Here is a 72,089-nt window from a genome sequence, read left to right on the forward strand (position 1 = left end):
CTTGTGGGAGTGTCCCAAAAGCTCAGGAAGCACCCCAAAACAGGCCCAGACTGGGAAAATGAGCAAGCAAAGAAACAAAAGGAAGACTATTGAGAAATATTTTGCAAATGAGTCCAAGAAGGATCAAAATACTCAGTCTGAAGATGAGGAAGCACAAGCTCCTGCATGTAAAGACTCCAAGAAAAACAGAAATTGGGCTCAGGCTATGACAGAGCTCAAAAAAAGACTTTGAAAAACAAATGAGGGAGTTGGAAGAAAAACTGGGAAAAGAAAGGAGAGAGATGCAGGAAAAACATGAAAATGAAGTCAGCAGCTTAGTCAAGGAAATCCAAAAAAATGCTGAAGAAAATAGCATGCTAAAAACCAGCTTAGGTCAAATGGATAAAACAGGTCAAAAAGTTATTGAGGAGAAGAATGCTTTAAAAAGTAAAATTGGCCAGATGGAAAAAGAGATAAGAAAAATCTGAGGAGAACAAATCCTTCAGACAAAGAATAGAATTCAGGGAGATTGATGAATTTACCAGAAATCAGGAATCAATACTTCAAAACCAAAAAAATGAAAAATTAGAAGAAAATGTGAAATATCTCATTGAAAAAAACAACTGATATGGAAAACAGACTTAGGAAAGATAATTTAAAAATTATTGGAATACCTGAAAGTCATGATCAGGAAAAGAGCCTTGACATCATTTTCAAAGAATTACTACAAGAAAATTGCCCTGATATTCTAGAAGCAGAGGGCAAAATAGAAATGGAGAGAATCCACCGATCCCCCAGAGAAAGAGATCCCAAAAAACCAACCCCTAGGAATATTATAGCCAAGTTCCAGAACTCCCAAGTCAAAGAGAAAATATTACAAGCAGCCAGAAGGACACAGTTCAAATATCGTGGAGCTGCAGTCAGGATCACACAGGACTTAGCAGCAGCTACATTGGAAGCTCGTAGGGCTTGAAATACAATATACCGGAAGGCAAAAGAGCTTAGAATGCAGCCAAGAATGAACTACCCAGCAAGGCTGAATATCCTCTTCCAGGGAAAAAGATGGACTTTCAATGAACCAGGAGAATTTCAAATGTTCCTTTTGGAATGGCCAGAGCTGAACAGAAGGTTTGATCTTCAGGTATGGGACTCAGGTGAAGCATGGAGATTGGAGGAGAGGGGGGAAATATGAGGGACTTAATGAGGATGAACTGCATGTATTCCTGCATAGAAAAATGACACTGATAATACTCATATGAACCTTCTCAGTTAATAGAGCAGGTAGAGAGAGCTTTTATAGTTGAAGCACAGGAGAAAGCTGAATTTGAAGATAAAATATGGTATAAAAATGGAGTCAATAAAAAAAGGGGAAATGGAATGGGAGAAAGAAAAAGGATGGGGGGAATAGTCCAAGATATTTCACATAAGTTTTTTTTATTACAATGAGCTATTGCAATGATATGGAAGTGGGGAGGCAAGGGGGAATGAGGGAACCTTTCCTCTCATCAGAGATGGCTAGGAGAGGAAACAGCAAATATACTCAATGGGGTATAGACATCTGGAGGAAGAAGGAGCAGGGAGCAGGAGGAAGGGGTGGGGATGTAAATAAAGGAGGAGAGGATGAACCATGGGGGGAGAGTGGCCAGATATAACACATTTTCTTTCTTACTTCTTTCAAGGGGCTGGGATTGGAAAGCCTGCCCAGGACGACAGGGCCAGGTGGATTCTGGGCATAAGGGGTGGTATGGGGGCTCAAGGCCTCTTGGCCCCAGGACCAGGGATCTGTCTGCTGCGCCATTCAGCTACCCTACAGCAGAGTCAGAGTGAAAGGAGAGAGAAAATGGAGTACATGGTTGTGGAGAAATAAGAAAGGAGTTTTGATCAGCAATGGCAATGGTGGAAAAATATGGAAATAACTTTTGTGATGGACTTATCATAAAGAATGAGATCCACCCATGACAGAGTTGTTGGTGTTGGAACAAAGACTGAAGCACATTTTTGGTTATTATTATTTGGGGGAAGGTGCCGGATAAGTGGGGCTGGATGGCCTGCCTGGGGCTACATAGCGGGGTGATCTTTGGGTGTCTGGGGCCAGATTTGAACCCAGGTGCTCCTGGCTCAAGGGCTAATGCTCTGCCTGCCACCCAGCCACCCCTACTATTATTTCTATTTTATTTTATTTTGGGTCTTTTTTTTTTCTTTTTCTTTTTTTTTTTGGTTTTTGCAGGGCAGTGGGGATCAGGTGGCTTGCATGTCACATGGCTGGGTGATTGTTGGGTTTACGAGGCTGGATATGGACTCGGGTGCTTGTGGCTCCAGGGCTGGTGCTTCGTCCATTGCGCCACCTGGCCATACCTACAATTATTACTATTATTTTTTTTTATTTTAATTTTTTTTCTCTCCCCTTTACTTTTTTCGCCCAAGCAAATCTATCTATATTCATGGGGGAGGAGGGGTATTTTGTTTGCTTGTAAACAAGAATATTTTATTAATGTAAAAAAGAACCATTTGTACAAAATGAGAATAAAAATAATTTTAAAAAACGAACAACAAGACTCCAGTTACACTAATATTTGCACTACCTATCTTAAGAGGTTTGGCTGTTGTAAAATGATGCTTTGTAAATTGTAGAGAGCTATAGAAATGTGATTTGTCAGACAGAGGGTAGAGGAAACTCAGGGGAGAAAAAAGTAGAATGATGATGTTAATAAAAAATATAATTCACTGATAAAAAAGATTATCTCAGCATTTACATGCATAATCACTGAGAATGCAAAGTGACCATCATATGGAATGAAGAATCAGGGTGTATCTATAAATCAAAGAACTAATTTAATAAAATAGATCAGAATATCCTAAAAAATGATATTTCATGATTGGTTTGTCTACACAATCATTTCACTTCATTTTCTGGTCAACCACTTCCCCAGTAATGTACTTTGCATTGCTTCTAATATACATTACAAAATAGATAATTTCAATTACATTAAATTAAAATGGTTTTGCACAAGTTAAACCAATGCAAGCAATATTAGAAGGAATGCAGAAAGCTGGGAAACAATTTTCACAGCTAGTGTTTTTGATAAAGGATTCACTTCTAAAATATATTGAGAACTCAATCAAATTTTTAAGATTACAAGTCATTCCCCATTTCATAGATGATCAAAGGATATGAACAGGAAGATTTCAGATGAAGAAATAAAAGTTAATTATAGCCATATGAAAAAAATTCTACAAATCATTTTTTAGAAACATGCAAATTAAATCAACTCTGAGGTACCACCTCACACCTATCAGATGAACTAAGATGACAAAAAAGGAAAATGACCAATGTTAGAGTGGATGTTGGAAAACTGGGACAGTAATGCACTGTTGGTGGAGTTCTAAACTGATACAACCAAACTATGCCCAAAGAGCAATAAAATAATGCCTACCTTTTGATCCAGAGCTTTATACCAAAGAGATCATAAAAATAGGAAATGTCTTATGTCTTACATTTTCAAAATTAGTTATAGTAGCTTTTTTCTGTAGTGGCATAGGATTAGAAATTAAGGAGATGCCCATCATTTGGGGAATGACTGAACAAGTTATTGTATGTGAATTTTATTGAGTACCATTGTTCTGTAAGAAATCATAAGTGGCTGAATTTTAGAGTAAACTAGTACTGAGTGAAGTGAGGAGAATCAGGGAAACATCTTACATATTAATTATATCATGTGGGTTGATTAATTATAATGGAGGCAGTTCCTTCCAGCAGTTCAGTGATCAAGAAAAATTATAAAAGGATTGTAATGTACAAATGTTCTCTTGGCTCTGCTCCCTTCAATCCACATTGGTTTATTTTGCTTTACTCTGCCTTGAGACTCCATATTTTTTCCCCTCTGGATGTGGATGGCATTTTGCATCACAGGTCTTTCAGGATTGTCCTTGATCATTTGATAATATGAGTGAAATGGATGAATATTCACAAAAATATAAATTGCCCAGGTTATCAGAAGAGGAAATAAAATATTTAAATATCACCATTTCAGAAAAAAAGAAATTGAATAAAATGTTGGTAAACTCTATGAGAAAAAAATTCTGGAAAATCAGTTGGATTTACAAGTGAATTTTGAAAGCATTTAAATAATAATTACATCCAACTCTATATAAACTATTTTTAAAAAATAGTGAAGTAGTTCTGCCAAATTCCTTTAAAGATATCAGTATGGTGTTGATCCCTAAAGTAGGAAGAACAAAAATAGAAAAAGAAAATTACAAACCAATCTCCCTAATTAATATTGAAACAAAAATTTAATATAAAATTTTATCAAGAAGTTTACAATGAGTTATAACTAAGATAATACACCATCATTAGGTAGGATGTATAAGAGGTAAGTGCAGGAATGCTTCAATATTAGGAAAATAATCAGTATAATTGAATACAAAAAGCTAGAAATCGTATGATTATCTCAATATTTGCTTAAAAAAACCTTGACAAAATAAAGCATCTATCCCTATTAAAAACACTAGAAAAAGGGGGCAGCTAGGTGGTGCAGTGGATAGAGCACCGGCCCTGGAGTCAGGAATACCTGAGTTCAAATCCAGCCTCAGACACTTAATAATTACCTAGCTGTGTGGCCTTGGGCAAGCCATTTAACCCCATTGCCTTGCAACCCCCCCCCAAAAAAAACAACAAAAAAACCCCACTAGAAAATATAGGTTCAAATGGAATTTTCCTTAAAATGATAAGTAGCATCTATCTGCAATCATCAGCAAGAAACATTCCTAGTAAGATCACCAGTGAATCAAGGATGCCCATTATCATTACTATTATTCAATATTTTATTAGAATTGTTAACTTAGCAATAAAATAAGAAAATGAAATGGAAAGAATTGAAATAATGAGGAAATAAAACTCTCTCTTTTCATTTGATATAATGATATACTTAGAGAATAAGAGAAAATCAAGTAAAACTACTTGAAACAGTTAACTTTAACAAAGTTGCAGAATATAAAATAAATCCACATAAATCATCAAAATTTATATTTATTATCACAAAAGTCCACTTGTAAGCGATAACAATTATATGAAGAAAATTATAAAACATTTTTCACATTAATAAAATCAGATCTAAACATTTGGAAAAAATCAATTGGTCAAGGGTAGGATAAGCTAATATAATCAAAAGGATAGTTATACCTAAATTAAATTACTCATTCATTACACATTCACACCAATCAATCTACCAAAATTTTATTTTACAGTTAGAAAAACAAGTAACAAATTCCCTCTAGAAGAACAAAATATCAAGAATATCAAGGGAATTAGTGAAAAATAATGCAAAGGAAGTTGGCCTAGCATACTACTTCTAAAACTATATTATAAAACAATAGTCATGAAAACTCTCTGGTATTGACTAAGATATAGAGAAGTGGATCATTGGAATAAAGTTACCAACAAAACCCAGTAGTAAATGATTACAGTGATCTATTCTTTTGATAAATCTAAAGACCCCTGTTTCTGGTCGTAGAACTCACTCTTTGCCAAAATCTTCTGGGAAAAATGGAAAATAGAGCAAAAACTAGGTTTGGCAAGATATAATTGAAATGGGTATAGAATTTAGACATAATAACTGATACCCTAAGGAATAGTTTTATCTGTCAGATCTACAGAGAGGGGAAGAATTTATGACAAAGCAAGAGATAGAATACATTTTGTATTACAAAATGGATGATTTCAAGTACATTAATTTATAAAGGTTTTGCTCAAATAAAACCAGTGCAACCAAGATTAAAAGGTATGTAAAAAAAACTGGAAAACAATTTTCATCAGCAGTATTTCTGATAAAAAACTCATTTCTAAAATACATAGTGAACTAAGACAAATTTATAAGAATACAAGTCATGGAGTAGCTAGGTGGTGCAGTGGATAGAGCACTGGCTCTGGAATCAGGAGTACCTGAGTTCAAATCCAGCCACAGACACTTAATAATTACCTAGCTGTGTGGCCTTGGGCAAGCCACTTAACCCCATTTGCCTTGCAAAAACCTAAAAAATAAAATAAAAAAATAAGAAAATAAAAAATAAAATAAAGAATACAAGTCATTCTCCAAGTAGTCAAAGGCTATGAATAGACATTTTCAGATGAAGAAATTTAAGGTATATGTAGTCATATAAAGAAATGCTCCAAATCATTACTTATTAGAGATATGAAAAGTAAAACAACTCTGAGATCTATGGAATGGGGATAAACTTATGACCATACAAGAATTAGAGCAAATTATGAACTGCAAAATGAATGATTTTGACTATATTAAATTGAAAATTTTTGAATTAATAAAATAAATGCTGCCAAAATTAGAAGGAAAGCAGTAAGCTGGGAAACAATTCACAACCAAGTGTTCTGATAAAGGTCTCATTTCTATAATATATAGAGAATTGAATCAAATTTATGATGTCATCAATCATTCTTCAATTAATAATTGGTCAAAGTATATGAACAGTTTTCAAATGAAGAAATTAAAGATATATATATATATATATATATATATATAATCATATGAAAAAATTCTCCAAATCATATTTGATTAGAGAAATGTAAATTAAAACAACAATGAGGTTTCACCTCAAACCTATAAGACTGGTCAATATGAGAAAAAAGGAAAATGATCAATGTTGGAGAGTTTGTGGAGGACTGGGACAGTAATACTTTGCTGATGAGGTGTGAATGGATCCAACCTTTCTGTAGAGCAACAAGGAACTATGCTCAAAGAGCAATAAAATCCAGAAATTGCAATTCTAGGTCTATATTCAGAAGAAAGTATAAAAAAAGGGAAAAGTTTTACATGTTCCAAAATAGTCATAGCAGCTCTTTTGGTAGTACCAACAAATTGAAAATTGAGGGGATGCCCATCAACTGGGAAATGGCTAAACAAGTTAGGGTACATGGATACTATGGAATACTATTTTTTTTATGAGAAACCATAAATAATCCACCTCTGGAGAAGCATGGAATGACTTATGGTTTCTGATGCTGAGCGAAAGGAACAGAACCAAGAGAACAATGTGCACATTAACAACATTGTGAGACAGAAGCAGCTCCTCTCAGCAGTTCAGAGAGCTATTGAACCAGCTTTGGACAATGTTATCCCCATCTAGAGGAAGAAAAACAAAATAAAACAACACACATACACACACACACACACACACACAAATTCAAACCTTCAGAATTTGATGAACACTTTATAATAATTATCTTTTATGTATCTCTTTCCCTTAAGCCTAATTACTCATACCAAAAATAACTATGCAGTAAACATATTTCTCAAAAAATATATGTATAATATTAACCTGACTGGGAAGGGAGGGTGGAAGAAAATTTTGTAACTTAAAAATATACATGTGCATATGGATGAAAATAAATAATTTTTGATAAACAACAACTCTGAGTTACCACCTCAGAGCTATCCAATTGGCTAAATTGACAAAAATGACTTATTTTGGAGAGGATATGGGAAAGCTGGTACACCTATATGCTGTTAGTGGAGTTGTGAACTGAATCAAACATTCTGGAGAACAATATCGAACTATATCCAAAGGACAATTATACTGAGCATATCCTTTGATTCAGCAATTTCACTGTTAGGTCTACACCCCAAAGAAATCATAAAAAAGGGGGAAAGATCCACAAGTACAATGGTATTTGTAACATCTCTTTTTGTAGGGGAAAATAATTGGTAATTGAGGGGATGCCTATCAGTTGGGAAATGGCTGAACAATTAATGATATAAGAATGTAATGGAGTACTATTATTCTGTAAGAAATCATGAGGCCAGACCTCAGAAAAGCTAGGAAAGACTTTTAGAACTGATACTGAGTGATGTGAGCAAAAGAGGAGAACATCTTATACATCATTAGTAACATTGTGAGATGGTCAACTATGATGGATGCAACTCCTCTCAGTAGTTCACTGAACAAGGACAATCCTGAGAGATCTGTTATTTAAAAAAAAACTGTATCTGAATGTAGAGCAAAACATACTATAGTCACTTTTTAGAATTTCTTTTATGTTTTTCCCCCTTTCTTATGCTTCTTCCCCTCCCCCCTTTAGTTAATTTAAAAATTTCATTTATTTATTTTCATCCATTTTTACATGCATGTTTCCAAGTTACAAAATTTCTCTCCACCCTCCCCTCAGCAGAGAACAGTCAGGTTAGCATTTTACATAAATATTTTGTTAAACTTGTTTACAAATTAGTCATTTTTGGCATGAAGAATTAGGATTAAGGAAAAGAGATGCATAAGAGATGCTTTTTATAAAGTGTTTATCAGATTTGGAAGGGTTGTTTTTTTTCTTTGTGTTTTGTTTTGTTTTGTTTTTCTTCCTCTGGTTGGGGATTTATCATACTTAACCAGTGAAATACAGTTGTACTCGCTCTCTGGACTGCTGAGAGGAGCTGCTTCCATCAAGTTGTTCATCTCATAATGTTTTGTTGATGTATACATTGTTTTCTTGATTCTACTCCCTTCCCCCTCTTTAGTTAAAATTCTTCTTTTATAACATGATTAATACGGAAATCTGATAAACAAGATTGAACATGTACAACTTTTACCAAATTTTTCACCATGGGGGGGTGTGTGAAGAGGAGAGTTGTAGAAGAATGTGGAACTCAAAAGCTTGCAAAAAAGATAAACTCTTCATATGTTTTTGGAAAAAATTAAATTAAAAGCATTTGATTTGATTTTCACAATAAAAATAGAATGTATATTTCATACTCTGACCAGGAGTCATCCTGGTGAAGTTATGATTAAATACTATACCTTTCATTTTGTATTTCAATCAGAAAAAATAGACTCTATAAATATATGTCAATTTGAAGAATTAATATAAGTATATATAGACACACTTTTTTTAGATAATAAAGATAAAGATATATACCTTCTTGCTAATTATAGCTTCTCTATGTTGTTGATCTTGCTTTCTCCTAACTCGTCTTTTATTCTCTAATTTTAAACTGATCATCCACTAGATCCTTCCCTCTACTGAAATAATAGTAGTAGTATTAATAATAGTAAAAATTTTATCCTTCAACCTCTCATTTTATCATCCTCATCCTTTGTCTTTGTGCAGTATTTGACAATATTGAGTACATTCCCTTTCTCCATACTCTCTCCTATCTCCTACATTGCTTCCCCTCTTTTCTCTCTGGCCAGTATTTTTAAGTCTCTTTTGTATAATGATCTTCTGTGTTTATCCTTTATAAATGAATGTACCCCTTGAGCCTTCCCCCCCACTTTTAAAATCTCTATGTAGTCTATTGGTGATCTCACCAACTCTTATGATTTTAGTTACCGCCTCTGAACAGATTATTTTCAAATACACTTAGCATTTATATAGGGCTTTAAGTTTTATAAGGTCCTTTACAAATATTATCTTTGTTTACCCTCACAAGATAAGGAAATTGAGATAGATAGGAAAAGCAACTTACCCAGGATCAAATAACTGGTTGATATCTTGATATCTGAGATTTGATTTGAATTCAGGTCTTTCTGACTAAAGATCCAGGGATAAATCCATTATGCCACTAATTAATTCAAATCTATTCAGTCCTCATCTCTCTCCTGAACTCCAGATCCATATCACTAACTTTCTACTTGATATTTCTACCTAGATTTTCCATGGGAATCTCAAACTCAGTATATACCAAAGAAAACTAATGGTATATCCTTCCTTGCCAAAATACTCTCTTAATAACCTCTTTATTTTTGGTGATGGCATCACCAATCAAATATTCACCTAAATTCATAATGTTATAACTATAATTGACACTTTCCTTTCACTCATGACTTTCCACATCCAATTAGTTGCCAATTCTTAGTAATTCTTCAATATCTTTAGTAACTCTTCAATATCTCCTACATCTATCCTTTTCTTTTTGCTTATTTTATAAACACTCTATAACAGGACCTCATTAATGTGGTCCGTAGGAATATCCTCCTAATTCAAATCCCAGCTACCAACCTCTTCCTCTCTAATATTTTTCTTCACATAGTTATATATTAAATTGATATTGCTAAAATCCAGATATAGTCAGGTCAATCTTCTTCTCAAAATTCTTCAGGGTTCCTGTTGTATTTAGAATACTATAAAACTCTGTTTTCATTAAAAGTCATTTTTCAATCTTATTCCTACTTTTATTTCTAAACTACTACCTATTACTACATATTTCTAAACTACTACCTATTACAACATTTTACTGCCCAGATAAATTGAGTAGTTTGCATTTCCTCATATATGACAGTGTTCCTATATCCTTGCTCATTGATTGTCCTTCATTCCTAGAATGCTCTCAAATGTTAACTTCTTCTCTTGGAAACCTCTTAATCCCTTAAAGGCATAGAACATGTCTTCATATTCCACTAGTCTTTCTTGATTGTCCACTGGTTAATATTAATTTCTCTAGCAAATATGTTATATTTATATTGTGTACATGCATTTACTTTTATATAAATCCATTATATGCTTCAAATTAATATGAACATTTTGAGGAAATTTTTAAATCTGCAGTATAGAGTACAGTTCTTGGCATAGGAGAGGTACTTAAGAAATCATAAGCTTATGAATCTAGTGCTAGAAAATATTTCTGAAGATTTTTTTAAATTCATACCTATCACTTTATAAATGAGGAAACTAAAACCCAAGGAAATAAAAAGACTTTGTCAGGGTTCTACATGTTGTTACCATCAGATGTTGGGTTTAAACCTATGTTGTCTGACTCTAGATCTACTGTTCTTTTGCATCACACATTCTCCTATGTTCAATAATTAATTATTGGATTGTATGATCAGGACTTCCACATCATGTGAATTTGGGAAGTGGATTAGAATTTCAAATAGTATGGAATATAGTATCTAATTTAAATAATTTTGAGTTGTAGTTGTGATTTTTCCATGCCTTTAGTCTAGACTAAATGTAAGAGGAGGACCTTTATCTGTAGGATCCAGGAATTTTCCATTTGTGAATGTGCAGAAGGAGAGAGTTAGGAGAGTTTGAGATTGGTTTCCATTTTGTAACTTTTCCAGAGTTTAGATCATGAGAACCTAACTATTCCACAACAAGTTTTAAATATTTTTAACCAACATGGATTTCTATCTTTATATTCTAATGTATAACAGCTGTTTCTATGGATGAAAATAATTTCTTTTGCATAACTAAATGGGCTTTGAAGTCCAGGTGTACAAATGGAATGTTATATATAAAACCAGCAAGCAAATCAGTTTGACAAAAATGGAGAGAACAGGAAGAATGGTCAAGTCAGTAAGTCAATAAGTATTTAAAAAACTCCTACTGTGTTGTGTTTGAGGAATTGTGCTAAGCACTGGGATTCAAGGAGAGAGAGAGAGAGAGAGAGAGAGAGAGAGAGAGAGAGAGAGAGAGAGAGAGGAGAGAGACATGGAGACATGGAGACAGGGAGACAGACAGAAACAGAGAGACAGAGTAGAGAAGAGAAAAAATACAGAAAACTATATACAGACAATATAGATTAAGAAGATCGTCTCAGGGTAAAGAGTACTAAGATGTAGTAGAACTAGTAGAGCCTCCTTGAAAAAAGTGGCAGTTTATTTGGGACATGAAAGAAAACAAGGAATCTAGGAGGTGGTGACAAAGAGGGAGAGTGTTCAGTTTAAGAGGAACAACCAATGAAAATGCTTTGAGTCTGTTAAAGAGTATGTCATGTTGAGGAATAGGAAAGAAACCAATGTTACTTCATCACAGAATATATAGAGATGAACAAGATATGAGAAGATTATAAAGGAAGGAAGGTCTAGTACATGTGGGATATAAAAACTAAACAGAGAATTTTATTTTTGATCATGGAGGTAATAGGGAGAAAAATGGAATTTATTGAAATAAGGGTTCACATGTAGTTAGATTTGTATTTTAGGAAGATAACTAGACAGTTGAGAAAGGACAAATAAGAGTGAGAAGAGATTTATGGGTTGGCAACAGGAGGACTTTGGTAATATAAGAGTATGTACCAAGTTAGTAACAGAGTCAGGAAAAAGGGGGATATCTAAAAGACATATTACAAAGATAAAATCAATAGCATATTATACATACACATTTGTTTTCAACCTCTTTGCAGATTAGTCATTTTCAGTATGAGGAATTAGGATTAAAGGAAAATAAAGAAAACCATGAGATAGGGAAAAATACATAACAGAAATATTTAAAAAGTGAATGTAATGTTCATTCAGATGCTGAAGGATTTTTGTTTTGTTTTATTTCCTTTGGATGGGGATAGCATTATCCATAGTCAGTCTCCTAGGGTTGTCCAAGCTCTCTAAACTGCTGAGGGGAGCTGCAACCATCAAAGTCACAATGATCAACTCCCAATGTTGTTGTTAATACTTACAATGTTCTCTCAGTTCTGCTCCATTGACTCAGCATCAGTTCCTGTAATTTATTCCAAGCTTCTCTAGAGTCTGACTATTTATGATTTCTTATAGAATAATAGTATCCATAATATTCATGTACCATAACTTGTTCAGACATTTCCCAAATGATGGGCATCCCCTCAATTTCCAATTTTTTGCCACTACAAAAAAGAGCTACTGTGAATATTTTGGAACATGTGGAACTTTTCGATATTTTTTTTATAACACTCTCTTCTGGATATAAGCCTAGTATTGGAATTGCTGGGTCAAAGGATATTATCAATTTTATTGCTCTTTGGGTACAGCTCCATATTGCTCTCCAAAATGATTGGATCAGTTCACAACCTCACAACAATGTGGGAGGATCAACAAAGTACTCCCACAAAATCTCTAACATTGATAGTTTTCCCTTCTTGTCATTTTAGTCAATCTGATAGATACGAGGTGACACCTCATTTTTTTAATTTGCATTTTTCTAATCAATAAACGATTTGGAGCATTTTTCATAGGATTATATGTAGCTTTAATTTCTTCATCTGAAAATTGTCTGTTCTTATCCTTTGACCATTTATCAATTGGGGAATGACTGGCAACCTTATAAATTCAAAGCAATCCTCTATATGTTTTAGAAACAAGACCTTTATCAGAACCCCTAGCTGTGAACAATTTTTCCCAGCTTTCTATTTTCCTTCTAATTTTGTCAACATTGATTTTATTAGTGTAAAAACTTTTTAATCTAATATAGTCAAAATCATCCATTTTGCAATTTATGATGTTCTCTATTTCTTCCTTGGTCATAAATTTCTCCCCTTTCCATAGGTCTGGCAGATAAAGTATATCATTAATCGATCTATGGTGTCAGATTTCATGTCTAAATCTTGTACCCATTTTGACCTTATTTTGGTATAGGGTATGAGATGTGGGTCTATGTCTGGTTTTTGCCATACTATTTTTCAGTTTTCCCAACAATTTTTGACAGAGTGAGTTCTTATGCCAGAAAGTAATATCTTTGGGTTTCCTCAAATAGTAATTACTAGAGTCATTTACTACTGTTTTAATCCTATACTAATCCACTGATTCATTGCTCAATTTCTTTTTAATTTTTTTGCAAGGCAAATGGGGTTAAGTGGCTTGCCCAAAGCCACACAGCTATGTAATTATTAAATGTCTGAGGCTGCATTTGAACTCAGGTACTCCTGACTCTAGGGCTGGTGTTCTATCCACTGCACCATCTAGCCACCCCTATTGCTCAATTTCTTAACCAGTACCAGGCAGTTTTAATGACTGTCATTTTAATAGTATAGTTTTAGATCTGGTAGAGCTAGGCTACCTTCCTTTACACTTCTTTTTCATCAGTTCCCTTTCTATTCTTGACCTTTTGCTGCACCAGAGGAATTTAGTTACTATTTTTCCTAGTTTGGCAAAATAATTATTTGGTAGTCTGATTGGTATGGCACTGAAGAAGTAATTTAAGTTGAATAGAATTATCATTTTTATTATCTTAGCTTGATCTAACCATTTACCATTGACAGTTTTTCATTTTTTTTTTTAGATCTGATTTTATTTGTGTGAGAAGTGCTTTGTAATTGTGTTCATGCAGTTTCTGGGTTTGCCCTGGGTGGTAGATTCCCAAGTATTTAATTTTCTCTGCAGTTGCCTAAAATGAAATTTCTCTTTCTATCCCTTGCTCTTGAATTTTGCAGTTCATATAGAGAAATGCTGATTATTTATGTGATTTCATTTTATATCTTGCTACTTTGCTGAATTTAATTGTTTCAAGGAGTATTCTAGATGATTTTCTTGGGTTCTCTAAGTATATCATCATATTATCTGCAAAGAGTGAAAGCTTTGGTTCCTCATTGCCAATTCTGATTCCTTCAATTTCTTTTTCTTCTCTTATTGCTTAAGTTAATATTTCTAATGCTCTATTTCATAGTAATGGTAATAATGGACATCATTTTTCAAACCCTGATCTTAATTGGAAATGCTACTAGTTTATCCCCATTGCATATATATTATTTTTTTTTACTTCAGTTGGAGCATAATATATTTTGCTTCAGCCCTTGACCTTTACCCTGTGTGTATCTTTCTACTTAAAATGTCTTTCTTGTAAAAAACATATTGTTGGATTCTGGTGTTTAATCCCTTCTGCTAACTGATTCCATTTTATGGGAGACTTCATCCCATTTACAATTTAGATTACTATTTCTGTATTTCCCTCAATGTTATCTTTCCTCATTTAGATTTTTCTCTTTCCTTTCCTCTTATTTCTCCTCACCAAAGTTTTATTCCCTTTCCCCTTTAACTTTTTAAAAAATGTATTCATTTATTTTTTATCCACATGCATATGTATATTTTTGTTACAAAATTTCCTTCCATCTTTCCTTCCCATCCCTCTCCTTTTGTTATTTTAAAATTTAACTTTCAGTTTATTTTCACTTATACTTTCACCTCCCCTTTTATGAATTCCTTCTTCCCTTCTCTTTCCCTTCCCCACTCCCTCCCAGTTCCCTGTAGAGTAGGATAGATTTTTTTACTGATATATCAATTTTCCAAATACATGTATAAGTTTTTCAATATTCATCCCTATGCTTATGTATATTTTTAAGTTACAAAATTTCTTTCCACACTCCCTTCCCACCATTCCCCCTCCCCTCAGTGGCAAACAGGTTAATATTGTAAATACACATTGTTTAACATATTTACAGGATAGTCATTTTTGGTATAAGGAATTAAAATTAAGGGAAAGAAACACATAAGAGATATTTTTAAAAAGTGAATGTAGTGTTCATCAAACTGAAGGGGGTATTTTTTTGGTTTGGTTTGGTTTCTCTTCTTCTGGATGATGATAGCATTGTCCATAGCCATTCTCCTAGAATTGTCCTAGCTCTCTGAACTGCTGAATGCATTTGGATCATCAGGGTTGATCACCTCACAATGTTGTTGTTAATGTGCACACTGTTCTCTTGGTTCTGCACCCTTCACTCAATAGCATATCCTTTAATTCCTTCTATGCTTCTCTAGAGTCTGACCATTTATGGTTATTGTAGAACAATAATATTCCATAGTATTCATGTACCATAACTTGTTTAGTCATTCCCCAATTGATAGGCATCTCCTCAATTTCCAATTCTATGCCACTACAAAAAGAGATGCTATGAATATTTCAGAACATGTAAGACTTTTTCCAGTTTTTTTTTATATTTTCTTCTGAATGTAGACTTAGAACTGGAATTACTGAGTCAAAGGGTATGAAGTTTTATTGCTCTTGGGGCATAGTTTCCATTTTCTTCTTCTTTTGATTGGTTTTTAAGTTCTTTTTTAAGATCTCCTATGAGCTTTGGGATTAGAGTTCAATTCATAGACTTTTTTTTACTTTATAACTTTTTATTTTATTTTTTTCATCCATATGCACATGTATATTCTTAAGTTACAAAATTTCCTTCCACCCTCCCTTCCCACCCTCCTCTCCTCAGTGTCAAACACTCAGATTAGCATTGTATATACATATTTTTGATAAATATGTTTACAGATTAGTCATTTTTTGGTATAAGGAATTAGGATTAAGGGAAAGATATATATATGAGATAATTTTTATAATATCTTCATTAGATTCTGAAGGGTTGTCTTTTTGTTTTTGTTTGTTTTATTGTTTTGCATTTTTATTCCTCTGGATGGGGATAACATTCTACATAGCCAGTCTAATATGGTTATCCTAGCTCTCTGAACTGCTGAGAGTAGCTGCTTCCATCAAGGTTGATCATCTCACAATGCTATTAGACCCTTTTGAGACTTCCCCTGTGAATAATTTTTCACTGTTTTCTTCTTCCAAGGTGGCATTGTTATCATCTCTATCTGCCTGGTAGTTCTCTATTGTGAGTACTCTTAGTTATTTTGCTAATCTTGACATATGAGCTCTAATCCTGGGGTATATGGAGCATAGACCCAAGCTTTTTATCCTGGACCTGGGTTCTGACCCCTGTTTTGTTGTTTGCCAAGATGTTTTCTAAGCAATCCATGTGTTGCCTTTCAAGAGGGTTTGTTTCCTTCTTTATGGCTAGGTTCTGCCTATGCATAGGTTTGTTCCCAACCCAGTCAGTCCTGTCTTTTGCACCAGTTTCCCAGGGTTCAGACTTTGTTTGGGGTTGGGACCTCTTCTGCTGGCTCACTATATAGCTGTCAGAACCTATGCTGTTGTCAGACTATCAGGACCTTGACTGCACTGTGACTAAAAAACTCCCCCTGGCAAGTGACAGACCTTCACTGAAGATCCTCCACGATGTCTGCCATTGAAAATTTCTTTGGATCTTGTCTTTTTTGGTGGGATCTGTTGCTTTGATATCTATGCAGAAACTTCATTTAGCCTTTATGTAGGCAAAAGCTCCAGGAGCATGCTAACTTCATGCCACCATCTTGGCTTTGCCTCAGAAATCTGGATAGTTGTATTCTTAACAGTAATAGTAAACAATGGGAAATAAGGTAGGAAATGGCAGTGGAAGCAAAGCTATGGAGGTCTTACAATAATAGGTAGTAACATCAATGAACATTTGTTGAAGATGTTGGAATATCAGGTTCTTACAGTGAGATCTGGGTTATAAGATTATCACAAGGATGTGCTCTCAAAGATGCTTTTTAAGAATGAAAAGACAGGAAAGAATAAACAATAGTTTAGCTGAATAGTGAAGTTTAGATGAAAGAATGATTCCATGAAGTAACGTATTAGACAATAAAGCTAGCATGGTAGATTGGTATCGAGTTATGAAGAGCCTTAAATGACAGGTTAAGAAATTTATCTTTTATTATATAGGTGATAGAATGCTATTGCAACAACGTGACATAAGAATTCAAAGGATATAGCTCACATTTGTATTCTCCTCTATATTAAAATTCTTGCTGTGCTTCCAATTTCACTTAATGATCAAAGAGAAAGGTATTAGGAAACATGATCAGTCTTGTGCCTTCCCATGAGAATTCCTTGGGGTAACTGTGGCACAGTAGATAGAATATTGGCCTTGGAGTCAGGTAGACAGGAGTTTGAATACAGTCTCAGATACTAGCTTTGAGACCTTGGGTAAGTCACTTAACCCTGATTCCCTCACATTCAGGGTAATCTCCAGTCATCCTGATTCATGTCTGGCCAATGAATTACAGATGGCTCTGAAGGAGAAGGTGGGACTGGTGACACAGAACAGCACCCCAATTCATGTACTTGTCATGACATTACTTCCCTGATGTCATGGTCTTTTTTGAGAATTAAGGATAATCATTATGATGAGGATGCTAATGATGATGATAATCATAATTCCCATGGTAGAATGGAATAGAAGGAAAAAGTACTGGATTCACCATCACAAATTATCTGGAAAATGAGAATTGTTGATATGATGATCTTAAGGCTTTCTTTCAGTTCATACCTTCTCCAAGCCTATCATATGCAATTATATAGTTTAAAGATATTGTGAGATGAAAATCAAAGAGCTCCATATGGTTCAGAAGAAAAGATTACCCACAGCAATAATTGGAGAATGCTTCATGGAAGAGAATGGTATTTCAGTTGAGTTTTAAAGGAAGGGTAAACATCCTATAGTTAAAGAGCAGAAGCCAAGATACAGATGTGAAAGCACAGGAAATACTCTTAGTTTGAAAAGTGGTGCAGTTTGATTGAATCATAGAATATGTCTAGGATAGTAAGGTAAATCTGTAGAGGGAAAATAATGTTGAATGATTTTAATGTAAGGTTAATGTTTTGTTTCTGAACAAAAGTGGATCAAAGCTATACTTAGGCATAAGAAGAATGATTCTGATTGTCATATGATAGATTGGAATAGGGAAGGAGAATGAAGTTAGGAAAACCTGTATAAATAATACCCTATTCAAGATGGGTGACAATAAGGATTTGTATATAATGGAGGCATTGGAATTTGTGAGAAATATTGTAGTCATTAATTCAAGAGGAAAGAAATAGGAAAGATGAAAAAGAACAAATCAGGGATTTGTTTGCACTTCTATGAGATACAACCTGTATAGAAGGGGTGGAGATAGCAGAGAAAAGCCAGGAATTTCCTTAAGCTCTCTTAGGCTTCTCTCAAAAAACTATTAATCTAGTCTCCAAACTGTTTCTGGAGTGACAGAATACACCAAAAACCAAAGTGGAGCATTTTCCAGCAAATTCTGTCTCAGGTGGAAGGGGACCATAGCCCACAGAAGTGAGTTGAAACCAGGGAAAATGAATATGGAGGGGGCCAGCTATACAGAATAAAGAATACAAGTTCTCAACCACATCAGAGGACCCTGGGATCCTGAAGGAACTAGCAGTGAGAAAGCTGCAGATATTCTGAAAATAGGCTCCTCTCCCAAGACAAGAAGCTTGAGATAGTATGCAAGAACAAAGATCAAAATGAGTAACAAAAGTAACAAGAAAAGTCAGAACTATAGAAGGTTACCTTGAACTTAAGGAAAAGTTCATGACCATCTCAAAAGAGAATGGCAGAAAAATAGATTCATGTGCAGTTGGTGAGGAAAATAAGAATTAGTCTCCAGTCCATTCTTAGAAGATTTCAAAATGATTTTTAAAAATCAAGTAGAAAAATTGGGGAAAGAAATGCAAGGACTCCCAGCCAAGATGGCACAGAGAAGCCAGGCCTTGTGCTAAGGTTTCCTGATCTTCCCTCATATATGATATGAAACAAATCTCTTAATGGAAATCTGATCAACAAAATCCAGAAAGAGAATCTAGGAAAACAACACCTACCTCAAAGTCTGTCTGCAGGGGGATTGTGGGTGAGCCAAGACTGGAGCTCAGACAGCCAGTGAGGGCAGGGTGAAAACTGGACTAGCCTAAAATCAGCTCCAGAGGCTTTCTCTTTGAGAAACAACCAGAGAGTGGATGCAGGGCCTTGGGACTGACAGTCGCAGACTAACCAGAAGGGCTGGAGGGAAAATTCCAGCTTCTAGCACCCCTATTGGCTGAGAGGAGATATTACACACAGTGAGTAAAGCATCTAGCATCACATACTGGCTGCCCCATGAAGACTTACTAAACCTAGTGAGTAAAGCCTCTATGAACCAGCCCCTCCCGCAACACAAGATCTTAGGGAAAATGAAGAAAGGCCAGGAAGAAGGGGGGGGGGGTCCATAGAAAAATTCCTAGAAGAAAAAGACCCTAACTCAGAGAGATGTAGAACCTCTGAGGAGAATATAATTTAGTCTCTAGCACAGAAAGATTTCCTTGAAGAGATCAAGAAGGAGTTTAAAAATAAATTGGAAAAATTTGGAAAATTTGTGAAAAGAAACCCAAGAGAAGATTAACACCTTGCAACAAGAAAACAAATCCTTGGAAAATACAACTGGACTAATGAAAAAAGAAAATAATTCTCTCAAAACCTCAATTGGTCAAATAGAAAACTCTTATAAAAATAGAATTGACCCAATTGGAAAAGGAGTTACAAAAGGTAAATGAAAAAAAATTCATCCCTAAAAAAAGAATGGGGTCTACAAAAACTAATGTCCTCATGAGACAATAAAAATCTGTAAAACAAAACCCACAAAATGAAAAATAGAAGAAAATATAAAATACCTCATCAGCAAAATCACTGACCTCAAAAATAGATCGAGAAGATATAACTTAAGAATTATTGGTCTTTCTGGAAACAATGAAGAGAAAAATGCCTGGACTTTATATTACATTTATTATATTTAGTGATGGAAAACTACCCTGATAACTTGGAACTAGAGGGAAAAATACTTATTGAAAGATTACATCAATCCCCTCTGGAATGGGATCCCAAAATGAAAGTGCCAAGGAATATTGTAGCCAAATTGCAGAATTATCAGGTAAAAAGAAAAAATCCTGCAAGCAGCCAGAAAGAAACAATTTAGATACCAAAGAGCCACAGTAAGGACTACACAGGACCTTGTCAACATCAACATTAAGGGATAGAAGGGCCTGCAATGTGATATTCTGAAAAACAAGGGAGCTTGGAATGCAGCCAGGAATCCATTGTCTGACAAACTGAACAGGGCAAAAGATGGACATTTAATAAAATAGGAGACATCCAACTTTTCCTGATTAAAAGACCAGAACTTAATAGAAAATTTGGACTTCAAATAAGAGACTCAAGAGACACATGAAAAGGTAAACTAAAAAAAGGGGGAAGATGAAAAAATTATCAAATAAGATGAAATTGGTTATATCTCCACCTGGGAGAAAGACTTTAATAACTCTAGAGAATTGTAACTCTATTAGAGAGAATTTAATTAGCCAGAAGATATGGACACTCATAATTTATTCGAGAAACTACCAATATGATGAAACTGGCTATATCCCTGCCTGGGAGAAAGACAGTAATAACTCTCAAGAATTGTAACTCTATTAGAGAGAATTTATTTAGCTAGAAGTGATGGACATAGATGACTTATTTGAGAAACTGCTATCCAATAAGATGAAAGTGGCTTTATCCTTACTTGGGAGAAAGACTCAAATAACTCTCAATAATTGTAATTCTAGTAGAGAGAATATATACTTAGCCAGAAGTGATGGACACTCATGATCTTTCTGTGACTCAGATAGAATGATTTAAAAACAATACCTCCTTAAAAAGGAGGACAGTAAAGAGATGGGAGGATAGAGGAGACTGAATGGGATAAATTTCATTATATAAAGAGGTAGGTACAAAGGACCTATTACAGTAGAGGGGGAAGAAGGGAGGAGGTGAGAACCACCTGAATCTTACTGTCATCAGAATGGTTTAAAATCAACATACATATGCTCAGTTAAGTTAAGAAATTTATCTTACATTTAAAGTGTTAAAAGGGGAAAGAGGGAGAGGGAGGAAAGGGGGACCTGAAATAAGTAAAGGAAGGGAGAAGGGGCAAAGGGAAAGGGGGAAAAGGGGGGGGGTTGGATATAGGAGGGCAAACACACTGAAGGTGGTGGTATTCAGAAAGAAAATGGAGAATATGGATTAAGGGGAAAATACAAAAAGAGGGAAGATAACATGGAGGACAATAAAAACTTAGTAATTATTACTTTGAATGTGAATGGAGTGAATTCTGTTAAAAAGTAAATGAATAAACAGTGGATTGAAAACCAGAATCCTACAATATGTTGTTTACAAGAAACTCATTTGAAACAGAGAAATACATATAGAGTAAAGGTAAAAGGTTGGACCAAAATATAATTAGCTTCAGCTGAAGTGAAAGAAGCAGGGGTAGCAATCCTTATCTCAGACAAAGCAGCTGCAAAAATAGATCTCATTAAAATAGATAAGGAAGGAAACTATATCCTCCTAAAAGGTACAACAATAAAGTAATTTCAATAATAAATATGTATGCACCCAGTGGTATAGCATACAAATTCTTAGAAGAGAAGTTGAAGGAGTTACAGAAAGACAAAGAAAGCAAAACTCTACTAGTGGGAGACCTCAACTTCCCATTCTCAGATTTAGATAAATCTAACCATAAAATAAATAAAAAGAAATTAAGGAGGTAAATAGATTGTTAGAAAACCAAGACATGATAGACTTATGGAGGAAACTGAATGGGGATAGAAAGGAATATACTTTCTTTTCTGAAGTACATGGCTCTTACCCCAAAATTGACCATGTACTAGGGCATAAAAACCTAATAATCAATTGCAGAAAGGCAGAAATAGTGAATACATCTTTCTCATATCAAAATGCAATAAAAATTACATGCAATATTGGGCCAGGGAGATATAGGCCCCAAGCTAATTGGAAACTAAATAACTTCATTTTAAAGAATGAGTGAATCAAACAATAAATTATAGAAAGAATTAATTATTTAATCCTCGATAATGACAATAATGAAACAACATGCCAAAATCTATGGGATACAATCAAAGTGGCTGTCAGGGGATATATTATGTCTTAAAATGTTTATATGAATAAATTAGACAAAGAGGAATCAATGAAATAAATATGCAACAAAAAAATTTAGAGAAAGAATAAATTATAAAACCCCAGTTAAATAACCAAATTAAAATTCTAAAAATTAAAGGAGAAATCAATAAAATTGAAAGCAAGAAAAATATTGAACTGATAAATAAAATCAAGAACTGGTTTTATGAAAAAAATAAAATTGATAAACCTCAGATCAATTTGATAAAAAAAAGAAAGAAGAAATCAAATTGTTAGTATAATAAATGAAAAAAGTGAGCATACCACCAATGAGGAGAAATTAAAGTAATAATCCAGGATTATTTTGCCCAACTTTATGCCACAAATTTGATAATCTAAATGAAATGTATCAATATTTATAAAACTATAAGTTTCCCAGGTTAAAAAAGAGGAAATTAAAAACCTAAATAACCCTATCTCAGAAAAAAGAAATTCGACAAGCCATTATTGAACTACCTAAGAAAAAATCTCCAGGGTCAGATGGATTCACAAGTGAATTCTGTCAAACATTTTAAGGAACAATTGGTTCCGCATATAAACTCTGGAAAAAAAAATAGGTGAAGATACCAAAATGGTGTTGATATCTAAACCAGGAAGAATTAAAACAGAGAAAGAAAACTATAGACCTATCTCCCTGATGAATATAGATGTAAAAATCTTAAATAAAATCTAATCAAAATGACTACAACAACTTATCACTAGCATAATACATTATGACCCAATCAGAATTTATCCTAGAAATGCAGGGTTGGTTCAATATTAGGAAAACTGTCAGTATAATTAATCATATCAACAACAAACCTATATGATTTTTTCAATAGATGCTGAAAAAGCTTTTGACAAAATACAATACTCATTCCTACTAAAAACACTAGAGAGCATAGGAATAAATGGATTATTCCTTAGAACAATAAGCAGTATCTATCTGAAACCATCAACAAGAATTACATGCAATGGAGATAGGCTAGAGGCATTCCCAATAAGATCAGGGGTGAAGCAAGGATGCCCAATATCATCACTACTGTTTAATATAGTATTATAAATCTTAGCTTCAGCAGTAAGAGAAGGAAAAAAGAAATCAAAGGAATTAGAATAGGGAAGGAAGAGACATGATGATATACCTAGAGAATCCCAAAAAATCATCTAAAAAACTACTGGATTTAATTAGCAACTTTAGCAATATATAGGATGTAAAATAAACTCTCATGAATCCTCAACATTTCTTTATATGACTAGCAAGATTCAGCAGAAAGAGTTAGAAAGAGAAATCCTATTCAAAGTAACTTCAAACAATAAAAAATATATGGGAGTCTGTCAGGGAAGACTCAAAAACTTTTTGAAAATAATTACAGAACACTTATGCAAATAAAATCAGATTTAAATAACTGGGAAAATATCAACTGCTTTTGGATAGGCCAAGAAAATATAATAAAAATGACAATTCTATCAAAATTAAACTACTTGTTTAGTGCCCTACCAATCAAAATTCCAAAAAAAATTACTTTAATGCGTTAGAAAAAAAATTGTAAGTAAATTCATTTGGAAAAATAAATACTTGAGAATGTCCAAGAATTTATTGAAAAAAAAACATGCAAAAGAAAGTGGCTTAGCCCTACCAGATCTAAAATTATAGTATAAAGCATCAGTCATCAAAACTGTTTGGTACTGGCTAAGAAATAGAGTGGTGGATCAGTGGAATAGACTAGGTGCAGTAGCAGGAATTGATTATAGTAATCTGATGTTTGATAAACCCAAAGAGTCCAGCATGGATATTATAAGCAAGCTAGGAGATCAAGTAATAGTTTACCTGTCAGAACTATGGAAAATGGAGCAATTTACGACCAAGGAAGAGATGGAGAACATTATTAAAAACAAACTAGACAATTTTGATTACATTAAATTAAAAAGATTTTTCCCAGGAAAAAAAAGACTGTAACCAAGATTAAAAGAAATGTGATAAATTGGGAAACAAATTTTACAACTAGTATTTCTGACAAAGGACTCATTTCTAAAATATACAGAGAACTGAGTCAAATTTTTTTTAAAAAAAGACAAGCCATTCCCCAATTGACAAATGGTCAAAGGACATGCAAAGGCAATTTACAGAAGAGGAAATAAAAACGATCCATAGTCATATGAAAAATTGTTTTAAATCACTAATTATTAGAGAAATGCAAATTAAAACATCTCTGAGGTACCACCTCATACCTCTCAGACTTACCAATATGACTAGAAAGGACAATGATCAATATTGGAAGGGATGTAGGCAATCTGGGACACTAATACATTGTTGGAGCTGTGAACTCATCCAACCTTTCTGGAAAGCAATTTAGAATTATGCCCAAAGAGCAATAAAAATGTGCATACCCTTTGATCCAGCAATACCACTACTGGGTCTACACCCTGAAGAGATTATGAAAAAGGGTAAAAACATCACCTGTACAAAAATATTCATAGCAGTTCTGTTTGTGGTGGCAAAGAATTGGAAATTGAGTGAATGTTAGTCAATTCGTGAATGGCTTAATAAACTGTAGTATATGTATGTGTTAGAACACTATTATTCAATGAGAAACCATAAGGAATGGAAATTCAGGGAAGCCTGGAAGGATTTGCATGAACTTATGCTGAGTGAGATGAGCAGAAACAGAAGAACATTGTATACCCTAACAGCAACATGTCAACCTTAATGGACTTGCTCATACCAACAGAGCAACAATCAGGCACTATTTTAGGGTATCTGCAATGGAGAATACCATTTGTATCCTGTGGAAGAACTGTGGATTTTGAACAAAGACCACAGACTCTTACCTTTAATTTTTTAAAAAAGTTATCTTATTATATAATTCCACTATATGTCATACTTTATATTTCTTCCTTAAAAGATATGATTTCTCTCTCATCACATTCAACTTAGAGTTATGTATACCATGGAAAAAATGTAAAGACTAACAAACGGCCTTCTATGGGGAGTGTGGGGAGAAAAGCAGATTGGGGGTAAATTGTAAAATTCAAAACAAATAAATGTTTTTTTAAAAAAATGCAAGAGAAATTCAACATCTTATAAAATGAAGCATAAAAATTGACTGAGGAAAAATAAATACTTTTAAAATATTTTTGTACAAATGTTAAAAGAAAATAATTCTTTTAAAAAATATAATTGGGCAAATGGAAAAAAAAAGATTAAAAAGACTAACTGAAGAAAATAATTACTTGAAGAATAGCCTTGGACATGTGGAGGCTAATGACTCTGTGAGACATCAAGAACTAGTCAGGTCAATCAAAAACATTTAAAAAATAGAGGAAACTATAAAATACCTCATTGAAAAAACAACTAACCTGAAAAATAGATTCACAAGAAATAATTTGAGAATTATTGGACAATCTGAAAGCCATGATCAAAAAAAAAGAATCTAGCGAACATCTTTCAAGAGAATATAAAGGAAATTTGCTCTGATATTCTAGAATCAGAGGGGGAAGTCATTGAAAGAATCCACTGATCATCTCCTGAAAGAGATCCTAAAATGAAAACACAAAGGAACACTGCAGCCAAATCCAGATCAAAGAGAAATACTTCAAGCATTCAGAAAGAAATAATTCAAATACCAAGGAGCCACAATAATGATTATGTAGGACTTAGCAGTATCAACATTAAAGGATCAAAGGATTCTGGAGGACAAAGGAGTTTGGATTACAACTAAGAATCTACTACTCAGAAAAACTGAGCATATTCCTTCAGGGGAAAAGATGGACATTTAATGAAATAGGTGATTAAAATTTTCTTGATGAAGAAAAACAGAGATAAATAGAAAATTTGATTTCAAATATGAGACTCAAATGATACATAAAAAAGTAAATAAGGGGGGGGAGAAAGATTAAACTTGTTACATCCCAATGGGTAGGACAATACTCATAACTTGAGAACTCTATCTCTGTTGGAGAGAGTATAGTTAGTCTGATTGTATGGGCATAGCTGATATGATGAAATGATTTAAAAAGATTAATATATGTGAGCAGAGTCAAGATGGCTAAGTAAAGACAGGAATTTCCATAAGCTTTACCCTAGTCTACTCCAAATACCTTTAAAATAGTGACTTTAATTAAATTCTATAATGGCAGAACACCAAAAAAAAAACTGAATAAAACAGTTTTCCAGAAGATTCATGGGAAGGGTTTGTTGCACCAAGGTTAGAAATGCCCCTCAGTGCAGCTCGTCCCACACTAGAACAAACCAGCTCCAGTCATCTAGGAACAGATTGTGGGGTATCTAGGTCCCTGGGGAAACTTACATCCATGGCAGTGGTAGCAGTTTCCAGATCTCTGTATCCAGAGACAGCCAAGGACAATCGGGAAGCTCAGCAGGAAAGCTGCTGCACCAGAATGTGACTGAAGCCCAGTCTACCATAGGCCTCAGAATATACCTGGCAATTGGGGACCAGGAACAATTTTTGATAACTACCTAGAAGAGAGTTACCTGGAAGCTGCTACTAGAGCACTCAGCCAATGAATGGTAAGGGGGCTGGGGGGAGATTGCAGAGGTCTCTTTGCTATCTATCCCTGAGTCAGGACTCTGTTGCTTTGCCCATACTCAAATCCAAATTGCACTCTGGGGTCCCAGTTTCAAGAAAAGGAGTTTTACTGCTATAATGGAGCAGTGATTCTCCTTATATCTCCAGGACAAAGGAAAGTGTTTGAAGTCATGCATAGATCAAAGTACAAACCAGGAGAGCAGTCAGAACCTCTTATAAGATCTTGATGGACTTGAGATCCCTTGAGGGAGGGTATCCCTGAAAACAACTGCAAAAACCTTCAAAATCTTGGGACAGTGCATCCTTCACCCTGGAAGCAGAGCCCCATCTTAACAAAGAGTTAAATTCAAGTCAGAGACTGGGGAAAGGAGCAAAGAACAAAAGAAAAAACATCTAACCATAGACAATTGTTTTGTTCCTAAAGAGGATCAAATTACACTCTCAGAAGTTAACAAGATCCAAATTTCTGTATCCAAAACCTCCAAGTAAAATAGGAATTGGTTCCAGGTTATGGAAGAGCTCAAAATAGATTTTGAAAATCCAGTAATCCAAGTAAGTGGAGGAAAGATTGGGCAGACAAATAAGAATGACCTGGGAAAATCATAAAAATCAAGTCAGCAGATTGATGAAGGAGATATTAAAAAATACTGAAAAAAATAGCATCTTAAAAACCAGTTTGGGTCAAATGGAAAAAGTAAGTCCAGAAGGCCAATGAAGAGAGAATGCTTTAAAAAGCAGAATTGGTCAGATAGAAAAGGAGATACAAAACCTCTCTGAAGAAAATATTCCTTCAAATTCCTGATGACTTTGTGAGAAATCAAGAAACAATAAAATAAAACCAATAGAATGAAAAGCTAGAAGAAAATGTGAAATATCTCACTAGAGGAAACAACTGACCTGGAAAACAGATCCAAGAGAGATATTTTAAAAATTATTGGACTACTTGAATGTCACAACCAGGGGTGTCTAGGTGGTGCAGTGGATAGAGAACTGGCCCTGGAGTAAGGAGGACCTGAGTTCAAATCCAACCTCAGACACTTAATTATTACCTATCTGTGTGGTATTGAACAAGCCACTTAACCCCATTTGCCTTGCAAAACCCTAAAAAAGAAAAAAAATTAAAAAAAAAGAAAGCCACAACCACAAAAAGAGCCTAGACTTCATTTTCAAGATATTCCCCAGAAAAATTTCTCTGATATCCTAGAAGAGAGTAAAATAGAAACTGAAAGAATCCACAGATCACCTCCTAAAAGAGATCCTAAAATCAAAACTGCCAGAAATATAACTTTCAAGTCAAGGAGAATATATTACAAGCAACCAGAAAGAGACAATTAAAATATTGTGGAACTACAGTCAGAATAGCACAAGATTTATCAGCTTGCTCCTTAAGGACTCATAAGGCTTGGAATCTAATATTTCAGAAAGGAGAAGAGCTTGGATTACAATTAAGAATCAACTATTCAGCAAAACTAAGCATACTCATGCAGGGGAAGAGATGGACATTCTGTGAAATAGGGGATTTTTAAATTTTCCTTTTGAAACAACCAGAACTGAGCAGAAAGTTTGATCTTCAAAGTGAAGTATTGAGAGAGTGGACAGGAAGGATAAATTATAAGGGACTTAATGTAGAACTACTTGTACTACTACATGGGAAGATGTTGCTGATAACTCATATGAACCTTCTTATTTATTATGTCATATATAGACAAAGTACAGGAGGGAGTTTAATTTGAAAATATATATTAAAAAGATGGAGATAATAGGTGAGAAAGGAATGTACTGGTATACAGGGAAAGGAGAGGTAGAATGGGTTAAATTATTTCAAATAAAAGAGACAAAGAAAAACTTTTGCAAAGGAGTTGAAGAAGGGGAAGGTGAAGGGGCAATAGCCTTTACTCTCATCAGAAATTACTCAGAGAGGAAAAAACACACACACTTTTACCTAGATGAAAACAGGAGAAGAAAGGGATATGAGAAAAGGGATAGGGGGATGGGAGGGAGATATAGGTGTTAGAAGAGAAGGAAGATCATGGGAGAGGGTAGTCAGATGCAACACACTTGTGAGGAGGTACAGGATGAAAAGAGAGGGAATAGAGTAAATGGGTGTAGGACGAATAGGATGGAGAGAAATAGTAATAGCACCTGTAGGAAAAAAATATTGATACCATTTCTCAGAAGCACTTATAATAAAGAATACTATCCATTCCAAAGAAAGAGCAGATGGTATCTGAATGAAGTCTGAAGCACACATTTTTTATTCTCACTATATTTTTCCTGAGGTTTCTCTTTCTTAGTGGGGGTGGGGATAATGTTTATATTCACAACATGAATATTGTAGTAATATGTTTCAGTGTTACACATTTTTAACTTTCACCAAGCAACTTACTTTCTCAATGGGAATGGGGGAGTTGAGTGCAAGAAAGGAAGAGAATTTGAAGTTCAAAGTTTTGGAAGTAAATGTTTAAACTTGATTTTGTATGTAGCTGGGGTAAAAAAAAAATTTAAAAATAAAATAAATACTAAAAAAGGTAAAGACATTAAAAAACAAGGGATTGTACTGTAATAGGAGGAAGGGGAAGGCAGAATGGGGTAAATTGTATCCCATAAAATGTGCAAAGTACTTATTATAGGGTAGGGAAAGGAGTGGGGCTTGAGAATTGTTTGAATCTTATTTTTCTTGGATTTGACTCAGAGGGAGTAATAAACACACTCAGATGGGCTTAAAAATTTATCTTATTCTATAGGGGATTAGGAAGGGAAGGGGTGGGAAAGAAAGGGTGAAATTGATAGTAAGGAGGGATGTATGGAGGAAAAAATTGAAAAGAGAAAGGGGAAAAAAAAGGGAGGGGACAATGGAAGGAGGGCAGATTGAGGGAAGCAACATTCAGAAGCAAAAAATGGTGAGGAAGGATAAGGTAAAAGGGGAAAGAATAATACAAATGAAAGGGAGGTAGGATGGAGGGTAATAGAGTTAGTAATGATAAATGTGAAGGAAAATGGGATGAACTCTAATAAACAGATGTGGATAGCAGACTATATTAAAAAAACAGAATCTACAATATATTGTTTACTAGTAACACATCTGAAGTAGAGAGATATATACAGAAAGAAAAGGTAAAAGATTGCAGAAAAATGAATTATGCTTTAACATAAGTGAAAAACAAAGAACAAGGATGGCAATCCTTATTTCAAGCAAAGCAAAAGCAAAAAAAAAGAGGCAGTTTTATATTGGGACATAACAGCCTCCCAATCAAATGCAGAAAGGCAGAAATTTTAAATGGATCATTTCCAATTCACATGTAATGGAGGGTCATGGGAAAATAGACTAAAATTTAATTGGTTAAATAATTGAATAACAATTAATTGAAAATTAATTATAAAGGATGAATGAATGAATCAACAAATTATAGAAATAATTAATAATTTCATTCAAGAAAATGACAATAATATGACAACATATAAAAATTTGTGGAATATAGTTAAAACAGTTATTAGAGGATATTTTTTATTTCTCAATGTTTACACAAATAAAACAGAGAAAGAGGATATCAATGAATTGGGCATGCAACTGAAATTGATAGGAAAAGAACAAATTAAAAATCTCTAAGTTAGAAATTCTGAAAATCAAAGGAGAGATTAATAAAATTGAAAGTTAGAAAATTTTTGAACTAATAGACTGAGTTGATTTTATGAAAAAACTAATGAAATATACAAGCCATTGCTTAATTTGTTTTTTTTAAAAAAAGAAGAAAACCCAATTACCTATCAGAAATGAAAATGATGAATTTAACAACAATTAAGAGAGAGCTAAAGTAAAAATTCAGAGCTATTTTACCTAACTGCATACTAATACATCTGACAACCAAAGTGAAATGGATGGAGATTAACAAAAAGTATATAAACTGCCTGGATTAATAGAAGAAGAAATCAAACACTTAACTCTCTCAGTATTAGAGCATTTTATGTGGGAAAAATATTCATTTTCTGCAAGTTTTATTTGCTATTTATTGCTTTCAGGTTCATTTAAAATGTAGTGAGGAAGAAACTAACATAAACTGCAAGTATAATTGATCCTTTGTGAAATTTATATCTTGACCCAAATTTAGCACAAAATATTCAGTACTGAGAGGAAAGGAAAAAAGTTATTTTCAGTAGTTAAATAACCCTAGGTTATTTTTTTTTATTTTTATCCATATGCACATGTATATTTTTAAGTTACAAAATTTCCTCCCACCTCCTTTCCCCCCCACTTCCCCTCAGTGGGAAACAGTCAGGTTAGCATAGTTTGATAAACACTTTTACAAATTTTCAGTATGAGGAATTAAGATTAAGACAAAGAGATATATGAGATAATTTTTATAAAGTGTTATCAGATTCAGAAGGGTTGGGTTTTTTGGTGCATGTTTTGTTTTTCTTCCTCTAGATGAGGATAATATAGTTCATAGCTATTCAAATACAGTTGTCCTAGCTCTCTGGACTGCCGAGAGGACCTGCTTCCATCAAGGTTATTCATCTCACAATGTTGTTAATGTGTACATTGTTCTCTTGGTTCTGCTCCCTTCACTCAGCATCATATCCTGTAAGTCATTTCATGCTTTTCTAGAATCTGACCATTTATGGTTCCTTATAGAACAATAATATTTCATAGTATTCGTGTATTATAACTTGTTTAGCCATTCTCCAATTGATGGGTATCCCCTCAATTTCCAGTTCTTTGCCACTACAAAAAGTTCTGCTACAATTATTTTGGAACTTATAGGACTTTTACCTTTTTTTATGGTTTCTTCTATATATAAACTTAGAATGAGAATTGCTGGGTCAAAGGGTATGAACAGGTTTATTGCTCTTTGGGCATAGTTCCATATTGATCTCCAGAAAGACTGGATCCATTCACAGCTCCACCAGCAATGAATCAATGTCCTAATACTCCCACAATCTCTCCAACATTGATCATTTTCCCTTTTTTCACTTTGGCTAATCTAATAGGTGTGAGGTAGGTTATTTTTTGGGGGGTTGATAATTTTGTATGACCCACAAATGATGCTATAAATATTCAAATGGCCCTTGGCTGAAAAAAGGTTCCCCACTCCTGTCATAAAGGAACAAAGCTGAAATCCATTGAAATTTATTCCCTTTGAAACTATCAGAAGGGAAGTTATCTCAAAGTGAGTAATAATGGAAAATCAGAAAACAGAGATTGAAATTAACAAAGGTTTCAGGAAGAAGAAACTCAAAGGCTTTGAACATAAGCAGTTAAGTCAATAGGAAAATCATAAACAACAGAAGTAAACATGATCACAGATCTGGTAAATGAATTTTGGCATGCATGAATAAATACAGCAAAACAATGAAAAATGATTTAACATTTGATGAAACAAGGGATCCTTTGGAATTTGAGAATATGGAACCATATCAATTTGTTCCTGAGTGATTTAAAAAAGAGAAATTAGAAATTCAAAAATACTGGTGACCATTGACACCTGGGAAATGGGAGGAAAAGATTTAGGAAATAGAATTTGAAATACCTGAGGGAAAGGGGATAATCAAGGTGACCATATAGATTACTAAGGAGTTGGAATAAACAGTATCAGAGTCCTATCTTTAGGCAGGATTTTCTCTCAGTTACCTAAAGGAAATACCATTATTCTGTGAATAAACAAAAATTGACTATGCAAATCAATAATGCTTGCTTTATAAGGCAATGAACCTGGAGGGGAGAACCCAAAATTGATGTTTAAGAAGTTTTAATTTCATAAGGAATGCAGAGAATGAAGAGGGAATGAGTTTGAGAGTCTAGTTCAAGGTAAGAAAGAATGAGTAATGAAGAAAGTGAGGAAAAACTTCTCTGAAAGGGTAGTAAAATAAAACAAAATTTTAAAAATATCAGAACTAATTGAGAAGAAGGAAAGGAAACAGCAATATTCACTTTTCCCAGGATGTGAAGAGAAAGGTGTACTAATACATTACTGGTGGAACAGATAAATGATACAAACATTTTAGAAAGTAATTTGTAATTATGCAAATAAAGTAACTAAAATGTTCATATATTTTTCACCAGAGGCTCCATTTTGGGGGTTATACTTCAAGAAAGCAAAGAAAACAGGCGTCCATATACATAAAAGTATTTATAGTTGCATTTTTATATTAAAGAATCAGAAACAATGCAAATATTTATTGATTAAATGAATGACTGAACAATTTCTGTAATATGCATATGAAGGAATATTACTATAAGAAATGATGTCTTTAATGAATATAAAGTATGGAAAGGTCTACATGAAACAAGGTAAGCAGAGTCAAGAAAGCAATATACAAAATAACTACTAGAATATAAATGAAAAGAACCAACACACAAAAGAATTCAAGCTGAAAGTCATGAAATTGTAAAAAGTACAATTCAAAAGAAGAGATATAAGAGGATAGCTCCAATACATTTCTTCCTGTGAGTAGGTCCACAATTGTAAGACTTTGCACAGATTTTTGGACTTTTTAAATATCAGCAGTCCTGGGGAAGGAGCCAAGATGGTGAGGTGAAACTAATATGCTCCCGGAGCTTGTCCCAACAAAAGATAAATGAAGCCTCCATTCTGACATTCAAGCTATAGATACCACCAAGAAATAGAGAAGATTCATGGAAGTTTTCAGCAATAGACATTATGGAGGATTTTCATTGCAGGTCTGTATCTTTGGGGGGAAAGGAAAAGTAAAGTCCAGGAGGTGGTACAGCAGGGAAAGCCAGCAGGTGACTTTTAGACTCAGTGTGATCCAAGTCCCCACACCTTGATAACAGCAGAAGTCTCAGCAACTAGATAGTAAGCCAGCCTGGAGGATCCCAACCCCAAACAATGTTTGAACCCTGGGAATAATGGGGCAAAAGACAGTGCTCACTGAAGAACAAACCACTACTATGTCAAAACCTGGACATAAAGAAGGAAACAAACCTCTGCAAAGGCAAGGTCTGGACTGCATAGGCAACATCTTGGCCAATGACTAGTCAAGGATCAGATCCAAGTCCCAGTAAAAAAGAAGGCTTGGATCTATATTCCCTATACTCCAGGAGCAGAGATAAACCAGAAGATGAGCAAGAAAGCTAAAAGAATGTTTCACTATAGAAAACTACTTTACAGACAAATGTGGCAAGCAATGCCATGTCTGAAGAAGAAATCAGTGAAAAATCACTCAGAGGGGAAGTATCAAAATAGTCTATAAAGTGGACTCAACTATAAAAGCTCATTGAAGAGCCTAAAAAAGAATTTAAAACCCAAAATGAAGAAGAAAAAGGGAAAAAAGAAATGAGAGTCATGCAGGAAAATTATGAAAAATTGACCAGAGAATTCAACATCTTTAAAAAGTAAACACAAAAGGTAATTAAAGAAAATAAAACCCTAAAAATTAGAATTGAACAAATAGAAACCAATGAATCTATGAGACTATAAGATTCCATCAAACAAAATGAAAAGACTGAAAAAAATTAAAGAAAATGTAAAGTACCTTTTAGGGAAAACAAATGACCTGGGAAATAGATCCAAGAAAGACAATGTACCAATCATCAGATTACTAGAAAGCCTAGGTTAAAAAAAAGAAGAATCTGGAAAACATCATGCAAGAAATTATAAGAGAAAACTGTCCAAATCTACTAGAACAAGGAAACAATATAGCCACTGAAAAAATCCTCAGAACCCCTCCAGAAAGAAATCTCAGGATAAAAACTCCAAAGGATCTCATAGTCAAATTCCAGAACTCTCAAATAAAGGAGAGTCTATTGCAAGCAGCAAAAAAGAAAACAATTCAAATACAAAGGAAACACAATCAGATTCACATAGGACCACATCAGAAGACCTGGAATAACATATGTCGGAGAACACAGGACCTGCTATTGGAACCCAGAATGTACTAATTGTACTGCATTACAACCCAGAATGTACTACAAAATTCAACATATATTGTCAGGGGGAAAAGATGGATGTTCAACAAAATAGAGGACTTCCAGAATTTCTTGAAACAAAGAACAGAAATGAACTGAGAATTCAATCACCAAATACAGGATTCAAGAGTTCTTTTATGAATGCAGAGGGAAAGGAAAAAACAAAAGAAAACAAAACAGATACTACTCAAGATCATCAAATTTTTTACAACCCTAAAAGGGAAGATATAACACTTTTAATTCTTGAGAACATTACTTCTCAAGATAATTAAAGAGTAATTGAAGAGATTGGATTTAAAGATATGGATATAGTTAGGTCTTGACTTCACTATGTTTGAGACAAAAAATGCTTTTGTGAAAAAGCAGGGGTGTTAATTTTAAAGTTAAGTGTCTCATTATCCTTTGACCTACTTTAATTCCACTGTGCTGACAAAGTTTGTCATTTTGTCTAATGGAGGCATCATAAACTGGGTTGTCCCAAGTCTGTGTCTCTGTAATTTACAATCATTTGTAAAGTTCTCAGGTGAGACCTCCAGAGCCTCCCAGGAAATAGAGATCTTTAAGATTCTAGAAGTTAATTAGATCAGGATTTGAACTAATCTCTCCACTTAACAAGGGGTTAAGTACTTTGGGTGTAGGGGGAAGAGGGGTGGTGGTGGTAAGGTGTGAGAGAAAGTAAGCCTTGCTTCACTTTACAAAGGGTTAAATACCCTGGATGGGGGAGGGCATAAAGTGTGAGACAAATAAAAACCAATGAATCTATGAGACTACAAGATTCCATCAAAGAAAAATAGGGAGAGATTAATAAAATGTAAAGCAAAAAAACCATTGATCTCATTAAATTAAATTAGAAGTTGGTTTTACGAAAAAGTCAATAGACAAAATTTTGGTTAAACTGATTAAAAAAAGAAAGAAGATAACCAAATTATTAGTATCAAAAATAAAAAGGGTGAACTAACCACCAATGAGAAGGAAATTAAAAGGATATTTTGGAGCTACTTTACCAAACTATATGCCAATAAATTGGATAATTGAGTAAAATGGATAAATATTTACAAAAACAGAAACTGCCCAGGTTAATAGAAGAAGACATAAATTACTTAAATAATTCCATTTCAGGAAAAGAAATTGAAGAAACCATCAACAAACTTCCTAAGAAAAAGTCCCCAGTTTCAGATGGATTTACAAGTGAATTCTACCATTTAAGGAACAATTAATTCCTATTCTACATAACCTATTAAAAAAATAGGAGAGGGAGTTCTGCCAAACTCCTTTTATGACACCAATATAGTGTTGATACCTAAGCCAGAAAGAACCAAAAGCGACAAAGAAAATTATAAACCAATCTTCTTAATGAATATTGATATACAAATCTTAAATAAAATGTTATCAATGAGACTACATCAAGTTATTATTATAATAATACTAGACAAATAGAGATGGTTCAATATTTGGAAAACACTGAACATAATTGAATATATCAATAACAAAACCAACAGAAATCATATGATTACCTCAACAGATGCTAAAAAAGTCTTTGATAAAATACAACATCCATTTCTATTAAAAATGCTAGAAAATTTAGGAATAAATGGAGTTTTACTTAAAATAATTAATAGTATCTGTCTAAAAATCAACAAATGTACATAATGGGAATAAACTAGAAGCATATCCAATAAAATCAGGGGTGAAACAAGGATGCTCATTATCATCATTACTATTCAATATAGTTTTAGAAATGCTAGCTGTAGCAATAAGAGAAGAAAAAGAAATTGAAGCAATCAGAATTGGCAAGAAAGAAGCAAAGTTTTCACTTTGCAGATGATTTGATGGTATACTTAGAGGAACCCCAGAAAGTCATCTAAAATACTCCTTGAAACAATTAACAAATCCAACAAAGTAGCAGGATATAAAATAAATCCACATAACTCATCAGCATTTCTCTATATGAACAACAAAGCCCAAGAGCAAGAAAAATAAAGAGAAATTCCTTTTAAAGTAATTATAGACAACATTAAATACTTGGGAATCTACCTCCTAAGACAAACCCAGAAACTGTATGAACACAATTATAAAGCATTTCTCACCCAAATAAAGTCAGTTCTAAATAATTGGGGAAATGTCAAATGCTCATGGTTAGGTTGAACTAATATAATAAAAATGACAATTCTATCCAAATTAAATTACTTATTCAGTGCCACACCAGTCAAACTACCAAATAGCTACTTTACCAAGCTAGAAAAAATAGTAACAAAATTCATCTGGATCAACAAAAGGACAAGAATAGCAAGGGAAATAATGGGGGAAAAAGGTAAAGGAAGGTGGCCTAGCTCTACCAGATCTCAATCTATGCTATGAAGTGACAGTCATCAAAACTGCCTAGTACTGGTTAAAAAATAGAGTAATGGATCAGTGGATTAGGATAGGTTCAAAAGAAACTGCAGTAAACGTCTACAGCAATCTGTAGACAACCCCAAAGACATCAACTTCTAGGATAAGAACTTATTATTTGACAAAAAAATGATGGGAAAACTGGAAAATAGTAGGGCAAAAACTTGACATAGACCCACATCTCACACCCTATACCAAAATAATCTCAAAATGGGTATAGGATTTAGACAAAAAGAGAGCAACACCATAGATAAAATAGATCAAGAAATACTCTATCAGGTCTATGGAAAGGAGATAAATGTATGACCAAACAAAAATTGGAGTTCATTATGAAAAATGAATGATCTTGACTATATTATAAAATTAAAAAGTTTTTGCAGTAATAAAATCAATGTTGCCAAAATTAGAAGGAAATCAGAAAGCTGGGGAACAATCTTCACAACTAGGAGTTCTGATAAAGGTCTCATGTCTAAACTATATAGATAATTGCATCAACTTTATAAGGCTACAGGTCATTTCCCCAATTGATAAATAGTCAAAGGATATGAATAGAAAGTTTTCAAATGAAGAAATTAAAGCTATATATCATCATATAAAAATGCTCCAAATCATTACTGATTAGAGAAATGCAAATTAAAACAACAATGAGCTATCACCTCACACCTATCAGATTGATCAAGATCAGAAAAAGGGAAACTGATCAATGCTGGAGAGGTTGTGGGAGAATTGGGGCACTGATGTATTGCTGGTGGAATTGTGAACGGATCCAACCATTCTGGAGAACAATATGGAATTGTGTCCAAAGAGCACTAAAACTGTTCATACCCTTTCACCCAGAAATTCTAATTCTAGGTCTATATCCAGAAATAATTATAAAAAATGGCAAATGTCCAATATGTTCCAAAATATTCATAGCAGCTCTTTTTGTAGTGGCAAAAAATTGGAAATCGAGAGAATGCCCATCAATTAGAGAATGGCTAAACAAATTATGATACATGAACATTATGGAATATTATTGTTCTATAAGAAACCACAAATGGTTGAGCTCTAGAGAAGCATGGAATGACTTACAGGACCTGATGCTGAGTGAACACATTAACAACATTGTGAGATGAAATAACTAGCAGTTCTGATAGCTAGGACAACTATTTAACCAGCTATGGAAAATGTTATCCCTATCCAGAGGAAGAGAAACAAAGCAAAACAAAAAAAAAAGAAAAAAGAAAAACCAACATTTCAGAATCTGATGAATACTTTATAAAAATTTTCTCATATACATCTCTTTCCCTTAATACTAATTTATCATAGCAAAAATGACTAATATATAAACATGTTTATCAAAAATATGTATGTACAATGCTAATCAGACTGTTCATTGCTGAAGGGAGTGGAAGGGAGTGGGAAGGGAGGGTGAAAGGAAATTTTGTAACTTAAAATATACATATGCATATGAATGAAAATAAGTAAATAAATAAAAACATCAGTAATCCTGATTTTTTTCATTTTGAAAAAAATTTATTATTAAATGGGATAGCCTTTCTGAAAAGGATTTTGCAGCAAACTATAATGATGATATAAGATACAAAAGACAATAAACACTTATTTAAAAACAGATTTTGAAAAACAAAAAATGAATCTCAGGAAAGTAGCGGAATATATTGAGAAACATAGCTGATGTAATAAAAGAGAAAAGAATCAACTAAAATGTGTCTTTTTTTTAATGGAGCCAAAAATTCATATAATGACTACTTTATAGGGTCACTTTGAGGATATATTAGGTAATGCATATAAGACATCTCACAAACTTTAAACACTATTATGGTTTTCAGAGCTATAATAAATTTAAACTCATATTTTTTAATATTTCTTCTCTTTGCTTGCTATTAATTATTTACATTTGATCTAACTGTCCTGGTTCTTTATTTTACCATCTAACTTCATCCGTGAGTTCCAGTGATAAGTTAAAATTCCAGTGAAAAGAAAGCAGACTCGCATCATTTTATGTTGGTCTGTTTGGTTATGCCCTGAGGCTAGTTCTTGAGCTATACTTATTATCTAGTTCAACTGTCCTGCTCTGATAATTGCAGTCTGGTCAGTCTTTTGTTTCCTAGTGCCTGACTGTGACTGCAAGCTGCTTTTTGAGATTTGTCTTTTATTCACTGAATACATATGAGAAAAGGTTGAAAAGACTGAAGATGTTTAATCTGGAGAAGAGAAGACTAAGGGGAAGCATGAAAGCTGTCATCAAATATTTGAACGGCTGTCATGAGAATAAGATGACAGACTTGTTTGTGTTGCACCAATGTAAGGAACTAGGACCAGTGTGGGGGAGTTACATGAAAACAGATTTTAACTCAATATGAAAAAGTAACTCTAACAATTACAACTATGCAGCAAAATAGCATGTCTTGTAACATAATGAGCTCCCTTTTACTTGTAGAGATCAGATAGTAATTCTACATTATCATTCCTATAATATCAGGGAATTTTTAAAAGCTTAGTGCAATGTCTGGCATACTATATGCTTAATAAATGTTTTTTTAATTGTATTGAATTAAATTGAATGACCTCAGATGCCCTCAAACTTAATAACTACTTGGATTAAAAAAAAGACATAATTAAATACTGCTGAGAATTCCACACAAATTTATTTTTGCACAAATTAGTTGTTTTCTATAATAAATATACTAAATATCATCATTTGGTTGTATGTGTGTAAAGAAGAGAGAGAGAGAGAGAGAGAGAGAGAGAGAATGTTTAATATTCAAACCATTGACCATGAAGTACTTTTCTTAAACAGTTTCACTTTTTCACTTTATCATTTATCTGATATATATCTGATATATCCCTTAGGTAGGGAATGAGTAATAAATGATGGATTGTTAAATGTGAAAGTAATATGTGTTTTGTATTTTCAAAGGTACAAATAACCCCTAGGTTAAGGCATCATGTGAGATAAAGTTGTAATTGAAGAATCATTTAGAGCTGTTTCAAAAATAATAGGATAGTTCTAAGTTGAGCAAAATAAACAAATTTCTATTAAAATGGAAAGTGGTCTGCTGCCTCTTATGTCCTTTAAATCCTTTAAAGAAAGATTCTTAAAGTGTTCAAGTATAACAGGTAACTTCTAATGGGTTCATTGTTCTGTTTATTCTGCTGATCATAAGTTAAGCAGAGCCTGACATTTTCATTGCTAATAGCTCCCTTTCAAAATGTGTTGACACTTTGGCTGATTTGTAATGGCTTAAATGGCATAATGCCTGCCCACAAAAAGCTACATTTTCATATATAGGATATAATATATTGCAAAATACAGCAGAAGCCATTAAATACTTGATGAACAACATAACATGATTATTTCCTATCTGTAGCTAAAAGGAAATGTTCTCTTTTCCTTTTCTTCCCTTCTCTCTCTCTCTCTTTCTCTCTCTCTCTCTCTCTCTCTCTCTCTCTCTCCCTCTCTCTCTCTCTCACACACACACACACACACACACACACACAGTGTCTTTTGTTGTTGAATTTTCTCTTTACTGGACTTCTTTGCTAGTCTAAAACTTTATCTCATTGCATCAATATATAATTTCAGAAATACATATAAATCTATATGTATAAACAAAATTATCTTACCTTTTATTTTGGAGAATATAATCAAATATATTAGTGTGATGAATTTAAATTTTGTTTTAACTGTCAACGAGTATTTTTTAGAATTTTGCTTTTTGAACATTTCCCCTGTGGCAGAGAAAATGAATATTGGTCTTATACCTGATAACTACTTTATACATTGAGCACACTGTCTAGATATGATCCTCTTAAACTCTTTTAGAAGGGACCTATCCCTAAGTTTTATTTAAGAATACTTTTATTTCCTTCCCCCATAAAGAAGTCAAATCAAATTTGCAAACATTTTTCTAGGCATTTACTATGGATTAGACTCTATGCTAAGATTTGGGGAAACAGAAAGATACCTCCTGCCCTCAAGATCTTGCATTCAAAGGGAGAAGTTGGTTTTTTTTCTCAGTCATTTTCAGTTAAATCAGATATATCATGGCCCCATTTGGGGTTTTCTTGATAAAGATACTGGAGCGGGTTGCCATTTCCTTCTCCAGTGCATTTTTACAGGCAAGAAAATTGAGGTAAACAGGATTAAGTGATGTGCCCAAGGTCATACAGCAATAAATTCTGAGGTTAGGTTTGAACTCATGAACATGAGTTTTATTGATTCCAAACCCTGTGCTCTATCCACTGTGCTAGCTAGCTTTCCCCAAAGAAGACAGTACATAAAAAGAAACTGAAAAAAAGGCAACTGCGTGAGAATTCATGAAAAAACACATTTAGAGACTCAGGAATGAAGCCAAGATAAGAATAAAAGAGTAACTATGCTAGCCTAAGCAGTTCCTTAAAATGGAGGTTCTGATGTCAAACTGACCAAGCAGGATATGGGACTGCTAAGCAGGTGGGATCTTCCTGTTTGACAAGGCTGCTGTAGCCAGGGTAGTAAAGTCATATTCTGTCATGAGAAAATTGCTGGAAAATTGTGCAAAAACAATTCCAGAGTCAGGAGTAGACTGCTGAGGAACAAAGGCGTGAATGTGACTAGCCTATATCATCTAGCCATCCTTCATTTGGAGTTGGTATTCTACTGTGAGAATTATAACCTAAAGAATACAAAAATGCCCAATTCAATATTTTGTGGGGCATTCTTCCTTAACATAAAACTTTGACTATGTGAACCAAAACCTGAAACTCTAGTAGGTGGTGGTCAGTTGAGCCACAAATGGTGTGTGTGTTTGAATATTCTCTATGTATAACTATACCACAAACACAATTAACCCAAGTAATGTCATCTTGTGGTAATATCATTAATGGCTTATAAGCAACCACACCATGATAGCTTTCAATTAAATGTCAATTTATAGTATTATTTTTCTGGAACCTACTTTCCCTTGTAATGTTGTTTCACCCAACATCATATTTTCCTAGAACTTATTAATGACAAGGTGAACATGTGCCATGAAATCATTATTTGTATTCAACTTTTACTCTTTTGGCTATTTTTTACTCAGCTTCCTAGGACAAATAAAATGCTATTTTAGTTACTTAAGTTCGTTTTAAAATGAAAATTTAAAAATGAAAAACAGACCATGATTATATGAGGCACCTATATTATAGTCAAAAAAGCAATTCAAATGTAAGAACACCTTCTAAAGAATTCTGATGAAAGAATAATTTATCCAGGCTATGTGTATTGAAAATGAAAGATTTTTAACCTCTAGTGCATAGAATCCATATACCTTTATAAGAAAAAAAAAGTACATGTTTATTTTCATGAACCTATTACTGTAATTTTAACATTTTCTCCAATTATTTAAAAATTTTATTCTGAAAAATATCATTAGGCTTCTCCAGATTCCCCAAGGAATCTATAAGAAGAAAAAGGACAAGCTTAAAAATGCCAATATAAAGACAATTCATTGATCAAAATTATACTTATTCATAATTGCAGGGATTTTTAAAAAGGTCAATTTAATTGTGCCTCCTCTTGGATGAATTGTCAATCACTTATAGGGATTATAAGTACTTAGCACTCAAGAATTTTTCTTCTTTCCTTGAATGAGCAAGATGCTTCAAACACTGATGAATAGGCTCAAATGTATTAGATTGTTAAATAGTTCTGTTACCTTGTGAGAGCCATCACATTTTCTTCAGTAATGTGCTACTGAAAAAGCTGAGAAAAAAACAAAAAGCATAATGAGTCTAAAGTCACTGTTAAAATAAGCAAATAAACAACAACAAAAACATACACGCTTATTTTGAACTTTAATAGTCATAGACCTCTTACAAGTACAAAAGAAAGCAGAAAAGGTCATGGAACCAAGAAAATGTAATTGAAACTTTTATTGGGGAAATATTTCATATGTGACTGCCTGTTAATGACTTCCCCAGTACAGAGTTTCCATTCACTTAAAAATAATATGCAGAGGATCCACAGGGTGCAGAAATGAATGAGAATTGGGTCCCAGAGGAAATATTTTTAATTTTTCTTTTCTTCAACTACTATTTAAGGCAAATATGATACTGGTTATTCTGTGTCCATGGTCTGTTCACCCCAGGAGAGTGCTGGTTATACATTTTCCTAGGCATGGGGAGGAAATAATTTCCCTTCTCCTTTTCCTGTGTTCTCCCTCAATGAAGGGGAGAATGATCCCAACAGTGCTAGCTTTAAATTAAGCAACTAGTTTCAAGAATGGAAGAGTTAGAGCAGAACCAGAAAAACATTGTACACCCTAAAAGCAACATGGGGGTGATGATCAACCTTGATGGACTTGCTCATTCTATCAATGCAATAACCAGGGACAATTTGGGGTTGTCTGCAATGGAGAATACCATCTGTAGCCAGAGAAAGATTTGTGGACTTTGAACAAAGACCAAAGACTATTACCTTCAAATTAGAAAAAAAAAAGCATTATCTTATCATGTAATTTTGCTATCTCATACTTTATTTTTCTTCTTTAAGGATATTATTTCTTTCTCATAACATTCAACTTAGATCAATGTATACCATGGAAACAATGTAAAGACTAACAGAATGCCTTCTGCAGGGGGTGGGGGGAGGGAAGCAAGAATGGGGGAAAAATTCTAAAACTCAAAATAAATAAAATCTTTCTAAAAAAAAGAATGGAAGAGTTACTTTTCATTGGTACTAGTTAGCCTAACTGTCCTTGCTTGGTTAAATTTTACTTTGGGTGCTAAACACTCAATTTTAGAAACAAGAAGCACTTATGGACAAAAGGCTATAATTCCATGATATGTCTTCTTTTCTGTTCCTTCTACATCATTCCACCTTCCTAATTTGTGCAGTCCCCCATTGACTGAAATGTGCTCTATCCTTGTTCCTCCTTTCTGTCTTTCTTTCCAGTCAAAACTTCACCTTTTGTAAGAAGCCTTTCCAGACCCCTTCAATACTAACATCTCTCTTCTGGGATTTCTTCGTTTTATTCTGTATATGTCATATGTTCATAGTTGTTTGGGTGTTGTCTCTTCTTTTAGAATGAGAACTCCTTAAGTGACAGTATCATATATATTTGTCCTTTGTATCCCCAGAGATTAGCATAAAGTTTGGGATGTCAAATGTTGGTTCAAAGACAGTGAAAACAAAGTTGTAATTGTATTTTTTTTCTAAGTTCACAGACAGTCTGCCATCTAGCAATAGACTCTTTGGAGAACTGTGTATTCCAGGTTAAGAATCCCAGTCATAGACCATTTATTCCTCCTGTCAAAACTCATAGAAATTGAGATGTAGCCAAATGAAGAAAGACTAGCATTCTAGCATAATCACAAATGTTTTCTTGAGTTAACTTTGTGTTAAACAAATTAAGCTACATTCACTGTAATTTTTTGAGCTAATATATTCCAAGATTCCCTTAATTCACTGTTTATATATTTTTAGAACAAATGCATTTTGTATGTTGTGTCCCCAGTTAGAATGCAAGCTTCTTTAAGGGCATGGTGCATTCTGGTCTTTCTATTCTCAATAATTAACATAATGTCTGACACATAGTAAGTATCTTATAAATGCTCGTTGACTAACATGGAGACTGATTAAATGATTTGACTAAATAATTTACCTGGGTTTTGGATAAGGTTTAGCCTCTATTTTATTTTTTTAACCTAATTGAACTATTTGACCTAATTTATGCATAGCATTTTATTTTATTTACCCTTCTATGCTTTATGTGTCTAGAAACATTCTTTGTCCCTGGGTCAGTTAAGTGATTCTAAGTTCTGACTTACATCAACCTCTTCAATGTAGTCAACTTGTGCTCAAACTTCGCCCCATCTTTTTATCGCCATCTAATCCAGGTACAATAGTTGCTGACTAGCTTACTCCTTGGGTCAAGAATATCAAATTAGTTTCCTTGGTTAATTATAAAGTTTTGTAATAATCAATTACTCCATGACTAGCAAACTTTCTTCTCCATTCTGAAACATTGTTTTCTGAATTCCACTTTGCCAGATGAAAATTTCATTCCCCCAAAACAAATCCTTGTTGCTTCATTCCCATATATCTCAATACTCAGTTCCAGTATTACTATCCCACTTCCACCATGCCCTCTGGAACTGTCCCATTGATGACTACCTTTTTGAATTAGACTTCTTCATATTAACCCTATGTCTTTTTATAACCACAGAAACTTGACTCTGAATTTTGTGTATGGGTCAACCATTCCAAATGGTGAAAAAAATATTAGTGTACTGATCTCATAGCAATAATTTAACTCATTTGGTATTACTTTCTTCAGTATTACTTCCTACTTCCTACTCCTACTACACATACCACTATAGTAGATAACTTTATTTCCTATCCCTTAACATTTTAAAGAGGATGGAGAAAACATGTCCTTGCCAGGAAGCATCTCATTGCCAGAACCATATACTCCCTTTGTTGCCATCTGTTATCACTACTCTTTCTTTAAGGTTCACTTCATATAGATATAGATTCCTATCCTGGGCCTGGATAGGTTTACCTACCATTTTGTATTTTGTCCCTACTTTATCAAGGAGTTTTATAGCTGCTTTATAATCTTTCTCTCTATAACAATTCCAACTTTCAATTATCAAGGTTTCTCAAGTATCAGCTTCTCAATATACAATATGGAAAAAAGTACTCAAAATCTTTCTGACTCATTCATTCCTTCAACAATTTATACAAAAGCTGCATAATTTTCAAAAGTCAACATGACCTCCATAATGTCTGACTATGATTTTGAAGGGGAATATTCTTATTTAGATAATTCTACAAAAGATTACCTTGGCCTCAAACCAAGGATCATTATTTGGGTGTTAGAAGAGGAAATGAACCTATCAGTCAGGAGACATTTACCTAAAGATTTACAAGTTTCAGTGATCTTTAACCTTAAAATTGAATAGGCTTTTATAAATGAGAAGGAGGAGGAGCCCAGGAACCTTAAACAGTATGATCAAGATGCCAGGAGTTAGTGTCATTCATCTGTGATTCTATGATTCTGTGATTATCAATTTTAATAAATGTGACCATGAATTAATTCATGCAAATAATCCATATGATTATGAATTTAGATACTTCAAAATAAAGCTAATAATTTATAAGAAAATAAATCTCTGTAAAAACCTGCACCTAGTAGCTGATGATAATTAGATCATTGAAAGAAAAATGTAATAAGACATCAGAAATAATCTGATCTCCTTAATGATAGATTCTCAAGTTAAATTCATAAAATGAAGGTGAAAATTCTATTCTCAAATATGTCTGAAATAATATGTAGTAAAGGATAGAATTTTTTTCCTGAAATAAAAAAGAAAACTCTTCACAAGTCAATTGAGCATCCTGGTGTAAAGTTGCACACAGTAACACAGAATAGATTTTTAGAGGATCATGACAAAATTTTACAGATTAAATGAAGTATTTCACAGATTAATAAAAAAGAAAAAGACAACAAAATGTATAACAAACTGGTAAAACATTTACATGATAATTTTACAGAATCCATTGACAGAAAGTAATATTTAGTATTTCCTTTAAAATATATATATATATAAATATATATATAATTATATATTCATTGTCAACCTCAAAAACTTCTACATCATCTTCATCCTCATTTTCATTTGAAGAATGAATGGCTTTGTTCCTTTTCTGTATTATTCCACTAAAACACCTTTAATTCCTGAGCTCAGGGCAGATGTAGGGTGTAGTCAAATCCTGACTCTTTCTCTGGAACCATGCTAAATATAGTCTCTGTCTTCATCTGAGTTTTATTTCTGCATTACCAAATTATCAATTCAATAAGATTTTATTGATCTTTTCTTATAAACAAGGCAGAGTAATAAGTGTTGGTGTAAAGAAAGACTAAAATAATCCTTAACCTCAAGTAGATTATGTTCTATTGGGAGAGTTAATTTTAAATAAGAATGCAATGAGAGAGAGAAATAGAGACAGAGAGAGACAGACAGAGAGACAGACAGAAAATAGAAGGCTACAGGTTCCTTGACAGCTTTATCTAGATATCTCAAAGGCATTTCAAACTCACTATTACAATAACTAAACTCTTATCTTTTCCTCTAAAACCACTCCACCTCTTAACTTCCTTACATCTATGGAGGGAACTGTCATTTTTCTCATCACCTAGGATCACAATCTTGGAATCATTATCAACACTTTATAATTTATTGTGTCCCAACCCAACAAATCAGTTCAATAGTTTAGTCATCCTACCTTCACAATACTTTTTCATCTAACCATTTCTCATTTAATCATATTTAATTACTGCCCCTCTCCCCCAACCTCCCACCATGATCATTTACAACTACTACTTATGCTATAGGAAATCATGCAGCTGTGATAAATAAATCCATGTTAATTTTATGGTCTCTCGTGTTAACTGTACTCACCCTGCAGCAAGACAATAGTTTTACAAGACAGAAAGGGATGCAGAGTAAAGCATAGAGTAGAATTGCCCTGGTTTATTAAGATTTCAGGACTAGGAAGGGAAGCCAGTAAGGCAAGGTTCTAATTGTCTTGATCAAATAGTCCTTTACCCTAAGATGAATTATCTGGTAAATCTCCTCATAGGCCTGCTAACAGGAGACTTTGGTGTATTTTTTTAAATTGTAAAGATAACTTAAGGTGAGGAATATATTTTGAGTTTATTTCAAAATGGTATAACTTTGAAATTAATGTCAAATGTTATTTATTATGGAGTTAGGCAATGGTGTGCTGGTTATTATTTAACAACCAGCTTGCCTAATAATGTGCATTATTAATATTTTCTCCATCACTTTATTAAGTCTAGACAATTAAATAATACTAAATAAAGCTCTAATGTGTAGTGTTTGCTGATTTCTGAAGTGTAAATGGTCATACAGGAAATTTTGAAACAATTCTCAGGAGTCTGGCAAACTGGCTCTAGCACACCCCTGACTTTAGGGTTTATTATAGAATTAATCTTGCTTCCATGTAAACACATGGAAAAACAGATCCTAGTTTTGTTTTGTTTTTTGTAATTCCCCCTCCCCTTCCACTCATATTTTTGCAGAATTTGTAGCATTGAATTATACTATAGACCAACATGGCATGATGTGATAGGACCTGAATTTGATAGAATTGAAATAAGTGGTTTAGGCCCCTTTTTTCCCAAAGCTTTTCTTTTTTTTTTTTATGATCTACCTTTTCAACTTTACCACCAATGAAAATCAACGTATGAACCATTTAAATGGTAACTATATAGTGTGCTACTCTCCTGAATCTAAGACCTACTCATACTTAGCAAACTAGGTTCCATCTATGATTAATCAATGGAGAATGAGGGCTGTGTTAGGAGGGGTAAAGTTCATTCCACAGCCCTCTCTAGAGACAATAATAGGAAGAAAATGCCCAAGTTTAAGACTGGGATAATGTTTTCTTTTTCCCTCTTGAGAATCTTTTGAGTTATATGAAAAATTGCTATATTTTTCTGTTCCTACTGGTTAGTTCAATTAAGAAAGGAAATATAGTCTTCCTAGGTTTTTGTGCCTAGATGATAGAAGGGAATTTTAATCCATGATTATGATATTTTTTCCTAGAATTATTCTGTCCATGTTGAAAAGGACATAAGGTAAGGTATAGGAGGGGCATTAGACTGACCAGAAGTCAGGAAGATAGAGGTTCTAATCTTGCCTCAAATATTTGCAAGTCATATAACCTCTGTGTGTTTCTTCATTTGTAAATTGAGTGGTTTGGACTTGATGGCTTGAAAGATAGATCCCTTCCAGCCCTAAATTTATACTCTTATGCATTCTGGGTACAGGTGAAGATTCTGTCCATGAGGTAAATTTATATCAACAGGATTTGTTGGATTCTCAGTCTTTTTTTAATAATCTGCTTCCCACTGCCCTCTCCTGATTATCGATGATCCCGTAATTTGTGAAAGGACCTTCTTTGACTGCCTCTCCAAAATTCCCTCCCCCATGCTTCAGGTTACCCTGCAAAATTCTTGCAGATGGTTCTGTCACCTTGCTTAAATGTTTTAATGACTCTAATCCACTTAAAGTTGCCCCCCTTCACCTTGTTCCCTTTCCTTGAAGAGAAAGACGTTTTCTTGCTCAGTATCCAATTGTCTTCTGCTGGAATTCTAGACACAGAATCATAGATTCTCAGAATTGGAAGGGACCTTATGGGTCATCTTGTCCAACCTGTGTTTAATTAAGAATCCTCTCTCCAACAAAACTGACACATAGTTACAGACCTCTGCTTAAAGATGTATAATGGTGGAGAACCTATTATCCCTATTGTCCCATGAGACACACCTTTTGACTTTTGGACAGTTCAGATTATTAAAATCCTTTTCCTTCATGTTAAAACAAAATCTGTCTTTTTTTTTTTAATTGCAATTTCTACTCATTTCTCCTAGTTCTTTCTTTTGGTGCCAAATAGAGTAAATTAATTCCCTCTTCTACATGGTAACTTTCAAAGACTTTAAACCTGTCAGTCTTCTCTTCTATATTCTAAATAATGTTTAGCGTTATACTATAGAATAGAACATATATATTCTATTTACTAAAGCATGTAAATCTGTAAAATAATTTGCTAAAATCTTCCGCACAGTCTAATCTTGATGTGTCTTCATGGCATGGTAGTAGTTTTAAAGAAATAATTTATTATATATTTAGGTCTATTTTATATGTTTATAAAATGTGAATAAGCCATAAATGCAGATGAATTGAAATAAACAATTGTCAGGATAAGATTTATAGAGCTTTGAGACTACTTTTTAAAAATTATTTAATTATTGATTTTTAATCAATTATGTAATGAATCAGTTGTTCTTTATATCCATTTTAATGACTATTTGATTTACTCTCCTTAGAAAATACCTTGCTTTTATTTGATAATTATAAAATTTTTGAAGTGAGGTAAGATGTGGATAAAATGATTGGAGGAAATTAACAGTTAATTGGTCTACATTTGGAAAATCAGAGTTATATTTTGGAAGTAAATAATAGGTTTTAAAATCTTCTGTGACAAGGGATGCTTTTATCAGAGAAGAGTGGGGGGACTAGAGTGAAATTTTGTTGATTAAATAAAAGGACAGCAATCAAAGAATGATAGAATCAAGTTGGGTTCAGAAAGATATAAGGGAGTGCTTTGTTTGTAATTATTACACTTTACTGAAGCAAGTAAATCAATAATTAATATTTTCTCCAGGTTTGCTGGTTTTTATTTTTTCTGCAAAAAAATCATTTCAATCAACTTTCTTTCTCATTGAATATATTACTACACTGCCTGCTTTGTCCTTTATTCAAGCTAGAATCTTGATTTCCTAGGTTTCTGGAGACCACATAGTCACTTAAAGACTTCCACATCCTTCCTTTTCAAGGGTTATCTCTTTTCTCTTCTTAATTTGCTTCTTAATTTTCTGTAGTAATTTTAAAAATTCATTTCAAATCCCTTATTTTATTCTTTTTTTTTGACTATTTGTATCTCCTTTATTTTTGTCTTTTGCTTTAGTTTTCATTAGATAGATTCACATTTGCTCGTATAATTTAGTTTTCTGATTTTCTTTCTATTTTTCTTTGCTATTATCTTTAATCTTTAATGTTTCTATAGTGAGTTCTGACTTATTCATATAATTTTCTATTTGTGAAGTTTTTCAATAGCTTTAAAACATTTTTTGTTTTTAATTTTATTATTTCCAATAGTCAAGTTTTTATTTTCCCTTTCCTTTATTCTCTCCACATTTGGGGAAACAGAGAGAAAAAAATGAAATCTTTGGAACAATTTTTTGAACAAATATTTATACTCAAGCAAAACAAATTCCCATATTGACCATGTCTAAAAATACTTGACTCACTCTTCATAGTTAGTCCCTAACTTCTCTGCCAGGAGGTAGGTAGTATTCTTCATCATCATTACCTTCAGCATGGATGTTCCTGTATCTAACATTTAGCATGCCAAATGTGATTTTTAAAGTTTATAAATAGAAAGGGCCAAGAATGCTTTGCTTTCTGCCTCTTAGTGTGTGTGATTTGGGGCTTTTTGAATGAAGAGAGGCTAAATCACTTGGAAGACTAGAGTATAGCAACTCCTATTTAGATCCAGCTGGCCTAAGCCTTTTTCATCTTTCTTTCCTCCTCCTCTTCCTCTTTCCCCTATTCCCCAATTCAATTGTTTTTCCATTTCTCAGTTCAAATTTTGAGAAATAGTATAAAACAATTTTCAGGAACTGTTTCCTAACAGATTTTCAAAGATCTTATCTCCACTGATAACAAGAGAAGCCAACTAAGATGAGAAAGATAAGATCAGAATTAAACTCGGCTTAGAATAATTCAATGTACAGTTATTTTGATGCATCTTATATAGTATTATAAAAGTGTTTCTAAAACCAAGTGGATTTAATAAACTCTAATAAAAGGCATATCCTAATCTCTTATAATACAAGGAAATTCCAATTTCTTACAATCAATATTGTATTGTCAAAACTAAATTCAAGGGCATAAGATACATTTAAGTTAATTTAATTATTATCATTTCAATTTTATTTTTTATAAATATATATGTATTTCTTCTCCTTCCAACAATACTGTCACCCACAAAAAGAATAAAAATAGCATTAAGAAACATAAATACTTAAGACTATCATTCTAAGAATAATACTGAGAGAGGGTGATAGATTTGATGATTCATCAGTCAATCAGATATACTCAGGTTCACACAACAAGCCACTGATTACAATGCCTGATGGTAGGATCAATGTATAATGGAAAAATTGTGAAACAGAAGATATTTAGGTCCCTGTTAAAAATAGGAAGGTTCTCTATATTCCATTGCTAAAAAAAATGCAAATCATTGCAGGCATGCTAATACTAATACTAATAATGACAAACAGTACTTTGAAGTTTAAAATCTACTTAATGCACATTTTCTCATTTGATCCTCATGACAACTCAATGAATTAGATATTAAAGGAATTGGCCCAGTTTTAAAGATGAGTAGATTTTAACCATTAGAGATGTTAATAACAATGATTATGGTGGTTGTGGTGATTGTGATGATATGAATGATATTTCAGGACTTCATCCACTGCTGATGTTTGTCCTTCATTATCAAAGAAGACCATGACATCAGGAAGGTGATGCCATGACATGCAAGTGAATTGGGTTTGGGGGGGGGGTGTTGTGTACAGTTTACCAGCCTCACTTTCTTCTCTAGAGCTACCTGGGTCTAATGGTCAGATTTGAATCAGAACGACTACAGATGGCCCTAGCAGAGAAGCAATCAATGTTAAGTGACTTGTCCAAAGTCGCACAACTAGTAAGTGTCTAAGATCCTCCTGACCTCAGGGCAACTAGGTAGTGCAGTGGTTAGAGCAGAAGCCCTTCAGAGCTTCATTTATTGTTTTGTTTACTGTCTAGACTTAAAATAATGGAGAAAATAATTAATACTGCAAATTAAATATAGCAGCATAATTTACCTATAGAACCACAAGGGACATTATAGATTTCCTTTATCAAATTGCATATTTTACTAAAGATGTACCCATGGCTTATATAGATAACTGATTTGTCCAATGTCAAATAGATAGTAAGTAATAGGTTGGGAATAGTAAGCTAAGGTCATCTGACTTTCACTGTTACATCATTTTGTCATTCTCTGATAATGTCTCAGAACCCTGTTGTAGATTATAGGTAGAGCAAAGAGAGAGAAATCTATTAGAGTGCTAATTCTTTCTGCTTTTGACTTCAAACATATTTTTATACTATTAATTAATATACAGCATTTCTTTGGCAATGGAGATACTTCTTGGTATAATGCACTCTGAAAAAATCTATCAGGGGAAAAAGTGGGGAGGTGGGGGGTTGTAGGAGAAGGAAATTCATTTTTATAGATACTGGAATATGTGCTAAGCATTGTGCTAAGCATTTTTTAATATTAACGTATCAATTGATCCTCATAGTAACCTCACAAAGTAAGTAATATTATAGAGGAAACAGAAATTAAGAGACTTGTGCAGGATCACATAGCTAGCAAGCATTTGAAACTTGATCTGAATTCAAGTCTTTCTGATTTCATCTATCCATTAAGGTTTTTTTCTATCTATTATTAATAAAGGTATCCAAAATCATCAGTGTCAATAGTTTTTATGACAGTTCACTACCTCTGTCTCCACTACTGTTTTTATTGCCACTTATCATTTTTCTAAGATTTCCCCTATTAATTTTGGTGACTCTGTCCCTGGTCATTCTCACTGTGTTTAACTTCAGAATGCTTAAACTTTTTCTCTATAAATAATTTTTAACATATCATCACTAATTCGAAAATGTCATTCAGGATGATAAAGCTCTTTCTTCATAATTACCACATATTTTAGCTGAGGGATATTTACACTGGGGTCCAAGAACATTTTTAGTATTTTATAATAACATTTTAATGTAATTATATTTTGGTCTTCTTTGATAATTAAAAACAAGAACCAACCAGAATAATTATGCTAGACATATTTTATTGCATACATTTAAAAACATTATTCTGAGATGAATATGGAAGACTTTACCAGGGTGAAAAAACGAATCCATGACAAACAAATAACATAAAATGTTAAGTAAAGTTATGATACTGGGCTTTAGGTATTTGCAAATTGTCTTCATGTAAAGAAAAAAGCTTACCCTCATAGATAACTAATGTTTTTCCCCTTTTAGCATTTAAATCATTTAAATCATGCAAAAATACAGATAGTAGGGGGCAGCTAGGTGGTGCAGTGAATAGAACACCAGTTCTGGAGTCAGGAGGACCTGAGTTCAAATCCAACCTCAGACACTTAATAATTGCTTAGCTGTGTGACCTTGGGCAAGTCACTTAATCCCATTTCCTTAAATAAATAAAATTTAAAAATATATAAAAAGACACACAGTAAAATAAAATATAATTTATAATGTCTAGGGATTTTCTTAAGTCCTATTTTAACTTCCTCTGTAATTTTCCATAAGCACATCCATGTAGAAATTCATTTCATCAGTGTATCATCAGAGGATGATGGATTGTATTTTCCCAGACATCCAAGTTTAAGAGGTTTTACATGGCCAGGACCTTTAATATACAAGGTCAGGAAGCTCATTACCAGAAGATATTTCAGGAAAAAAATTCTATCACATACTACCCCTTGGTGGCAAGACCCTTGGCTTTTCATCTTTCTTGAAGAGGACCAATCAGGTGGTCTTGACTTACAAGTGAAATGGATTTAAGTGAGACAGAGCTGTGTAAAATAATCAGTCCCACTCTATTCCCTGCAAAATCATCATAATCCAGTGATAAGACTTAGATCAAGATAATTGGTGATACTCAGATACAAGATCCTAAGGCTCTTCTAGAGGATCTTCCCATTCATTGTGCCTCATATGAGTCACCACCTGATCTATGGCTTCTGTCACCATGACTTATCTGGCAAAGTTAACATGATGTCAATGATGTAATAGTGTATTCAATAAATTTCAAATTCATGCCTATCACCCCCAAAACAAATCACTGCAATAAAAATAAGCAAAACAATAACCTCCCGATTATTTCCCAAACTCATATATAGTGTTTTTTAAGGTCAATTTGCAACCTCTAGAGATTTATGTCTATTTGATTCTGTCTGACATTGCAGGGCTCTGCCCACAGCTTTGATAAAATAAGGAATATCTGCAGAAGTAGGCCTATTGACTTATCCATTGTCATCTGCCAGGTAGCATCTACTTTCCTCACAAGGTAACATGGTTATTGTAAACTGGTTTTCTGTTATGAAGTAATACAGTGACCTTCATCTCCATCACTAAAGAAAAAAAAATCTTTTCATCAGTACTCCTATTTTCCTCTATCCCTATGATTAGAAGGCTGTAGGAAGGAGCAAGGGGAAAAAAAAAGAAATCTTCCAAATACTCTCTTCATTAAGGGCTCAGAAGTTCTTTTTATTTCTCATTAGCTCTACTGCTTGGATGCTACACCATCATCATCATGCCTCCCCTAGGAAAAACCCATAGAAAACTCATCATCACAAAAAATTTCATCAGCAATTTGCAGTGTACCTTCTCCCTCCAACTCTCCAACTTCCTTTTATATATTACCCTCTCCCATTATGGGACATCTAAGTAGATAGTATTCTGACTCATGACATGAGTTCAAATAGAACTTTGGACATTATCTATATGACACTGGGCAAGTCACTTACCTAACTCCTTAGGTTGTCTTGAGAAACAAATGTAATAATAACTATAAAGTGCTTAGCATAATGCCTAGCACAGAATAAAGGATATATAAATATTTTTATAAATTATTATTGTTATACTATAAATTTTTTTGAGAGTAGCAACTGACTTTCTTTTTCTTTTTTGTATTCTCAGTGCTTAGAATAAAATTAGATATCTAGTAAGGAATTTAATAACTGTTTATTATATTTGATTGCATTATACTAAATATCTTTCAATTCCCTGGGGAATCAGATATTAAATGTGATTAACTATAAGGGAAGTCTCAATGAACTCTAAAAGTTCATTATTTGGTTTTACCTACAAAACATGCCTAGAGATAATTGATTGGGTTTGCACAACTACAGAGCCCATTACACTCCTTCTCTCCTTGAACTACCCTCTGTAGCCTCCCTTGAATGATTTAACTAGAGCAAGGGATTTGGAGAATACCTTAGACTTGAATGGAGCTTAATGAGCAGGTGCTTAATTTCCTGGTACAATTATAATAGCACCCTCAAGTACTGGCCATCATTTGCTTTCTTATCAATCTCATGTTATAGAACCACATTCAAATATCCTTCCTATGTATGGTTATCATCTCCCTTTGCCAACATATCTGTCTTATGATGTGCTCTGTGCCTCCTTTTCCCATCCAAAAATGCTTAGTGGTACCAGCAGCAATATTTGCTCAAGTCACAGTTTATACCAATTTTCTGCTCAAATTTCACCAACTGATCAGCCCACACCTATATAGTTATATGTTGAAGGAAACTCCTAGCTAAAATGTAAAGTTATTATTGTGGAATTTCATCCTGAAAGCATGAATTAATGGCTTAGCACAGGGTAAGACAGAAAAGTTCACATACATTCAATCTATCAAACTCACTTCCTTAAGAAACCTCAACTTCTCCCTTGCAGATCTTAATCTGTAGTCTGAATAAAAGGAAATTCATCATTAAAAAATCAAGTCTAGCTTAACAGTTCTTAAAAAAAACACATTTCTATTTAAAAAACTAGGAAAGCAAAGAAATAAATGGAGTTTCTCCTAAAATGATAAATACTGTCCATCTATAATCATGAGCAAGTTTTAACTGTAATAAAGATAAGGTAGAAATTTTCTGAATAAGATTGAGGATGAAGCAAAGATGTCCATTATCACCACTATTATTCAGTATTATAATACAAATAATAAACATACGAAAAAAATTAGAACAGTCAATGAGAAGATAAACTATCACACTCTGTAGATGATACTTGGTACTTAGAGAACCCCAGAGAATCAAGTAACAAACCAGATGAAGCAATTAATAAATTTAGCAAAGTTGCAGGATATAAAATAAACACAAATAGTCATTAGCACATCTATATATATATATATATATATATATATATATATATGTATGTATGTATGTATATTATAATGAAGTCTAGAAAGAAGAGATAGAAAGAGAAATTCTACTTTTTAAAATAATTGCAGATAGTATAAAATAATGGGAAATCTACCTGTCCAAAAAACTCCCAGAAACTCCACAAACACAAACAAAAAACAACTTTTCATACAAATAAAGATAGATCTAAAAAAATGGAGAAATGTTAATTATTCATGGATAGGCTAAAATAAAAATGAAAACTCTACCAAAATTAAATTAATTATTCATTGTCATTTTAATCAAAGTACATCTCAACCTACCAAGCCCAAGTCAAAAGTGGTAGGTTTGTTTCTAAATGTAATATCCTTTTAATACAAATTAGATACTGGAATGAGTGAGTCATTAAATAAAACAAGTTTACTTTCTACAAACACAGTTTGAATATTCACCAAGGATGTAGTGTCATTTTCTTTTTCTTTCTATGTCCCCCCTCCCCACCTTCATCTAGAAATAAGTCTAGTCAGTTTGTCATCAGAGAACTATCTTGGTTTCAGGCATATTTAAGTCTAGGGGGTGGCTAGGTGACACAGTGGATAGAGCACTGGCCCTGGAATCAAGAGTACCTGAGTTCAAATCCGGCCTCAGACACTTAATAATTATGTAACTGTGTGGCCTTGGGCAAGCCATTTAACCCCATTTGTCTTGCAAAAACCTAAAAAAAATATTTAAGTCTAACAATAATAATAATAATATTAATAATATTTGTCCTTTATTCTCTAAATAGACCATGACATCAGGGAGGTGATACCATGAGAAACACATGAATTGGATTTTTGAGTGAGGGGGTGCTGTGCTAAGTCATCAGCCTCATTTTCTTCTCAAGAACCATCTGGATCCAATGACCAGATATGAATCAGGATGACTGGAGATGGCCCTGGATGTGAGGCAATCAGAGTTAAGTAATTTGCTCAAAATCACACAACTAGTAAATTTCTGTGGCTGGATTCAAACTCCTGTCCTCCTGACTACAAAGTCAGTGCTCTATCCACTGCATCATCTAGCTGCCCCTAAGTCTAACAGGGTTCACATGCCTGTAAGATCCAAGACCAGAAAAGACATGGAAGCAGAGGATAATCAGATTGTGAAAGAGGAGAAAATATGGACATCACATGGCAGAAGCTAGCTTTAGGTAAATGCTGGTCTGATCACAGGATGCCAGACATGTTACATGTTGAAGACAGAGAAAAAAAAAAGAAAAATAGTCTCTACTTTCAAGGAGCTCACATTCTAATGGGAGAAACAATATGCAAACAATTATGTCCTGACACTATATGTATATGCATATGCATATATGTATAGCACTGGGAAAAGTGTCTTATAGAAAATGTTAGTTCAGCTAAGACTTAAAGAAAGTCAGAGAAACTTGAAGGCAGAAATGAGGAGGGAAAGAGTTCCAGACATAGAGAACAGTCAATATAAATACTCATTTGGAAAGTAGAATATTACAGTATGCACAGAATACTAAGGAGACCAGTGTCTCTATACTGCAGAGTTACTGGAGCTATAAGATTAGGAAATGATAAGGTCTTATAAGGATTTAAAAACCAAACAGATGATTTTTTTAATAGGTAATCTTGAAGCCAATATGGAGTCACTAGAGCTCAATTTGACAGCTAAATGAAAAATGAACAGGAGTGTGGAGATATTTGAGGCAAGACCAATCTGCCTATTACTGCAACAATCCAAAGTTGAGGTGATGGTGGTAAAGTCTGAGGAAAAAAAGAATTATGAAGGTAGAGACAGGAAATTGCAACTGATGGAATGAGAGAATGCAGAGGCAAGGTTAACCTCATTTTTGATCTTAGGTGCTTTGGAGTATGGTCAAGTTAAGAAATATTAGGAGCTTGGAAGGTACCGCCTACTGGAAAAAGCACTAAGAAGATAAAAGCAAGCAGAAAGATAGTGCCCATCTTCAAGGAATTTAAATTCTAATAATGATTGTTGTTATCACTCAAAGTAGTTTTTAAAAAACAGAGGAATTTGGTGAAATATAGTAGTTTCCAATAGTAGGACCTATTGAATTTAGCATGTCTAGGAGATATCGAATTTCAGATGCCAATAAGTAGTTGTAGGTTAACAATTAAAGGATAACAAAAAGGACTTGGACAGATAGAAATGAGAATTAATAGCATAAAGATGATAGTTGAATATCTGGGGACTCTTGAGATTGCTATGAGAAATAGTAAATAGAAAGAAAAGAGCCTAGGCCAGAACCTTGGGCGACTACTAGAGTCACCAGGAATAAACTTCATGAAGATAAAGCATCATACATTGACATACATACAGACACATTAAGGAAAAACCAAGAGAGAGAATTGTCACCAAAACTGAGAATGAAGAGAGTATCGATGTTGTCAAAGGCTACAGAGAAGTCAAGGACAAGGATTAAGAAAAGATCATTTAGTTACTCAATTAAGAGATCACTGATAAATTTGAAAAACACTGTTTCAGTTAGCTGATGAGATGAAAAGTGATACAGCAGAGAGTTAAGAGGTGAGGTAGAGGAAAGTTAGTCAAAGAATTTATTGCAGGCAACTTTTTCAAGGATTTTATCCCTCAATGGGAAAAGATATATAGATTAATAGCTAGCAGAGATGAACTGATTATATTTGTGCTTTTTTCTTCCTTTGATGATGATGGCAGAAAAATGGATATGGTTGTAAGTGGTAGAGAAATAGGCATTAGGCAGAGAAAGTTTGAAGTTTGTTAAGTGTGGATATGATGGAGGTTTCAAGCTGCTGGAGAAGATGTGATGAATGGTATCACTTATTTATGTATAAGTATTTGCTTTGACAAGGTGAAGAACTACCTCTTCATGTGAGGCAGGTATGTAAGAGGAGAAAGTATTGGAGTACATTTGAGTGATATGTGATAAGGAGAGAAGAAGGAGCTCTTACGAAAACAGCTTTAGTATTGTTGGGTTTTTTTTTTTTCATTTAAATATAAGACGATGTTCTCAGTTTCTTTCAACTGGGTTGGGTTTTAGGGAAAGTTTGAGTAGGAATGAAAAGTTTTGGAAACGCTGCCATAGAGAATAGAACTGTGTCATTTGCACAAATATAAAATGATTTCTTTAATTCGGTCTGGGTCCATTTAAAGTTATGTGACATAAGTTTTGAGTAGACCCAGTCAGAATGTTTTCATGATTTCTTTTTCTACCTTTGTTTAGTAAAACATGAGTAGGAGCAAGGGCAGCAAATTATGGGATTAATAAAAAATAAAACTTACCTTGTCCAAAACTTAACAAAGGAAAGATCTTTTGATAGGAAAAGGTTACAATATATTCAAGAGAATAGGAGCCTGTAAAGCTGAACCGGTTTACCAAGGAGTCAATACAAAGTGGGTGGTAAAAGGGTGGTAAAAGGGTGACCTGGGTGGTAAAATAATTAGAAATCATACCTGAAAATCAGGTTCAAGAGTTGCAAAGCAGAAAGAGGGTTGAAAAGACAATAGATAGTTAACATCAAATGAAATTTCAGAGTTTATACACATGAAAATGTGATATTTATAAGAAATGGCAGGATCAAATACATGGTCATCTCTATGTATAACTGTGGTATTAAAGAGAAGTCAGTCATGGAAAATTAGTTGAGGAACTGGAAGTTCTTTGTGTAATGTCAAAAGTGAACTCATTTAGGAAAAAAAAAGTGGCAATGTTCAAGAGGTCAGTAGAAAAACAGCCACCACAAAGAAAACTGAGTATTGGTGGTACTAAGGAAAGCCATGAAGAACTAATGGGAAATAAGAGTATTCTGATTTCTTCAACATGACTAATGATTTGGTAGGCATGAATGAAAATGCAATGAGTGCTGGAAAGGATGGCTAGGGAAGTTGTGTTATCAGGAAGAATCAAGGTATTAATGAACATAAGATGGTGAGAAGAAGAAAGAAAAGAAAGGATTAAGAGGAAAATTTATTGCTTATTGGGTATTCCAGGGAGCCCAGTAAGTGATAGAGAGCTTTTGAATAGGATGCTTATGGCATTGAGTAAAATAGAGTAAATTTGAGTAAATTAAGTACAAAAGGTAGCTATCAGTGGGAATATGGAGAATGATGCTTGAACAAGGGTAGTTGGAGTTCAGAATCGCTGAGATGGGAAGGCAATGATGAGACTTCTGTATGTAAATTATTCAGGAATGAATTCAGGTATATTATCATTGTCCCTAGAGATTCAGCCTGGTGGTGAAGTTGTTGCAGTTTGTCTGACAGCAGGATATAACTGGAAATCATGACAGGGATATGGCAACTGCTGTGGAAATTCAGATATCAATAGACAGGACCAGTCTTCAGGGAGCCCATGAAACCCAGAATGCAAACTTAGAAATTGATATTACTGTCATTTCTAGCCCTCATAGGAGCACAAATCAAAAACTTAAAGGTACCTCAGAAGCCATATATCCCAGCTCTCTCATTTTATGGATAAAGAACATTGTCAAGGCTAAGTGACTTAATCAAGGCGATTCATATAGTGTACATGGTGCAATACATTCTTTTTCTATAAAGTCATTATTTTATCTGGGATACCAGATGTTGTCTCCTGAGTTTTCTGTGGGCTTTATATAATACTCTAAATGAATCTTATTTGGATATGTTTTTTTTTTCTTAAAATCATTTCATTTTTCCATTCCAAGTATGGATAGTGATTTACCCAATAATTACTCTTTTCGAGATACAGTTAAAAACCACTGTAGGCATTAAGATAAGCAAGAGAATCCTAATAAAATATTTTAATTTTAAAGGAAAAAATCTTATAAAATTATATAAATATCACTAACAAAAGGATCCTACTTTGACTTTTGAAAATATAATAGTCAATGGGATTGTAAGGTATGATACAATATTATTTTTAGACTAATAATATATTATTTTTCCAAATACACGTAAAGATAGTTTTCAACATTCATTATTGCAAAATTTTGAGTTCAAACTTTTTTCTCTTCCATCCCCACCTCCCCAAGATAGTAAATAATCTGATATAGCCTATACATGTACAATCATGTTAAACATATTTCCATTTAAGTTATATTTTGTAGATTTAATCAGAAGAAAATGGGGAAAAACATGAGAAAGAAAACAAAAAAGTAGTTTAAAAAGTGAAAATAGCATATTTTGGTGTATATTCAAATTTCATAGTTCATTCTTTTCCATCACACATCTTTTGGAATTGTCTTTGGTTATAGCTGATTATACCACAGTGTTGCTATTGATGTGTACAATGTTCTCCTGGATCTGCTCACTTTACTCAAAATCAGATCATGTAAGTCTTTCTAGATTTTTCTGAAATCTGCATGCTCAAGATTTCTTTATTTTATTTTTTCCCTGGTTACAAGTAAAAACAAGAATTAACATTCATTTCTAAAATTTTAAACTGAGAATTTTCTCCCTCCTTCCTACCCTACTCCCCCTTATTGATAAAGCAAGTTATTTCATATAGATTAAAAATGTGAGATCATGAAGAGTAATTCCATTATAGTCACGTAAGAGTAAAACTAACCCCCCCAAAAAAATCTCAAGAAAATTAAAGTTAAAAAATGTATGTTTCATTCTGTTTTCAGTCACCATCACCTCTTTATTTGGTATTCTTTATATGTCCTAGAGTTGTCTTGGACTATATCTGAGAAAAGATAGGTCATTCACAGTGATCATTCTACAGTATTGCTCTTACTCTGTATAAGATATATGTCTCATTGCATCAGCTCATATAAGTTCTTTTTTTTTTACTGAGATCATCCTGTACGGTGATTCTTTCAGAAGAATAGAATTTCATCATAATCACATATCACAATTTGTTCAGCCATTCCCCATCTGATGGGCATTCCCTCAATCTACCATTCCTTCCCATCTGAAAAAAAAGCCACCATAAATATCCTTATGCATATGGGTCCTTTTTCCTTCCTGTTTTTCATATCTTCTGGAATATAGAAGTAGTAGTTGTATTGCTAGGTCAAAGAATAGGTATATTTTTTAAATGGCCCTTTGGTCAAAGTACCAAATTGCTCTACAGAATTGTTGAACCATTTCACAGTATATTAATGTCTCATTTTCCCTACATCTCTTCAAACATTTTTCATTTTTTCTTTATGTTCTATTAGTCAATTCAATAGCTATAAGATAGTATCTCAGAATTGCTCTGATTTGAATTTCTCTTATCTCTAGTGAGATATGGCCATAGATAGCTTTAATAAACTCATCTGAAAACTGCTTATATCTTTTGATCATTTATCAGTTGAGGAATGTTTCTTTTTTTATGAATTTGACTCAGTTCTCTGTTTGAAAAATGAGGTCTTTATCAGAGAAACTTGTTTTAATATTTTTTAATATTTTTCTCACAGTTACTGTTAATTGTATTTTCCTCCATTCTATCCCCCCAGTCCACCATTTATTCTATTCTCTCTCTCTCTCTCTCTCTCTCTCTCTCTCTCTCTCTCTCTCTCTCTCTCTCTCTCTCTCTCTCTCTCTACTTTCTTCAAAATATTTTCCATCTGACTGTCCCCTCCCACAATCTTCTCTCCCTTCTATCATTGTCCCACCCATTTTCTCCCATCCCTTTCCCCTCCCACTTTCCTCTAAGGTCATATAGATTTCTTTACTCAATTGAGTGTGTATGTTATCCTCTCTCTGAGTCAATTGAAAAGAGTAAGGCTCACTTACACCCCTCATTTCTCCCTCCTTTTCCACGTCACTGCAAAAACTTTTTCTTGCCTGTTTTATGTGAAATAACTTATCTTGTTCAACCTCCCCCCTTTCCCTTTCTCTCATTATATTCCTTTCCCAACCATTAACTCCATCTTTTTTTATAGTTGTCCCTTCATATTCAGCTCCCACTTATGTCTTGTTTATATATGTTCCTTCTCATAGCCCTAATAAAAGAGAAAATTCATATGAATTATCAGTATCATCTTCCTTTGCAGCAATATAAGCAGTTCAACATCATTAAGTCCCTTAAGCCTCTCCTGTTTAATTTTTTATTCTTCAATTGAATCTTGTATTTGAAGATCAAATTTTTATTCAGTTTTATTTTTTATTTTTTTATTTTCAGTTTTTATTTTTTATTCAGTTTATTCAGTTTTGATCTTTTAATCAAGAAAGTTTGAAAATCTCTGCTTTCATTGAATGTCCATCTTTCTCCCTGAAAGATAATGTTCGGTTTTGCTGGGTAGTTGATGCTTGCTTGTAATCCATGTTCTTTAGTCTTCTGAGATATCATATTCCTCAATGAAGAGGTTGCTAAATCTTGGGTTATCCTGACTGACTCCATGATAATTGAATTCTTTCTTTCTGGTTTCTTACAATATTTCGTCCTTGACCTGGGAGCTCTGAAATTTGACTATAATATTACTAGCAGTTTACATTTTAGAATCTCACTTAGGAGGTAATTGGTACATTCTTTCAATTTCTATTTTACCCTCTGCTTCTAAAATATCAGGATAGTTTTCCTTGATAATTCCTTGAAACATGATGTCTAGACTTTATTTTTCTTTTTGAATATGACTTTCAGGTAGTTAAATAATTTTAAAATTATGTCTCCTGAATCTGTTTTCTTAGGTCAGTTGTTTTTCCAGTGATGTAATTCACATTTTCTTCTAATTTTTAATTCTTTTTGGTTTTTTTGTTTGTTTCTTTATTTCTTACAAGGTCATCAATTTCCCTATAAATTTCCTATCAAATTCCCTATAATTTCAGTGACCTTTTGAATCTCCTTTATTATTTGGCCAATTCTGCCTTTTAAAGCATTTTTCTCTGCATTGGTTTTTTTGAACTTCTTTTTCCATTTGGTCCGTTCTAGTTTTTAAGATGTTAATTTTTGCAGTATTTCTTGTATCTCCTTCAAACAAGCTGCTGACTCAGTTTTCATGTTTTTCCCATATCATTCTCATTTTTCGTCCCATTTTTTTCCTTTTTGATTTTTTTTTTAGGTTTTTGCAAGGCAAATGGGGTTAAGTGGCTTGCCTAAGGCCACACAGCTAGGTAATTATCAAGTGTCTGAGACCGGATTTGAACCCAGGTACTCCTGACTCCAGGGCCGGTGCTTTATCCACTGTGCCACTTAGCCACCCCGCTCCATTCATTCTTTATGTAGGTTCTGTCACTCTAGAATTTGTTTAGCATTATTATCTAAATGTGTGTGTAGGGGGTGGCTAGGTGGCTCAGTGAATGGAGCACCAGCCCTGAAGTCAGGAGTACCTGAGTTCAAATCCAGTTAATGATTACCTAGTTGTGTGACCTTGGGCAAGTCATTTAACCCCATTGCCTTGCAAAACCTAAAAAGAAAAAAAAAATAGAGGTGTTTGTAGTGGTTTGGGGGAGAGTTCAGGCAAGTCCCTGCCTGTACTCTACCATCTTGACTCTGCCATGCTCAAGATTTCTTCTTTTTTTCTTTTTTTTAGGTTTTTGCAAGACAATGGGATTAAGGGATTTGCCCAAGGTCACACAGCTAGGTGTGTGATAAATTTGAACTCAGGTCCTCCTGACTTCAGGGCTGGTGCTCTATCTACTGTGCCTGTCACCTTACTGCCCCTCAAGACTTCTTATAGAGAAATAGTATTCCATTATATTCATGTGACACAACTTATTCAGTCACTCCCCAATTGATGGGCTACCTCAATTTCTAATTCTTTGCCACAGCAAATGGAACTACTATAAATATTTTTTGTAAATGTGGGCGCTTTTTCCTTTTTCATCTCTTTGTGATACGGACTTAGTAGTATTGCTTAATCAAAGGGTATGCATAATGTTATGACCCTTTGGGCATAGGACCAAATTGTTCTCCAAAACAATTGGATATGATTCCATTTTGTAACTAAATCTGAACCATGATATCAATTTCTGACAGGTTAAATGAAACTCAGCTGGGATTTCAGAAGAGTTTAAAAGAGATATTATGCTAATGGTTAGTCACCAAGTTGATTTTTGAATAAGTCAATAATTTCTAACATTGACAAGTTTCAAGTGTGTGACCAACCTGAGAAAAGGTTTAAAAGTTCAGTTGTTATGATTCATGATAATTTATTTTATGGCTCTTGCTATTCATGAAACCATCTTATGATAATGAGAGCAATGTAGTATCATTCTTTATTTAAGGAAGTCAAAACACTGGAAACAAAATAAATGGGTTCCAACAATTTGGAGGTAACTGAAGAAGGCATAGCACACAACTTCAATAAAATATTCTTGTATAATAAGATACAATGGGCATGAGGAATTCCGTGAAATATACGAAAGTTCTTAAGAAAAGATGCAAAGTGAACATGATTCTTTAAGTCAGCAAAGCTAAAATCACTCTGAACTCAGATTAACTGTGGTGATCATCTTTGAATCCAGAGAAAAAAATGAACAAATGCATTGTCATATCAGTAATGAAACTTAGTATAACAGATTTGGAATGTTAAAAAAAATCAGAAGAAGCCAGTAAATTTTTTTCAACTTTTTTTCTTCCTTACAAGGAACTAACCAAATGCAGGGCATTTTTTTTTATATGTAAAATCCTCTAGGTGAAGATACTGGACCCCTGATAATATTCCTATTGGGAAATCTCTAATTAATCATATATACATCTACATCCATATATCCATATTTATTTTCCTCTAAGCTTCACAATTCTTCTTCTAGGTTAAAAAAAAAGTTCAGAGGGCTTCATAATCAGATTGACTACTAATTTATGAATTTTGCAACCAAGATATTTTCTGAATCTATCATATATGTATATATATATATATATATATATAAATATATTATATATATATACAATCATGGACTATTCTATTATGATATAACAAGGGCACCTGCTCTGAGGAGGTCATACAACTGATTTCAGTAATTGTAAATGTGATATAGATAGTGAAAAGGAGATGGTTGAGTCACAAAACATGTTGCCATTGGTCACACCACCAATTAAAGTCTATATGATTTTAACCAAGTCACAAAACCTCTCTGAATCTCAAGTTCACTCTCCTTTAAATTAGCAGTTAAAAAAATTTCTAAAGTTCTCTTTCAGTCAGTTAAAGCAACTAAATTGTATCCTCTTCCTTCCCCACACCCCATATGAAAAGAAAACTTTGAGGACAACAGATTTTGTGAAGAGAAAAATCCTGAAACAATACCATTGGATAAGCATTTAAAAATAATCAAAATGTTTAACTGCAAAAATGATTTCTTCATTTTAATTCATTTCTTTTTTTGCATATATTATTCCCCCCTTTTTTGGTTCATTATAATATGTTCATTTTTTTGTATTTTCTGTGTCAGCTTTTCTTCCATTTATTTTCCTCTATTGTGCTGCAATCTTTTGTGTTGGTGGCACAGTACTATATCTTGTTTGTCAGGGTTTTCTGTTGGTTCTTGTTTCTTACTTATTTTAAGTTCTTGGTTTACATTTCCCTAAAACCTTTCTTCTTTGGTGTCCAATTCTTTTCAAGAAATTGATTTTGCCTTTCTTTTTAATTTATCCTACATTCCCTCTCTTGGTGACTCATTACTCAATTTCCTGAGCCAGGAGATTTGGGAAAGCACCTCAGATCTCATTTCATTAAGTTTGACATTTTGATCAAGGGTAGACACATGGTGCTGATGTGCACATTTGCCTTTTTCTCTGTATTTCCACCATGGGTTCATTGAGACTCTGTCTACACAGCACCCAAACAGCTGGTCAGTTCAGCTAACTCTGGTTTACTTTGGATTTCCATTTCCTCTCTGAGTAATTTAAAAGGTCAACAAGTCTGAAAGAGACACTTTTGAACTGCTGGTTGCTGCATTAGAGGAGAAAAACACTTCCTACACTTTTGAACTTGACATCCAGAAAAGGTCATAATGAATGTTTTTAAACTGAACATATGCTGAACAAAAGCATCACAAAGAAGAAACAAAGTCAATTCTGATTTCAGTGCTTGGTTAATCCACAATAAGAATCTAGAAGTCTATCAATGAAATGGAGTTCTATTTTAGAAAGTGAAAGTATGGTCTTTTTTGTAAGTGCAAAGGGAAAGGTAGTGTGGTCTTAACATAAGAGAAGTGTGGAAACAATTCAGACTTTCTTTGAATGGATGATTGTTCACAAGTTTACATAGAATTCCCTTGAAAGAGTTGCTTGGACTTCTTTTTTCAAACTCTGGAATATCATGAATAAAGTCACAGCCATCATCAATCTTAACTGCAAGAGCTTAAGTCATTTTGGAATGACTTCCAATTATTAATAAATATACTTTAAAAAAGAGAGATGGGGGAGATGACAGAGAAAGAGAGATAGACTGAAGCAGAGAAAGAAACAGAAAAAGCAAAAGAGAAGAGAATATTGCTTTTGTATTGACTCCAATTTCCTTCATGTTTAATATCTTGAAAATCCCTAATATGAATGAAGTAATTCCACTAAAATAATAAATTGTAAAAATTATCCTCATTTCATGAAAGATATGAAACAAACTCCCCTTGCCCCTTCTCTATTATGAAAAAATTCTAGAGGCAGAATGGTGGGTAAAGGATCAGCCTGGGAGTATAAGAAACTTAAGTTCAAATTCCACCTTTGCCATATACTTTCTCTATGGCATTAGGAAACTTTCAGGTGACTCTCTAAGATTTTAAGTTTTTTCACTTTAGTGAGTTTCCTTTAGCTAACCACGTATATTAAGAATTAGGGCCAGCATTGTATTGTGGGGTGGGGCATTAAATTGGGTTCATGAGATTTAGTTTGAATCTCAGCTATTATACTTAAAAGCTGTGCAACTTCAGATAATACACTTCACCTCTCTTGGCCTCAGACAACAGTTAAATTCAATGATATTGAAGTTCCCTTCAATTCTTATTGATTTTTATTTATTTCATTTTAATTTATAAAATAGAATAAGCATTTCCAAAACATAGTAGAATTAAAAAAAACCAAGTTTATTAACTTCTCAAGACAGAAACTGATCTGAGTGAGGAAGATCTGAGTTTATGTTCCATTTTTTTTACATATACTAATTTTGTGACCTTGAGAAAATTATTTTACAACCCTGAGCAACTGAATAATACAAAATTCAGATAAGGTGCCAGCATGTAGCTCTAGAAGGAGGTTTCCATATCTAGGAATTCCTTATGCCAATGAAATCATAGGTCTAGCCTCTATCCTCTATTGCATTTAAGACAAACCTGGTAATTACATCAACTAGTATCAATTGCCCCTAATCATTGTTCATCCCAAATCCCCTGTGCCCCAAATTTTGACCTTTATCTTTAAATTCCAATGGATGAATGATTAATTTGAGCTCAACCTATGTTCTCTAGACTTTATCCCTTCCGATTCCATTAAGTTTTATAGTAAAAAGACTATTGTTACTGAATAATGAGTTAACTTTATTATTTTATCTGTATTTTCTGTTGTTTCTTCTTTTAACAAGTGCAAGAACTTATGTGATGTCCCAAGGTAGGAGAGAACAATTCCCAAATCTACAATATGTATTTTAGATAACATTATATTAAATTCAATTATATTACATGGCATGTATTTCTTGTGTGTGTTATTGGGGCACACACAAATGTATTTTACACATATAAAGTTTTCATGAAGTATGCATATTAATGTAGTAGTCAATGTCCTTGTGAAAATTCCTACTTTAATTTCACAATTGAGAAATCTTAGGCACAGAAAGTTGATGCCAAAAATGCATCTCAAATTTTATCCTGATGAAGATAAGAAGATAGCTCAATATATTGATAAAATCAGAATCCAAGAAGAAGGCCTCTTCTAGTATTTATTGAAAGGAGTCATGTTACTGATAAAGTTTGCCTTCAAACTTTAAACAGCTTAAGCACACAGGGAGTGAATGCAAAACAATTCAGTAAATTTCTTTCCATGCTAGAGTCTTTATTAGAATTACTAATTATCTGTATCATTTGATTGAAGAGACATGAATCTGAGCACAGTATGGGGTATGTAAAATCATTATCTGCCTCTTCCCCTAGATATAACAAGTGATGCGTAGACCTTAACTCAGCAGGGACTAGCTTTACAACCACACCCTGAGGGGAAATCACATATGCTTGAATGAAATATGGCTAAGTGGGTTTATTATGACCCCCAGTATTTATTCTGTCCTGGTCTTGATTTTACAAATGCTGACATCATCATTATTCCATTCATATGGGACAATGCCGTAAGGGACTTCATAAACTTTTTTTTAAGTAGAAACTGTTTCAAACTGTAATTCTCTCAGTTCATGTTTCTACTGCAGATATTTAGTCATGAAGAATATTAATTCCCTCCCTTTTTTCACTCATTACGTTCCACTCTTATGACCCATGGTACCCCAATACCAGCATTACTGCTTCTCATCCAGTAATCCTAAATAAAATTTAGTAAAACAAATCTTTTGGAGAAGAGTTAAGCAATTCTTCTAACTGCCAACTAATTGCCACACATAGAACAGACAAGGCAAGCTAGGTGATTTGCAAGGTTACTGGTGGGAGAGATAGCAGGCAGAATGTGGCAGACAAGTCAAAACATTACCATAATCTAGTCCACCATCTTCCCTCAGACCCTAATGGTGACAGCATAAAACCTTGAACCCCAAAGTCTCGGGAATAATAGTGGAGCACAAGAAGCTTCTAGCCCAGTCCTTACAATCTTCATTGTGGAGAGGAGGACCACCTTCCTCAAAACAACTACTACCAACATGAAGATAGATATATAATCCCTAGATATGAGAGTACTCTCTAGACCACCATTCCTGTTTCCAACCCAATCTTCACAATTATTTTTCAGTGAAGCAAGAATTATTCCAAAAAGTTTAACCATCTCTACCAATTGCAAATCAATTGATACACACACACAGGACAGGCAAGCCAAATCAGCTCTGATAATAAGGAACACTGAAGGATAAAAAAGAGCTTGTACCAAGCAAGTTGAACACCATGTCACCTTGACAACTATATTCCCCTAGACCCTGAAGTCATGAGGTTATAAGGTATAAGCCTGAACTCAAGAAGTTCCAGGATTAGTGACATTAAATAATTTCCTCAAAAAGGGAGCATTAGCATCTACTTTGCTGCTAAAAACTTTGGGAATTTTTATCTGACTTGCCAGCAAAATTTTCCACATATTTGGTCTTCACCCTGATAGGTGATTCAGTGGAAAGAATTCTGAGTTCAAATCTAGTTTTTGACACTTAATAGGATATGACCTTGGACAAGTCATTTAACTTCTCTTTGCCTCAGTTTCCTCAACTGGAAAATAGAAATAAGAGCATTTACCTCAGAGTTGTTGTGAGGAACAAATAACATAATATTTGTAATGCAGTGCTTATCTTGGTGCCTGGACTACAGTAACTCATTTCTTCTCTTCTGGTCCCTATTAGAATTGAGTTCCTTGAGAGCAATCTTTCTATATTTATCCCCCAGCTCTCAGCATAATGCTTTAAATATAATGAACACTTAATTAATGCTTCAGTCATATATCCATTCCTTCATTCATTCATTTATTCTGATGTGGAGGTGATCCTTTATATATGTAGACTATGCTGGCTTAATACTGTCTCTAACAGTTCCTAAAAAGTGGAAAGGGATCCAATATAGTTACAGTACAGTCACAGCAAATGGGTTGCATCTCCTTCTTTGAGAATAGCCTAAATAAGAAACACATGACCAATAAGTTGTCTGCTTGACAAATAATTCGTTGCCTGTGGCTTCACATGAAAAATGAGAAATATCTAATATTGCTCAGTCTTCTGTAGCACTTTTCTGCTTCTGCAGTGAAGGTGGAGGATTAGTGAGAAAGGGCTTAACTTAGTTTTGTATTATGTTAAATGTGAAATCCTTGAGTAGTCATTATCAATTAAACAAAATTCTACAGGAACTAAATGATATTAATCTTGAACTTTTCACTGTTAATGAAGCCAGAAGACAAAAGGAAGTCGTAAGTAAATGAACTAATGATTTATAGTTTTTCCTCCAAAAGACAAATTAAGGCCTTGGTGGATTTGAATTTCTCCAACTTCAGTGGATTGCTACACTTTTGTGTATAAGAGTAAGAAGAAATGCTATTTCATGGTACATTTGATAGTTGTGTATTGTTGTGCTTATAATAATTACTTGCAAATGTATAACCATGAAAATAATTTCAGCTTATATGATAGCATTGTACTTTTTGGCAAGAAGATGAAGAAGTAAGAGGATTCTACTAAAAACTAATTAGGAATTAAATAATTAAATAAAATAAAAGTTAAAAATATCTATATTTACTGACTTCATTGGAAAAATGATTATGGAAACAATGATGAAAAAAATATTGAAAAAT

This window comes from Macrotis lagotis, chromosome 5 (genome assembly GCF_037893015.1).
Source record: "Macrotis lagotis isolate mMagLag1 chromosome 5, bilby.v1.9.chrom.fasta, whole genome shotgun sequence".
NCBI lineage: Eukaryota > Metazoa > Chordata > Mammalia > Peramelemorphia > Peramelidae > Macrotis > Macrotis lagotis.